This window comes from Anarhichas minor, unplaced genomic scaffold (assembly GCF_050575085.1).
Source record: "Anarhichas minor isolate MPS153535 unplaced genomic scaffold, ASM5057508v1 ptg000027l, whole genome shotgun sequence".
Taxonomy (NCBI): Eukaryota; Metazoa; Chordata; class Actinopteri; order Perciformes; family Anarhichadidae; genus Anarhichas; species Anarhichas minor.
Genome location: NW_027466473.1, coordinates 22,321,607 through 22,390,699, shown reverse-complemented (window position 1 = coordinate 22,390,699; position 69,093 = coordinate 22,321,607). Strand labels below are relative to the sequence as shown.

The 69,093-nt window shown below is 41.6% G+C and overlaps 1 protein-coding gene across 1 annotated transcript; it reads left to right on the top strand.

Moving 5' to 3' along the window:
* The first annotated feature begins 9,349 nt into the window (after positions 1 to 9,349).
* pdlim4 (PDZ and LIM domain 4) lies at positions 9,350 to 52,776 on the top strand. Its single transcript, XM_076102130.1, has 7 exons — positions 9,350 to 9,646; positions 19,531 to 19,682; positions 30,358 to 30,439; positions 42,326 to 42,894; positions 44,805 to 44,962; positions 51,106 to 51,244; positions 52,572 to 52,776. The coding sequence occupies exons 1-7, from the start codon at positions 9,554 to 9,556 to the stop codon at positions 52,774 to 52,776; spliced, it is 1,398 nt and encodes a 465-aa protein (XP_075958245.1). The 5' UTR covers positions 9,350 to 9,553.
* Positions 52,777 to 69,093: the final 16,317 nt, after the last annotated feature.

The following is a 69,093-nucleotide window of genomic DNA, read 5'->3' as shown; positions in this document are numbered from 1 at the left end:
CCTCATTAAGTATTTCACAATCTTTTCCAAAACCTAACTAAGTATTTCACAATCTTTTCCTAAAAGATTTCCAACAAAGTAGTTTTGTAGCATAAATATATACTTTTCACAGATGTTTTGTCAGTCCTGCTACCGGTAATACCCCGGGGGGGGGGGGTTACTTGTGCACACTGAGGCCTGGTTGAGTTCTGGTTTAGTTGATGGTTTTGGTGCAAAGAGAGAAAAGTAGATAAACAAGCTTTCAAGAAACGACATAAAACAAAAGCCAGACGACGGGTAATTTCCTGTGAGTGTGTGAGTGGGTGGCTGCTGAGGTTTGTGTGAGTAGGTGTGTGTGTGTAATGTTTTGTAGTTCCCCTTTTATGTGTCTTTCTCACAAGTGCTGTTTGACATTCCCGTACAGGGCTAGACCAGCGTATTTAGAAAGGATATTTATATAAACCTTTTTAGCTATAACTTTTGTCTTCCAAAACCTCACAAATGCTTTCTTTTTTTCATGGATGGATTTTAAGAGGAAGCAGAAATTTCAACACAAGGACTCCCACAGTGTTTTAATTGGTCTGCGTGTCAGTGTGTGAATGTGTGTGTGTGTGTGGTGAAGGTGGTGTTTAACAGCAGCTGCTGACCTGCAGCTGTAATTCATCCCATGTTCCAGAGGAAAACGGTGACCTTACAATGTGAACACTGCTCCTGCTAAATGTACTAGTATGTTAAAGTTGTAATTTATGAGTCTTTTGGGAAAAGAGCTCGTTCTTCAGCCTGGTTTCTACTACAGACCCCTAGAAGCTGTAAGAGACTCAGACTTATAGCTAGAGTGATGGTCCTGGTATCATATGAGACGACCTAATGAATCACGCTAGCTTGTCAGGAAGGAGCCTGAATAAAGCTCCAAAGTTTAAATGGCGAGGTAAAATGGCGATTTTTAGCCCTTTAGACCTCTTAGCTCAAGATATGTGAAAGAAAATGGTTCCATGGTACCTGCGAGTCTCCCATTTACAGACACGCCAACTTTATGACAATCAGATGTAGTTTGGGGCGTACTTTGCATGCAGTATAAATTATTATACGCCTGGTGTAAGTTATTTTCGCCTGGTGTATGGTGTATTTTCATATTTCTGCATACTGGGGTCCCTAAACAGACTTGGATTGGCATAAATTGGGTTTGACTGTAAAGCTGACAATCTTTGTGGATCCAGTGAGCTCAATGTATTCATGTGTGATGATGTTAGTCATCATAGTGGCCTTTTAATTGCAGTGAAAACATTTTGTGAAACTTGTCGTCACTGTATAAAATGCATTGTTGTGACCTCTAGGGTAATCACAGCCACATGGAATTTAAGAACCGCAAACTTCAGAGCTTTCCTCGGTATATTGACAATAAGGGTGGTTCTGAGCTGCAGCTTCCACAACATAAGTGCTCGCCATCCAATCCCTGGGAAATGTTTTCTCCAAATGCCAAACGATTTTGATACCAAATCAGAGGATTGGATTTTTCTATGGTGTTCCTCAAGGTCTTGGTGTCTTCATGTGGTATTTTGGAGGGATTTCTGATTATTATTTTATTTTTTATCAATGCTGAAGAGCTAAACATTTTTTAATTTAGAGCCAAATTTGTGAAAGGAATTACCCAAAAGTGACCCAAGTGAGCATGGGAATGGCCAGCATATACCTCCATTATAATGTTCTAAGCCCTTTAACAATTTCAGAATTTATTCTAATTAATCATTTCCTATTTCTGATTTATGTCTCGAACAACTTGACATACACTGCTGAGCTGCACCTCAAATTAATCTTCAGGTTCCCAGCTTTAAGATGACGTACACCACCTTAATATGGATGATACTGTTGACCTGCTATCAACCGCTAAAGATCCCCTGTACCCCCCTAACAAAGCACAAAAACAGGTCATATGTGGGTCACTTTCAGCGAGAGTTCAATATAAAAGTGCATGCCCAGATCTTTTGAACATACTTTTTGCCCCAGCACTCTCTTCAGCTGAGTATCCCCATTGCCTTGTATGACTGAAATGAACTCAGATGGACTTCCCCTTTGGTTTACGATGTGTGTAATCTTTTAGCTCCGCTTCACAACACCTGTTCCTCCTGGTGTGAGGCCTCGGAGTCAAAGATAGTGAAAACACTGCTGTGTTTTTTTACTAAGTCTACACGCTTTTTCACAGTAGAAACAAACCGTACACTCCTTTCCTTTATTTTCTCTATTTTGAGGTAAACAGTGCACAACACTGTGTACTTATTTAGCACTTGGCAGCTTTACAGTCCCATGAGAATCCGCAGTATACAGTTAAAAGCTACAGAGTAACATTTCCATAACCAACAAAGAAGTTTCCAATTACTAACCACAATTAACATACAGAGGGATCACAGAGCATTGAGTTTGTTAAATCCCCTAAAACCCATTTACTACCGAGGATTGCGAGCACACGGCTACTGTTAAATGCCTCACGCTATGACAGCATGCAGTCGAAGGAGGAAGTGTTCAAGTGAGGAAACAAAAATAAGTAAAAGTCCTGGATTTAAAGTCTGGTCACTGACAATGAATTAATAACATATTTTCTTACTTAACCCTGGTGGTCTCTGGCCAAGTGGTTTGGTATATCGGTCGAGGTTTCATATTTCTCCTCCATTTAATTTCAACGCAGGTGAATGGAGTTACACTACTGCCGTTTTCATTGAAGCTTTTCTTCACAATCAAAGCTATGGATTATCAAGATGACCTACTGTATTTGGGTGGAGGCAGAAAGAGATCTCAGAGACTGACATCCTGAAAACTGGACAAATGAAACCTTAACCACCTGCACGGATGGATACCACAAAAGGTAACAGAGAAAATCGTCTTTTGGTTTGTTGTTTTTTGCGGTGTGAACAATCACTAGAAGTAAAAATATGAATGTTTTAGCAGTGTATCCAGCGGACATCCGGGCCAAGACTTCCTTTTCCGTGCGCTGCTGGTTGTTAACAGTCCGATTGTCAACTTGAGATGTGAAACTGGAGTTGGAGTTGAGAGACGATGTGTTCGACCGGTTTGTTTCACAAGCCCATGGTCAGTTTACAAGCTAACGTAATGCTAATACAAAGCTAAATCATCGTTAGACTTACAAACGTGAAACCAGAATGCTTCCGATACCAAAATCTTCCCATTGCCTAGAACGCATCATGCAGAATCGGTTTATCGTAATGATACAGTCTATGATTATAATGCTTGCAACAAAACAGGGTCATTGATTTGAATTATTGTTTTTGTAGATGTTGTTTATGAAGTTATAATAGTTTCATATGTGTGTTACATTTATAGGTGTACAGTATGTTTATTTATACTGTATCAACAGTTGAAGGTTTACCAAATATGGACATAGACAGAGAGGTAATCCCAGACCGAAGCCAGCCAGCTGGCATGAATAGTGTTGGCCTTCAACTCTGTGGTATAGTACATCGACTGTAAACACAAATGAAGCAGTGAAAAATGTGCTGAACTCGGTTGTCAACAGCTGGCAAATGTACACGTGGGGAACATTTGTTTGTCTTTCCCAGGTCAGAAAAATCCAGCACGTCAGGACAAAGACTTCATTGTTACAGTGTTGATCTGGTTCCCCTTCATTTGTATTTAGGGGTTCAGTTCCTGGTATTAATGTATTGGTTTCTTATTACCTCCACCAGCGAGGTTATGTTTTCGATTTGGTTTGTTTGTTTGTCAGCAAGATTACGAAAAAAATACTGCTCCGAGTTTTTATTAAGCGGATCCGAATAACGGGACGGACGCATGTTTACGTTTTTCTTAACATTGGAGATGGGGCATTTGGCCTCGGTGGAGGTCTGCGCTCCTAGTTTTATATCTACCAAATATCCAAACTGCAGATATAGTATACAATATTTATAGGTTCATCAATTGCAAAGCACTGCATTAACTTGCTATGTGTTCGGGTACATTAAGACTGATCCAACGTCTTCCAGAGCTTCAGCCAAGAAAACTCTAGCAAAAACAACAGGCATGATAAATAAAAATAAAAATGGCATAATTCAGACAAAAATAATGTAGATAATGTGGAATTATTGATGTTTATTAATTACCATATTTTTGAATAACGTTACTCGGGCTTTCTCTGGTCTAAATCTATATCTATTCACTGTGTGAGAGCTGATGTAGCTCAGTTTGTCCGCGGCAGTGTACGTCTGTTCAGTCCATTCTTTTTGAGCGTGATATCTCAGGAACACAAAGAGGGAATGTCTTCAAATTTGCCACAAATGTCCGCCTGAACTCAACGATGAACTGATTCAATTTTGGTGGTTAAAGGTGACTGTAACCTCAAGTCCCTCCAATTCTTGTGAACGCAATTTCTTGGGAAGGCCTTGAGCGAATTTCTTTAAATTTGGTGGTCAAACGTCACAGTGACCGCAAAAAGAAAACGTCTTTGGCCATACCACAAGAAGTCATAGCTAATTGTGACAATTTCACAGAAATGATTGGGATAAAGTAGGATGAATAAATAAATATGATAAAGAACACATAAACATTTTGGACAGACATGGATGTAAACTGCAACATGACTGGTTGGCGTAGACAAACAACCGCGAGGCGGTAATTCTAGTTTGAAAAAAACCTCTTGTACAAAAAGACATTTTTCTGATTTTGAGTCCAACCAAAAAAACCACATGCTTGTGCAAACCCGCCAGCCTGAGAAGATTCTCCCTCAGAGACACAAGTCCTGCTGTTGTTCAACCAGCCCCTGGATATCTAATTACATTTAAACAGTGCCCACACGCATTCCTCATGCCTCTCCTGTTGCTGTGGGCTTGTCCAATGATTGCTCTTGTTACCTGGTTTGTTTACAAAGAGAGTACTGACTGCCTGACTACTGGTGTAAAGCTTTCGTCACAACATCAGATCGTCTCACTCTCAGTATAATGAGTGGGCTTGGTGTCAATTAGGGTTTTTGTTTGTGACTCTGGAGAGGAGTTTTCTCTGGCTCGTTTAGGGTTAAATGGATGGTTTGGTGGTAATGGTTTGATGAATCATCCTGGTGAGCTTAATTACATACTCTGTGTAAGAGAAGGAATCAGAAATAAAGAGAGAGAGAGGGTGATAGATGAAGGAGGGAGGAAAAGCGTAAGAAATAACTGAAGAAGTCACAGTGTCCCTACCTACTCACAGTAGCATGTAAACATGTCATACAGAATTGCAACCTTCCTACAAGAGTATTACTCAACGACTGCAAAGGCTGCCTGTCGTACGTAAACACACGAACACAGAATCTTCTGAACACGTAGAAACCCTCTCAAGAGTCTTGCACAGGTTGGATCCTTTCTAGCGGTTTTTGTTTGTGGTTCTAAAACACTACAAAGTCACACTACTTCCTCCTTTCACTCTCAACAGACAAGAGTCATACTTGCTTCGAGCCCTCGGGCTTTGAAACTTGATTTTAAACACATTTGGGCATTTGCTGACACGACTGATGCTGCTGTTTCTCTCGGGACCACAGTGTTGTAAAAAAGGGATACGAGTCTGGCACTGTTCACCCAATATGGATGTAAACACCCTAATGCTGAAGGTCAGCAGTTAAAGCTCAGTCACTGTTTCATTAAATGAGAACAGAAAATGTGAACGAGTTCTTGTTGAGGTCTGCCTGATGAGAAGTGACACGTAACAAAAGAAAATAGCAAGTTTAGGATGCATGCAAAGGAGCTAAGAACACATGACTACTTACAATATACTGTAAAGATTCAGGCTTCTTTATGAAAAGCATACGCCTGGAACATGTTTTACTTCAGCAGTTAAACATCTGTTATCCAAACGTATAACAGCAGATCTGGTTCCTGTTCTTCTGGCCAAACAGAGAGAGATCAGTCTGTGATTGTTTGTGATTCTGTACTGTGGTCAGTTAATAATCCATCTGCAGTTATGACAATGTTTCAGTCAGTTGTCAGATAGAGTAGGAAAACCTCTTACTCTCACAGTTAAACCGAGGGGCATTCGCCAAAAGTGCAAATTCAATCATGCAACAAATAAATCACATTCATGCGTTGAATCATAATATTTCAGTATTTTATCATTTAACTCAAGGGTGTTTTGTCTAACTACGCGCTTTGTCTCTTTTACTTTCATGTCAGTACGCTGCCTCACTGCGAGTGAACACATTATTCTTGTTAGATTGTATCTCATATTTATGGTCATGCACATCTGTTTGTTATTCCAACAACAGTAACATTTCAGCACCACATTAAATATTCATAGCCGGCATCTGGTCAGTGTTTCTCTGTGTGCGGCCAGAAAACATAGCAATTCAATCAAAAGTTCGGGGGTGGATTGACATGTAGAGGATGATTTTTTTTATGCTTGGCAAACTAACACTTATAAACTATTATGAAGCCATTATTTTGGTCTGAAAATGAATGATGTGGAACTAGTACATTTGTGGGCATTTAAAAAAATGCATCCATCCTGACATTAACTGAGCATAAAGAAACGTTAACCTGTATATTCACACACTAACGGGTTCATATTTAGAAGCTGCTCTGTGCAAAGACATTGAACTAGCTGGCATTTATTAGCCTGACTGGAACGTTTAGGGGCTAAAGTTGTGATTTAGAGAGACTTGTGAAGGAAGTGGGCACATACCCTCCAGATAAAGATAAGTATTTCCTCCGGTATCAATTGTTCTCTATCAATTATTTATAATCACATCAACTTGCAGATGGTTAGTAAGTCTTCGGCATTCTTATGAGATAGCTTTGGGCTGTTAGTGTTTTTTTGCGATATGAAATCATCTGTTTTTCATTTGTGACTCAGCAATATTGCAACCACATAAATTAAGCTTCATGATTTGCCTCCAACTGTTTGCTTCCCCACGGGGCGCTCCAGGCACAGTGCTGTAAGTGGTACCATTGTTTTCCAGCTTGTGCCATTACTAACAAACCAGCCATGTTTCAAAGCAGGGGACATGAAGATACCAAATGTCGTGTGATGTTAAAAGTAAAGAAGCTCTTTGTTAACAACGATGTTACCAACAGGGAGGAACATCTGCTGCTAGATTAGCAGGCAGCAGACTTTTAGACGTCACTCGAAATCATGGTATTGTTTTGAAACCCTTTACTGGGATTCTGAACATGACATGTGTGTTGTCGCAAAAGTTTTATTTACTTATATCTGTCAGACATGTGTAACTTATTTTGAGTTGAATTGTTTAGCGTGATTTTTTCAGCGTGAATTGTTCAGCACAACTCTCGTTCAGAGCAACTCGTTTGGCGCAACTTATGTTTAGCGTGACTCCCGTTCAGTGCAACTTCAGCGTCAATTGTTCAGCGTGATTTTTTCAGCGTAAATTGTTCAGCTTGACTCGTTCAGTGTGCCGGGTTACTATAACTTCTCATCACTATAAGAAAGAAAATCTAGTTGTCTGCCATTATTACTGGGTATTGTGTGACGACGTTGAGAATTATTAAACTCTTTTCACTACCAGTGAGAAAGCTGAGGAATCAATTGTTGCGCAACAATTCAGGTGATGTCACTCTCCCAGACGGCAGATCCAGACGGAGGCAGACAGCTCATGACTACAACACCGCTCGTCTTACCTGCTTACCCTCAGGTTCTTCTTGGCTACGTATCACAGAGGGAAAAAACCAGAGAGTAAATAGATTTGTAGGGATTTAACAGGACTTCTTAGACACTGCTCAGGGTATGTCAAATGATGACCAACTGGGGGAAAAGAACAGAGGGATGGGTGCTCTCTGTAGACTCAGATTTATTGGGAGCAGGCTTTGAAGAAGACACATATCCGAGATGTCAGCCTGTTCATCTGCTCAATAAATCTCCAGAGCAGACTACAGCCCTCTCATCCTCTCTTATTCTTTAGTTAGTCATCCTTTGATGTGCCCAGGGTAAAAAGTAAATTATCAGTCTGTAAATACTGTTAATGACACCCTCTAAAACATGATTATTGGCTTTGTTTACATGTTTACTTACTACATATTGCGTATGGACATGTTGTTGTTTTGTTTTCAAACTCTGAAATGTTCTTTCTAAAATGTTCTTGTGGAAATGGTACTTGTAAATAAAGTTCAATGCACAGAAGTGAAGCAATAAAGTTTTGTTGTGTGTGAACGTAATTATTAGGAGAGCAGTCTGTGATTATGTGTCAGTTAATATTTTCCTTTTGGTCTTTTTCTGTGCACACTGAACTGATCTGACTATGCCTCAGCGACTTTGGACGGACATCATCTCACTCATATTCTTCTGTCACACAGTTTGCATCATTAGTTCATTCCAATTACTTTCTCAACTCTCTCTGTTGCGTCACAGAGCATCGAGTTTATACAAGTAAGAAAGACTCACGATGCGCCGACGATGATACCTGATGTCGGGATCCAGCTCGTGTGACATCAGAGCCATTGTTTTTACAAAGGAACTGGAGTGGGGTTGGAAGTCTGACTCAAATTGACTCAGACCTCCAGACGGAGCTCCACATGCCTGCAGTTGTCTGAAGGGCAGATTCCCAGGAATGTCTATGAGATCATTCCCTCTGCAGTAGAAAAGTACTCAAGCTCAGTGACTCACTCCGCAAATTGGCTGGGGAAATGAAAGAATCAAGAAGTGGGGCAGAGAGGATACTGGGATATCCACTGACAAATGGGAGAGGTCTTTTCTGCCAGGGAGGCGTCCACGTTACAGCACAACATCTTCATTATTGATGTTGATACTCAGCTTTTTGCAGCTTTTTGCTTAAGAGCCCTGATCATGGAGTTTATGGACTAGCCTTAGTTTTAAGTGCATGTCCAGATTAATTTACAAGCCCCAAAGACCAGCATGTTTATGTTTTCATTCCTCTTCAGTCACGCCAGCATTAGTGTACAGATATAGTGCTGCAGGAATTGGGGTGTTTTTTGTAGGCCAAAAAGCCAATGGGATTCCTTCATTGGATTTTGGATTATTGCAGAAAAGAAGATTTATACTTTAACAGAAACTCAGCATTCAGAGGAAGGATTTCAGTCCAACAAATACAACATCTGGCAACACAAGCACACTGACATATTGTTGTAGTTTGCTAACTTGTCAATATGTTCAGGATAAAAAAGTCAAAGAAATTGGATAAAGACCTCATGCTGTGCCTGATGGTGCAACAATAGGAATTAAATGACACAAGAGAAGGAAAAGAACAAGGAAACACAGAAAAACATCCACTAGGTTCTAGCTGCCCCCCCACACACACATTTATTTATCTGCTACCTGCAGTGCTGAAGAACCATCTGATTTATTATTTTGCCACCCCAGGCCAGCCTCCGTCCCGTCCCCTCCCACTCCGTGTCGACCGGCTGGAGGCGGTGCAGGACAACCCCGTCATCCTCCACGTCAAAGCCGGCTTCGTTATTTAAACTTGAATCAAAAGGAGGAGAAGAAGGAACGCGTTTTCTCAGACGGGACAGCGTTGCCTATAGCAGCTATAGGCGGAGGATTCGCGCTACTTCACGCGTGGCTTTTTTGTTTATTCTTCCTTGTTTAGCTCGTTCGATCGAGGATCTATCTGTCCGTCTTTATCGACTAAAACATGACCCAGACCGTGACACTAAAGGGACCCTCTCCGTGGGGCTTTCGGCTGGTGGGAGGACGGGACTTCAGCACGCCGTTAACCGTCTCCAGGGTAGGTGAAACCTCCATTCATTGAGCCGGTTTAGACATCTATCATCCGGGTTATAAGTAATGTCAATGAATGGGGATGAATGCATGAAGGGGAAAGTTTAATTAATTGATCTTCAATAACAAGTCTGGTATCCCTAATAGCAGTAGTTTATAATGGGCTTTACTCTAACAGCTGACAGGCGGTGCCGTCTAATCCCTGGCAGCTAAAGTTGCCAGTACAATTTAACCATTAACAATAAGACAAAAAAAAACTGAATAAAGCGTTATTTTCATAATTTGAACAACTATGTTAGGGCTTCAACTTCCTATTTTCATTGCTGATTAATTTGTCAATTATTTTCTCCATTAACCGATTTGTTGTTTGGTCTATACAACGTCAGAAAAGTCTATAAAGTTTTTTTTTTTTTTAGTGCACAACTAAAATATATTTAGTTTACTTTAATAGAGGAGTAAATATAACATTTCATATTTACATTTAAGGAGCTGGAATAAAATATTTTTGACCTTTTTTTTAATTAAAAAAAGTTACTCAAACTGATCAAAATAGCTAACAACTAATCAATTAAACAGCTCTACACTATATTAAAATCAAATAAATGAAAAAGCCAACAACAAATAATGCCTTTTATGTTATATTCCAATCATGTGTCAGTCAGTGACCTCAGGTGTGATAATCTTTCTACAACAGATGCATGACATTATATATTATTGTGTGCGTTATTTTAGTTAGTCATTGTTAACATTGATGGTAGTCGTATAGTAGTAGTAAAAGTATACGTATAGTGTTCATGAACTTTCCTGACCCACAGAATGTGGGTCAAGAGTCAGCGTGCTGGCAGTGGGTCTGGCAGTAGCCAATAGTTCATTGCGGCCAGGATAAACACAGCCCGGTCCTGCTGCAGGGCTTGCAGAAGGAGGAAGGCGGAGGGGGTAGTGCTGACATTTGTTTTTCATCAGAGCCCATTGGTGCTGCTGAGGGATACCAGGTGTTGTGCTCAGCTGCATCACCAGCCCCAAACCGACTCTTTAACTACAGGGCCATAGCACTTCTAAACCAGAGGTGTAATTTCTAGATTTACGGCGGGCGATTAACAACTCTGAGAGGAGCAGACGAAATAGCCGAAGGTCACCTGAAGTCCTCAGTTTGTTAAACCTACCGCTGTAGTTGTGATGTAACGCTGAGGCGTACTTTGACTCAAAAGACTCGACGGTTGTGGTTTCAACATGAAAGAGTCCCCTCGCTTGCTTGGCGCCTTTTGCTTCTCCAAAGGTGACTGAATTTTGCAGCTTGAGAAATTTCTGTGGATCGGGATTTCCCTTCATGCTTGATCTTAATGTTTGTCTCTCTGTGTTGAGTCTCAAGACAGCGTCATGAAATGCAGTCTGGTGGTTTTGTTGTTCGGAACGACTTCTTTTGGTCAACAAAACCACTCGGTCAGGTTTAGGAAAACATGGTTGGTCTTAAAATAACTTTGTACAGTTAGGTTTAGGCAACAAAACTACTGGATTAGGTTTAACAAAAACATCACGCTTGGGCTTAAAATTACTACATAGTTAGGTTAAGCCAACAAAACAAACGTTAGGTTTAGGCAACAAACGAACGTTGAGTTTAGGCAACAAACGAACGTTGGATTTAAGAAAAACCTCATGTTTTGGCTTAAATTTTCTACGAACAGTTAGGTTAAGGCAACAAAATGAACGTTAGGCTATAAGGCAACAAAACTACTCGATTAGGTTTTGGAAAAACATCATGGTTGGGCTTAAAATAACACGTACAAGTCCTGTGTTTGTTGGACCCATCCACCCATCATGAATGTTTTTTGTTGTCATTAGCTCTGACCGTTGCGTAGTCGCATGGATGCGTGTAATTCATGTGTCCACCACACAAAAGGATCCTAATTAGCTTTCCATTGCCATTGTTCTCGTGCTATGTGACATAAAAAAAACAAACAGACAATTCGTGTCCTGGTACACGAAACCAATAGACCACATTTTGTGACTATTTCACTATTTACGAGAGTTTCCAAAACAGAAAATGCCCGAGACCGGAGTTAATTTGTAAAAAAGGGAAAAATCTACACGACATGCAATTGCAGCTCTCTTGTGTTGGTTTCATGTTGAATTTGAAGTCAACATGTCGCCCAGTGCAGCTTCAGCACATCTCAGGTTTTGTGATGCATACCTTCCTGACTTCTTTAATCATTAGTACAGTTGACAAGTTGCAGTTTCAATGTCAGCAATTTCTTTTTTGCCACTTCAGTCTGTGCAAACTTGCACGACTGCGAGTGCAGAAACCATGGCATCCGTGCACAGGGAAGGCTTTTGCACTGTGGACATTGCGTAACTAAGTGACGATGGCGTCAGTGAAGGTAATTGCAGGTTGCACTAAACAGACAGTTGCATAGCAAGGACGGCAATAAAAACCAACGCTTGACATGGAATAGCTGCTCGCAGGAGTGAAAAGGGAGTTTCGACTAATTCCTAAATCTTGGCTTTAAAATTAGAGAAGGAAGCAGCTGGTGAGATGCAAGCATATTTATCAAAATATGTAATGTCAGAGGCATAAATGCACACAGTGTGTTTGGCAGTAAGATCCAGCATTACACTACCTCCTGCAGCTTTCTATCATCCAATACAGAGCAGTTTAGTTCGCCTCTAATTGAAGTCACATGCTCTGAAACATCAGCTGACAACACAAAATGTTATTGGCAGTAATTGTTTTATGCTGGTATCTAGATCACAATTAAATTTAGTGAGAAGTGATAAAAAAAAAAATAGAAATGTTGGGAAAGGAATCCTCTCTCCTCACCTCATGGGAGCTGGTTGCATTCTGAGTTTATAAGCACAGCGTGATTCATTGCTGCTGATATACCGGAGTATCTCCCAAACTTGCTATTTATCACATGCTTGCAATATTCTCGCCGTTCAGTGCATGCCCGAGACGGCAATTACAATGTGTTGAATGGCGACACTGAGAGAGATAGATGGAGGGAGAGAGAGAGTGTGTTTTCAGAGAAGGATAGTTAATGTGGTACAGTATTAAAGATGTTCTCTTTGGGGGGCATTTAAGTATCATGTAGACCTCATACAAGCCAGAACTCTGTGAAGGTTTTAAAAGTGTCTGCTGGCTCTGTATAGCTAGAGAAGAGATGGTTTAAGAAGGCGGCAACCTTCGGGTCTGAAAAGTGAAGCCTGCATTCTCTCTTCTGTCCACCAGGGGGCGACTCCTCTGGTTGTATAGAAGTCTATGAGAAAATGACTCTACTTCTCTCTTGATTTATTACCTCAGTAAACATTGTAAACATGAGTTTATGGTCTCAATCTCTAGTTTCAAGTCTTCTTCAATACAGCATGATGTTCATTTAGTACATTATGGTCCATTTAGAGTCAAATAGTTCATAAATGTTAATTGTAAATTTAAAAGTATCTTATATATTGTTCGATGTGGAAAAAACTAAATGACAATGTGGAAAATCCATGATGGCAACGGCCTAAAACCAAGATGGCGATAACCAAAAAAACAAGATGTTGATGGCCAAAAAACAAGATGGGGTCCACAAACCAATGGGTGCATCACGGTGACTACGTCCACTTCTTAATATACAGTCTTTGGTTTTAAGACTGGAACTAAATGCTCAACCTCATAGATGTGTTTAAGTTTTGCTGTATTTTACGTAATGCCGCCAATCCTGCCTCTACTTTGCATGACTGACAGACAGACCTCCTCCCTTTTGTCCTCTATTTTCTTCTGCCTAAATAAAAGTGAAAGCCTGAAACACCTGCACTTGGAGACAGTGAAAGTTGTAAATACCAGGAAACCAGTTCTGATGGCAGCAGCTGTTTTTTCCCCCTTAAGGTGATAATGTCCCAGCATAAGCCCATTAGTCTCCCGCCAGCCCATTAAGACTCTCGCCAGTTCATGTCTACTCGACTCTGGAAACATTTTCCCTGATGGTGTGTGTGTGTGTGTGTGCAGTGGTAGACTAATAAATGGCATTTGTGTGCATGAGAGGGAACGAGTGGCAGAGAAGCAGAAACATAATAAAACCGCTGATGTAACTGCTGAAGCATTTAGTGAGGTTACGTTGAATATGGCAGCTGTGGTGTAATCTGTGTCAAACCGACGTGTCGGCGGAAGGTGACGCAGGACGCTTGTCAGTCGTCTTCTTGACGGGAATTCACAACTGAGTGTTGGGTAAATAATTCTGACACCTTTTTTCACTGTCTGTGCCGCTTTCAGACAAACTGCTGTTAGAGGGTAATTGTTTTGTCCAGGACACCTTCTTGAAATTCGACATTTCTGCTTGAAAAATGACTTTAACGATCACTCATCTAAATAGTTTAGGGAGCAACGATACGACTTCTTCAGCACCCATACTGACAGTGTGATACTTGTGCTTTGCGTATCGGCCGACGCCGAGTACAAAATCTAATACCCGTGTTAAATGAATAAGTCATAGTCCTCACTGTGTGGAAGAGACTGGGATCATTCTTTTATTTGTAGGGAAACATCTGGCTTGATTTAAACATTGCTTTCCTGGCTTTGTAAATCTAAATGTAACAAGTAAATACATCAATCAACCAATCAAACTTTATTTCAGACTCAGGGTCCAGATAAGAAAAATATAATAAAATTACATATAAATAAATAAATAAATGTACTGAGTTGCTATTTATGTTTAAAATAATAAACGCAGGAAATAAAGACACTGTGGTTCTTCTGTCAATGATGGATTTATTCGTCTTAAATGCAGCTCAGTCATCATTACTGCCACCAAATCCACCGTCAAACTGTTCTAAATACATGACAATATACAAAATGAGCTACATTTACATAAAGAATAAACATACCTCGCTGGCTGCACACAACCAAGAGGGAAGGAGTCCAGTTGAACACCATTAAATCTTAAAAAACGGGGAACGTAATTAGTGTTTTACAAAATAAATATGAATGAAAATAAGTCGTATAAATAATCATATGTAAACAAATCAAATAATGAGTTAAAATCAGAGTACAGTAAAATTAAATCTATCTTAAAATATGCTAATATGTACATTTAAGGTACATTAAGATGCTGTAATTGTTCCTCTTGTCCATATATTCAGAGATCCCGTCTTGGTCTCAATGTAAGTGACGGAGGACGGTCATTGTTTTAAGAAAACCACGAGGACAATGTCGAACCTGTCCTCTAAGAAGATAAAAGAGGAAGCGAGTCATGTAGAATCATCTGTCTTACTCTTTGTGGAACGTCTGGTTTCTGAGTTAAGACAAAAACCTTCATATATTTCGAGGTCGTTTCATGTTTGTTAAACTCATTTATTTTTCTTCATTGGAATCCCAGTGCATGACTCAAGAAGTCATATATCTTAGATTGCATCAGCGGTTACACACATCCAGTGAACTCGCTGTCCGTTGTGCCCTTTAATCTCTCGGCGTACGTCCGTCCAGCTCCGCCGCATACCAGAGACGGGACATGTGACCCGAAGCCACATGGGTCGTTTCTCTGCTGGTTGTAATAGTCGGCTTTAGGCCGCTCTCTTCTCCAGGCTAGAATTATAGATGCTGCGAGCTGCTCGAAAAAACTGAGCAGAAGATAACAGATGGTCCTTTCCAAGAATTTCACTGTCGTCAGCGAAGCAAGTTCCTACAAAAACGTCTGGGCCAGGAGAGCTCGTCTGGTTATCTAATGAATGAAACCGAGTCTCTGTGATTGATGTTAACATGGAAGATGAGCAGATATCTGGTCTTTATTAAGTACCTTGAATACAGTTTAACAGATAAGCTTTAATGTGAGGACTGTGTGGAAAACGTCATGCTGTTATTATGTGTTCGCTTTCGTGGCGGAAACCTCTTGCTTTTCATTTCGCCGTCAATGTTAACAGATTAAAGAGCAGTTTGATTTTTTCTTTACTTTTATATCTATGGACATACTTTTTTTTTTTTTAAACGACAAACCATTGTGACTTGATTCCCTTCAGGTTTCAAGAGTGAATTTGCGTGTTAAATAGTGCGTTCTGGACTATTTTTACTGCCATTTCCATCTCATTTTATATTATCTGGAATAGGTAAACCAGTCATACAGAAGAGATACAAGTTTGATAAACAGATTGATTTATGCATGAGTTATTGAAAACACATCTTAAATACTTTATAAATGAGACCAAATAATGAATTCAGGTGGAGTCAACAGGCTTTCTCATTTTGTATCTTTTTTCTCTCATCAGTAAAACAAGTCAGCCTTTTATAATAGATACAATGTTACAATACGATTCAGGCTTCCTCATGGTACTCAAGCTGCAGTTCTGCTACATTTATATGGTAACCCTAATAAAATTGCAAACTCTTTCTTCGTGTGGGCTTTCACTTCCTTAATAGATGTAAATCATTTGAAGTGTTATAATACCGTCAACACCGAAAAAATAAATAAATATATGATATCAATTTTAGGTATAAAGTGAGTTTTGAATGATGTGCTTTTCCTTGTTAGCTTTCACGTCGTCTTGTGTCGCCATAAACACGCGTTTCTTTTCCATGTATTTGCTGCAAGAACTGCAAATGATCTAAAACATGATTCTCGGGACGTTTTTACAATCAGACCCAACATACTGAAGCATGAGACGGTGAGAATAAAGACGTAGAGGAAACTCCTCACGTGCAAAGAGTCAGAATTATTACTAATCTGACTACACGTCAGAGTTAAAGGGATTGCTGCACCTGGTGATGAGTAATATCGACGAGTATTATTGGTTAGTATATCATGCTCTTTCCAGACGTACACAGATGCATTACAGACTGTAATTGACTGCTCTTTGTTTCATGGGGATAATCTCACACCCGAGTCTGTATCGTGACTTTGCAGAGCGTTGCTGAGGGCATGTCCATGCTTGTTGTTATCACAGGGCCAAAAAAGCAAACAAAGGCTTTTTGACACATTGCCAGGAATTATTCTCTGCAGCAGAAAAGCTTCTCTGTGGGATTCAAGCACGAGAAAAACATTAAAACTTTAATGCAAACAGCTTATGTTCAACCAACCAGTAAGTGTTGGTGGTTCGATGGTCAAAAGACGTCTACCAGAATCCTACTCATCCAGAGCAGCGTCTCTCAGTCCGTAAACTGTTCTATATTCTAAACTACTGTAAGATATTTTATCTAGTTTCTTTTTAGTCAAATGCTCTGAGTCAGTTTGAGAACAGTTAGGCAGTGTGTATGTCTAGGGCTTTTATTGTGAAAGGTAAGAATGGGATTTAATCTTTACCTATGATCTTAAATTGCTATTTTCAGCAAATTTGGATAATTTTGTTAAATTTATTGTCCTTTTGTTGTCTAGAAACCGCTTCACATTCGTTCACAACAGCTTCTAACTCGTCCCGAGATAACTCTTAATTATCTACAGTGACAGTGTTGTTTTTAAAGCGACCGTCATCGCTCATGTTTGAGCCTATATTTTAGTTTTAGCTCGACAACATGAAGCTAGTAAAAGTGGATCACTCAGATTTGGTTACTACATGTGGTTTCATGTGAGTAGGAAGACAAAAATAAAAATAAATGTTTGTAATGCCACAGAGTGAAAACATAATTAGAGAAGCTTTGTAGAGTCGAGCCATTACATCAGACTACATCCACAGTGTAAATATAGCACATTGTGATTATGTCTGAAACACGTAACTCTGTACTCTCCTTATATTACGGGAATGTTTGTCCTCTAGTGACAACCTCAGTGCTACCACAGTGTGTGTGTGTGTGTGTGTGTGTGTGTGTGTGTGTGTGTGTGTGTGTGTGTGTGTGTGTGTGTGTGATTCATACCCTGCTATTCATGGTCCAACCCTGAGGTGATATAAGTCACTCTGTGTGTTTGGGGGGTACATGGACTTTGGCCCACTATGACACAGCCCAGGCACAAACCCAAGACACACACACACACACACACACACACACATTTAAAGAGTAACTGCACACGAAAACATGTTTTTAAGCTATAAACTAAATGATAAAACTGTACTGTGATGAACCGCATCTATGCTGGGCTTGATATTGACATTTCTTACCAAATTTATGGTTAGCTCGCTAGTTAGTTGGTTTTATCTCTCAGCCCTTTGAGGACTTTTTTTTTAGCATTTTTCAAAATGATCCAGTGGGTGAACTTATTATATTTCCTCAGTTGTGTAGTTTATGTCAGATTTCCACCAATGCAGAACAAGAATAAAGTGAGTTTAGGCGAGTTTACTTTCCCTGTGATTCACATACACACACATACACACATTTCCCACAATGCCTCTGACCTCTCAGTTTACAGGAACTGAGTCAGGGACATTTGGGCGATCAGAGGCTGTAAATTATGAATTCCACGTCTGAACCACACGACTCAGCTATTAGCGCTTCATGCAGCGTGAACTTGTGTGCCTTTGCTCTTAAAAAACGCTCTTCCTGGTTAGCGAGGCTGCTTCTCTTGCACAAGCAGATCCTGTTCATTATTTCAGACAATAATATCTTAATTTATCTTGGATTAAACTACTGATATCTGGTTTCACCGTTCCAAAAACAATACGTCTTAATGTGCTTAAGAAGAGGCTTTCCGAGATGTTTGTGGGGTCATTAGTTGCAGCTCTAGTTGGTGCTTCTCTGGTCTTTGCACTCTCAGCCAGCTGCTGTTGCCAGCTGCCACCAGCTGTTGCTGCTGCTGCTAGATTTATAAACTTTACTCAAGGCACCGTGCTAATTATATTGAGTCACTATTGTTAAATCCAACTCTTATGCCGCAGATTGTGCTTCAAATTCCTCCAAAAACATTATGACAAACAGCGATTGCATCCAGCTGTTGAGAATGTCCTCACATTTAATGGTTGGGGAAAAATGCAGTCAAACTAATACTCGTGCGTGTCATAGCTTCACAGCACGTGAAAGACCGGAGACTTTATGGCAACTGTTCACATTTTATTAAATGTTTTGATTCATTGCTAGTAAAGGCAGTTTGCTGCCAGTGACTGTTTTACTGTGGATGTCTTGGTTCGATGATTTGATTGGTAGTTTATTCTCATGTATTTGAGCCAAAACCGACCAGTCATAGGCCTGCAGACAGGGACATCTGCGTGTTTAATAATGGATAATTGTTATCATGTGTTAGTTAGTGTGTCTGTGAAGGTGAAACACACCCACTGGGACACCCACCCTCCCCAAATTCCTCCTCACCCCTCCTCACCCCTCCGCCTCCCTGTGGGGCTCAGATGTCCACAGACCGGTGTGTTTCTGGAATAAAAGGATCACAGCGAGGAAACCTGCTCACTGTCCAGCGGCTCAAACATAATCTCCAAAATTAAAGCGATGTTGGACGTGTTTTACAAGATCAAAGCGATTCGAATCAGGGGAAAAAAAGCTACAAGAACATATTGAGCAGATGTTTGCAAATGAATCTAACATTACCCAGAGGCACTGTGCAAAGTAGCTTGAAAAATGATCCACTGAGAGGCTTTAGTCTGATGCAACTGCTGAGTGATCATAAAGTTAGTTAGTTTTTAACTGAGTTTTCAAAAGGCGAGGCGCGTACAAATGTTCCAGTTCCTTCAGAATATTTCACCACCTCCAAAAAAATAAAACTCTGAGTGGCCTCTCACTTCTCAGTGTCGTTGCTGGCTTTTGACAAAGTAAAGCTAGAGCGCTGCCCGAGGCAATATTACATAAATCAAACAAGAGAGCTGCTTTTGTTGAATTTGGCCTCCGTGTTGACAACTCCCACACTAATACTCTTTTTCTTTCTTTCTTTCTTTTTGTCTTTCTTCCTGACTGACAGGTTGACACCACTTATAACAGCTCTTTCTTTTCTTTGTGCTTGGATTGCTGTGTGTGTGTGTGTGTGTGTGTGTGTGTGTGTGTGTGAATGTTTCCTCCAGGTGACTCCAGGCAGCAAGGCAGCCCAAGGTGACCTGTGTCCGGGCGACACCATCCTGGCGATCAATGGCGACAACACGGAGCTCATGACGCACATGGAGGCTCAGAACCGGATCAAAACCTGCACTCAGCAGCTGACGCTCAACATCAGCAGGTACGAGAGAGAACGACCTGCAGTCGGGTTTACTTGTTGTGACGGTAACATGATATTCGGTTTGCCGTCTGCCTGATTCCATGTGAACGCGGCATTATGCCATTCACAACACCATTAGAATGTAGTTTACTGTATTTCTGCTGTAAGTGCTTGCAGACTTATTTTTTTTGCTGCTTATGCTTTTTGCTTTGAGGCTCATTAAGTGCATTTAATTGAAAAACTTGATTATTATTTTTTATGACGAAGGTCATTTACTCCCTCTTGAACAGGAACACATATTGGTCCAGTCATGCGGACGGATGACGGGTTTACGGCTGGTTTTAAACGATCGACTCTCTGGTCCTATAGCGAGCTGTCACGGTCAATGAGGCTTGACCTTTTAGAAATGGATTTCACAGCTCCATGTTGTGCATTATATCAGTTCATGGGGTGGAAAAAAATTAGCTTTCAACTGCTCTGCGTCATTTTTAGACCGAGCATGCCCGAGGACGGATAGATTCGGCCTTAATCGGAGGACAGGAGCAACATGTTTCTGTCAACATAGCCAAGTGGAAATCATCCATCTAAAGAGTTAATGACAGAGAGGCCGAGGGGGAGACGGAGAATAACCAAGGAAAAAAACTGAAATGTCAGTTGCTTCCCACATTTCTATTAGACGGTTTGCTCTGGGTTGCCAGATCCTAGAGGTAGCCAAAATCTGGCAACCTCAGATGAGGAACACTGTGTGGTTTTTAGCCTCAGTTACAAGTGACAACTGCCAACTGGGCGCTTCAGCTCTGTCCTTTTAGGGCAGCGGTCTCGCTCCTGTAATGGTTTGCAGTGTGAAGTTGGCTTGCAGATGCAGTGGAAATAAGAATCGCTCTCTGAGTAATCAGATAAGCGAAGATTCACACATGCAGGGACTCCAAAATCGGTGTTTGTGTTTTTATAGCACGTTCTTTAGGGACCAATCCCAATGTCCCCCAATAAAGCTTTATTTATACTCCGAGCATGTACAGAGGCGTTTATGCTCAGCGTGCTGTTCGTTGCATTATTCTAACTAAATATACAGTGAAGAAGCAAGAAGACATCGAGTGTTACCGGCAGAAAAACCTGATAAAGTAAAACGGAATTATTTTGGTTATTTACTTCAGTACTATTCGTGGATTAGTATTACCAGGGGGACCTCATGTGATTGAGAAATGATCCCTCACGTCTGTGTTTTATCAGATTAAAAATGTTATACTTTATATATAATGTAATGATAACATGTATATTAGCGAGATGAGCCTCCTGGTTTAGCCCTCAAACTGTCAAAACTTTCATTTCTAATTGCCATCGTAGCCTTCATAACTCTCCACCAGGAAAGAGGCAGAAAAAAAACATGCAAAAAATTAAAATAAATAATTTGCGGTGAAATTTTTACTTGACAAATTAAAGACGTGGCAGAGCGCACGGGATCAAAGACGACCTCTTTTAAGGAATTATTGACATTTTTTAGAGGTTCTTGATGCTTTAATCCCGAAAAAAAGTGACTTTAGGATGAAATCATGACCACAAATAAGCCACCAGACACACTGTGGTCCTGCTGTTCATCAACCGGCCTTAGTTCTGCCCCAGAAACCGACAGGATAGCAGGAGGCAGAACAAGGCCGGCTGCTGGTATGTGACCTTTCTGCACTGTATTGCTGAGTAATTACGGTGTGAACCGCCCTGCTGCTGGACAGGATGAGGGTCAGAGAGAGAGAGCATGCACCTCTGGCCCCAGAGCTGAAATGAATCGCTGATGAAGGGCAGGGAAGACAGAACAACAAGCAGGAGAAGAAAAAAAGAGAATTTTAAAGATGGATATGAAGGTTTAGGAAGCCAAGTAGAGGAGCGGTGAGAAATCCTCCAACGCTTTTTTAACAGCCAACAGTTTCTGCTGGGTGCATCGTTGGAAATTCAATTACACAGCGAAGCTCAGAGTTGAATTTCTCCCCCTGAGATAGAGGACATGAGTCACCACAAGTTTTTTTTAAATAATCTTTGAATATTCCTGCTCGACATTGTGGAAAACGGAGACTCTTCCAAGGCTGCTTATGAGTAAAAGTCTCATGTTTTCCAATTATTTGCAACCCATAACTCAGCGATTAAAGCGTGGCATTTGGCGTCCTGGACTAGTGTGAGGTAGATTTTGATTTATTTATTTTTTCCCAGGACAAATGCAGCACAGGAAGTGGTGTTAATAAACAGCAACGGTCACTATGACTGAGCAGACAAACAACGTGAAGCCATGTGCATGAGCTCAAACTTCCAACAGGATCAAGTAGGTCACAGTTTTGGCTGCTATACTCATTAACCACCTAAATAAAATGGGAATAGTGCATAAATAGGAAAAAGGCACAATGCAAAGAAACAGTTTATCTCAGAAATCACTATCTGTTTTCTGGTTGTTGTTAATTATCCAGGAAATGGGGACGTCAGTATGATGAGTCAAAGATGAGTACTTTTTAAGGGAACACTTCTCAGTATTGCACAAATAAATTTTAGTTGATGGTTAGTTCCTACAAATATTTGTAATTTTTAAAAAAAAAAATTATTTTACCTTTATTTAACCAGGTGAAGTCCCATTGAGATTAAAAATCTCTTTTTCAAGGGAGACCTGGCCAAGACAGGCAGCAACACAAGAAACGCATAGTTAGACAGAAAACACAGAACAAGACAAGTTAAAAGAAATTAAAAGTTAAGAGACAGTGACTTAACTTAAATAGTTACGATTAATGATTTAATTGTCTATTTCTGTTCAGTGTATGCCACACAGCGTCCATGTTGTTATTAACAATGGCTGCTCATCGAAAGTGGTGTGATCAGAAAACCAGGAAGTGAGTCAGCATTTATGCACTTCCTGTTCCCTTGTATAGAAGTCAATGTGTTTCTGAAATTTTTGGTTATATGTCCGCGATAAGGTCTGTGTTTAACACAAGCCGAAGAGATTTTAACGTTTTGTTCTACGATATAAAATACGTCAGTAAATACCCCTCTGGTGAATTTAGCTTTTACGTGTTCTGCTGATTGCATTCAAAAATCATAAAGTGGTGTTTTATTTTTGAAGATTATCATGAACAAAAAATAAACGTTTGTTTGGCACAGAGCTCAATTTCCACTGCAACTAGCCAAGCTCTCTTTTTCCATATTTTTATGCCTCGACAACAGTAACCATTACGGCCATTACATTTTTGGGTTGTCCGATACGTCCAGTCCATTCTTGTGAACGCGATATCTCAGGAACACCTGGAGGGAATTTCTGCAAATTTGGCGTAAACGTACACCTGCTCTAAAGGATGAACTGATCAGATGTTAGTGGTCAAAGGTTACTGGGATCGTATACAAGATGTCTTTGGCCACAACTTAATAATTATGACAATTTCAAACAAATGTTGGAACAGGATAAAATGACTAAATCATGACATTTTGGACAGACATGAATGTGAACAACATGACTGTTTGGTGGAGCCGTACACCAACGATTTCACTTTCAGTTTGATGCCACATTTGTTTGTAATTGGCTTTAAATTACTGTGGAATCTGACATTCATGCAAAACAAGTGCGGTCAGCTCAAAGAATCCAGATCAGGCCTAGTCCTCAATTGTGGGCTACAGCAATAACTGAGGATTATTTATTTGCAACCACGGATTCTGGAGTCGAAAAATCTAAGAAAACATTTGGAGTGACTCAAAAACTCACGCTGACTCACTAAAAAATAATATTTCAGAGGACACCAGTTTTGGCCGTCATTAAAAGACGTCGCCATAAAATACAGAGTCACAGAGTCAGGAGACCTGTAATTTAGTGTTTCTGCCGATGGACAAATATATGAGTCTACACGTCTGCTGTGAACCAAAATTACAGAACACTGGATTCATCTGAGCCCGAGGGCTTATATAAAACAAGAATGTCTCTTTGCAACTTCTCCGCATTTATTACTTTCATAACCCCCATTTTTTTACAATTCCTATTACAGAGCATTTAAGAGCGTTGGGGGGGGGGGGGGGGGGGGGGGGGGGGGGGTTGTGCCCCGGGAAGCTCGTGAAAGCTGAGTAAGAAAAAGAAATAAAGAGGCTTCTGGAAAATTTGGGCCGACAGCTGTAGTTTTTCCTCAAAGAGTCCTGTCATTAAAGGAAAATTCAACATTCAAATGCTCACATATTTCTTTAGATGTCATTAATCTTGTCTGTCCATTCTCGTGAACGTAATATCTCAGGAACGCCTCGAGGGAATTTCTTTAAATTTGGCTCAAACTTCCACTTGCACACAAGGATGATCTGATTTGAATTTGGTTGTCAAAGGCCACTGTGACCTTGCGAAACACGTTTTTGGCCATAACCAGGAGATTCTGAAAAGTGAAGCCTTAAACCTGCATTCGCTCTACTGACCAGAAGTCTGGTTGTATAGAAGTCTATGAGAAAATGACTCTACTTCTCTCTTGATTTATTACCTCAGTAAACATTGTAAACATGAGTTTATGGTCTCAATCTCTAGTTTCAAGTCTTCTTCAATACAGCATGAAGTTCATTTAGTAAATTATGGTCTTAGAGTCAAATAGTTCATGAATGCTAATTGTAACGTTTTGGTCGCCTAAAAGTGTCTTATTCAGCGTTCGGTTGTACTTAGCTCCGCACTCTTGTCTATACTTCTGGTTGCAAAGAAAGAAGGTGGCGAAGGGCAAAAACCAAGATGGAAGCCGGTAAAACCAAAATGGTTACTTGCTAAAACCAAGCTGGCGACGACCTAAAACTAAGCTGGCGACAGGCAAAATCCAAGATGGCAATGGCCAAAAATCAAAATGCCGATGGCCCAAAATTAAGATGGCGACAAGCAAAAACCAAGATGGCGACGGCCTAAAACCAAGCTTGCAAAGGGCGAAAACCAAAATCATGGACACAAATCTGGATGGAAAAAACGTCCAAAAGAAGTCGTCTGTCCGTGGCAAATACAGGAAAAATCGAAATGAGGGATTTTTTAATTCGTTTTTTTCAACCTGTACGTCAAAATGAAGCACAATAATAAAGTCTAACGCGACCTCTGGTGTCTCATGATGAAGGTGGGGAACTCCTGAGACTATGAGGGCCACAGCAAATGAAATTCACAACATTTTAAAGCTTATAAATTCGTGAGAAAAACGGAAAGAACGAAAGAGAAACTGTAAAAAAGACGGTGCTCTGAGGTCACCACTTTACCACAGCTTTCCATTTTCCATCAGGCGTCCCTGCTGATGCAGGCCTGTCAGCGCTCCACTGTGAGGTGAAACACCCGCCCGAGTTTCTGTTAGTTCCTGGCGTCGTCTCGCTGAGGAGGAAAATAATTGCTGCCACTCCCGCCACGCACACTGTCTGAGTTCACTGTAGTGTCAGAGAGCCGTTGACTGAGACACAAGGCCCATATTGGAGGGTGTCACATCCTGCTTGGCTTTTATATCCTCAGACCTAAACAGAGTCTTTGAATATGTGAACTAGCTGTGAAGGAAACCTCCACGTTCTCCTTTTTATCCATCATTCTTTTGACCTCTTCATCATCCCTGACCTCCATGTACCACCATTCTCCCTCTCCAAACCTAAATCCCACTCCACTCATTCACTGTTTCTTCTTTTTTTTAAATATCTCCTCTTCTTCCAACCTGCCTTCACCTCCCTGCAGTTTGCCTCCTTCTGCCATGTGGTCGCAGAGGCCCGATGGCGGTTTGGATGTGTTTCCACCGCCGGTCAGGCTGTTCAGAGAGAGTCGTGCTGGGGTGGCAAGTTAAATGAGTCATGATGCCTGAGCTGAGTGTGTTTCTCTGACTGCATGTCTTGTTCCTGTGAAGCCCTGCTGTTCTTGTTTCAATTTGAATTACTGTTGAAAAGAAAATGCAGGATTACGTTCAGGCTGGCAGGAAGCTTGAGCTGCAGATGGTTTAGAGTTTAATGGGTCAGTTCACCCAAAATAACCCGAAATATAGTTTTAGTTTTAGTTTTGTTTGCTCTGGGATTGTTGCTTCTAACCATAGACTGTATATAAGAAGTGGACTGACATTGTGACATCGTCGTGGTGGTCTGTGGACTGCCGTTTTGAAGCCTAGAGTTTGGCGATTTGGCCGTCGCCATCTTGGCTTTTTGCAAACCAATGAACGTGAATAGGAGCTATGGTTGAAAGATAATAGTTCCTCCATGAAACTGCTCCCAACAAGGTCTGTGGATTATCTCGAGTAACCGAGTCATGATTTCTGGAAAGAGATATAGTTTTTCAAATGTATTTTTTGTGCTGCTCTGAGCACCACAAGCAGAGTGCCTTATAGTGCCATTATATTGAAGAGGTGGCAGACATCTCTACGGCAGATATGTACAAAACTCAGCAACTCACCAGAACAATCTAGATTGGTTTTTAAGGTTAGACCTGCAGCAGTGAGGGGTTTGATAGTATGAGAGGTTTAGCTGATGTGTAATGCATAATGCAGTAGTGAGTGCATATCTGAGACCTGAAGACCTGCTCAGGATCTGGAGAGTAAAATCAAAGTAAAACACAGCTCAGAGGCTTCAGCAGGACTCATAGGACACGTAGTCCGAGCTCTGGAGGATTTGCTCTCAGCTGCATCACGTCGACTCAAGGACCTGTGACTCATGGCTGAGGAATTATACACGAGGCTGCACGGGACCAAATGAAGAAGGGACTCCAGCTGGGATAAAGATATAAAAGAACCCAACTCCCCCCTCTACGACCAGCATCGCTGCCTTCTCCTCCTTCATCCCTCCATCGCATCATTCCTCTCTCTCGCTCTCCCAAGGTCTCCTTTTTTGTGGTGGTTCTAAAGGCAACATCAATGGAGTTTGAGAGACTGCGTTGCAGAAAGGGAGGACGGGGGAGACCACAAACCTCCCTCCCCTTTTGCTCTCTTGCATTGATCCTGTCGTCAATCAGATCAGTCTGGTCTCATCCAGCGTTTGTAGCTATTCACACGAAAAAGGAATGTATAAAAGGAAGGAAGTATAAAAACATCAAAAGCACACACAGGGTGGGCGGAAGTGAAGGTGGAAGGGTCCAACAAACGGCGATCTTTGACCCAGGAGACCAATGTTCGTTCCCAATGTGAAACGAGAAGTCACGTCACTTGCTTATTTCAGCAACGCCACCTCCGTAGTTATTCTAACCCAAACGACGATATTTTCCTAAACCTAGCAAAGTAGTTTGGTTGCCTAAACCTAACTAAGTGTTTGACGATCTTTTACTAAACCTAACCAAGTACTTTTGTACCAAGTTGTTTCCTGTAAAGACAGAAGTTAATTTTGAAAAGACTGTATGCATGTAACAAGTGGAAACTGACATGTGTTGCTTGATTTCGTAGGAAATCCCACAAATAATGAGGAGTAACTTTTGGTCAGATATCATACGAACCGTTGTGTGACGGTACTTTGCTCAGATTCAGAGTTTCCCCCCTCAGATCTGCAGACGACACCCTCATGGATCTTCTTTATAATGTGATTGTCTCCCTTTACTCCCCGTAGAGACGGCATTTAAAATCTTCTCACATTACAAATAACACAGCAGCTGCTCCAGTGGTAAAAAGGGCTGAAAACTGGCCTGGTTTCTGATGGGTTTGACGGAGTGAAGCATGACTTCCCAGTGAACCCTGAAACGATCCGTGATCAGCCACATCTTAATTTGAGGGCACTTGGGTTTTTTTCAGCCGTCCGTCTCGTGCTCCTCCTCGAACACGGTGATGATGTGCAGCCAAAGTAAACTCAGCCCACCGCTCCGAAAAAACAGATTTCCACAATCAGGGAATTAAACCTGGCAGTGGGAGGTCAGGCAAGGGAAAATATGACCAGAGGAAAGACCTGAGACTTTCTTATTATTCCTCTTTTTCTTTCTTTCCATTTGTCTTTATTCATTCTTGACATTGATGCATGCAGTTAAGAGCAGAAGGGGAGCTTAAGGGGTGAAAAACCAAAGACGACACTTTAAAATAGAATGAGCCTGTAACTATTCACCCGTGTCCTATTTATCATTGTGAATCTGTATTTAGAAAGAGATCTGTTTTCTCACAGCACTCCTGGCAAAGCAGCTAGACAGAGGAGGGAGAAGAAAAGACGAGATAAAGCCACTCAGTCTGCAAATAGATGATCTGGTTCATAGATCATCACAAGGTATTTCCAGACTAGGGGAGGAGATTTACTGCTCAGGCCGGATTTTTATTGTGGATCGGGCAGAACAACTAGACTTACAATGAGAGAAAGACGAGGCTGAGAGATTGGTCACTGACTCAACACTGCAAACAGAATACAACAACACGGTTCATTGTAACTGACCGAACTGGTGTGCAGCAGATTGCTTCTGCCCGCTGTGTGTTACATTACATTTAAAGATCCTCAAAAACAGTTTCATTCCTGGAAGAAATACAAGTAATGACAATTAACTTTCACCCTTTTAAAACACTGTAACAAAGTGCTCTACAATATAACAGAACATGTTAAAAAATACACAGAGAATTAAATAAACGACGAGACAAAAGTAAACACATCAAAACAGAGATTAAAAACAAACTAAAATGACGTAAAAACCCAAATATATTCACATTCTAAAAAGTTTATGTAAGAATCTGGACCTCGACACAACAAGGAACGACGCATCCGAGGCTCTTATTGTGCGAGACGGGACATGGGGTCTCTCAGAGCTTTGTACATAATCAATAATATCAAGCAACAGGTTTCAGCTGCAGAGTTTGGGATGAGGTGCACAATGGAGAGGGATTGTTGCCAGAGAGCAAGAAGTAACAGTAATGTAATCAACGTGGATAACGGTTTCTAGATATAAACTAGATTACATCCAGTTGAGTGTATGAAGCCGTATAACCGAAATAAACAGCCGAGAGTCCCAGCAGTCTACAGTGTAATGAGTGCAACAGTGGGATGTAACTCACAGTTTCCACTCATGCCTCTGCGTTCACATCTCCATTATTATGAACGGATGCTAAATGGCTAAAATGTCATCTCAAATAGGCCTCTTCAGACTGAACTTTCCCTCGTTTCAATAGGCTGTTTGTGTCCTAACTGTCGAAAACATGAAGGCTCTCTGGTGGAGGGGGGGGGGGGGGGGGGTTATCATCCTACGCAGTCCACCAGACACTCGCCGCCTCATAAGAGCTTCCTTGATAGCAACACCTCCGCGGTTCATATCTGAAGCATTGCCTCAGCCCGGCCGAACTGCGTGCCAGCTGCAGCCGGATGACCTCACCTCTTTGGACGTCAACGCTCCCTCGCTGTGTGGTCGGACGGATCGGTGCACGCTCGCGGTTAATAGTCTTCATGCCTCCGTGGAAGGAGGTGTGAAAGAAGAGAGGACAGCACACACACACAGAGACATTGATCCTTTCGTTACTCTGCATGATGTCCTGGTGTTACCCTTTTTTGCATGTTGGATGCTTTCCCAATGAACCGCCAATGCCATGGCGACGAAAAACCTCCCAACCCGAAGGAACCCAAAGAATTCCCCTCAGACCTGTTTTTGTTGTTGTTTGATACGACAGGCAAACTGCCACTACTTCAACGCATAACTCGAAACTAAAAGAGGAATGCAAGTGAAGCGTTGAGTGATGCCATTGGAGATTAATCGCAATGTTTTTATCAGCCTGAGAAATAGGTTGCACGCCATTAACTTCACTAAAGTGTTTAATTCTCTGGAAATGCTTGTGCATGCACAGTAGGCCCCTTTCAGCAGAGCTGTAAATAATCTATTTCATCATTGCTGCCAGTCAGTAAATCATTGTCTTTTTTGTAAGGAAATGCAACTGGAGTCAATTACAGGAGGGGGGGGGGGGGGGGGGCTCAGATACCACTGATTCAGTTATCATTACTTTGATAAATCCTTGGCCCAAAATGCAATGTTTTTCTTTCCAAAACCTGGACTCGTCAAAGAGTGGAGTTATGATGTGATAATGACTTTATCTTCGTACCAGTGGGAGGAGGCCGGAACGTCGCTGTATCCCATTCCTAATGTGAATACCTGCCAAATGTACAAAACCACATCTTCACGTACACATACATGCATACGATTACGAAGCTACCAGTGCAGTGTGTGATCGGTTGACACAGTTGCTCTGTGGCACATGCAGCAAAAAAAGGTTTGACTTCTGAGTACAAAATTCAGATGAAAATAGCTTGCTAGCTTCTAGCTTCTGCAACATATGACTAAAGCTCATCTTGGTCTGTTGTCTACTGTCAATGTTTGTGTCTTTACGATGAAGTACATTCACTACATGCATGTACTGTTTATCAGACCACGAAGGAGACAGGAATTTGCGTTAGTTAGCTAGCCCACCCCGCGTCCATCCACCTCACTCCCCTACTTCTCCGGATCTGATGATAACAGCCAGAACCAGCTGTACATTGAGAAAGTATAGAAGAAGAAAAAGTGGACGTTCTTGCGCCTTACATGCCAATCAAATCTGGGGTTAGTGGCATATCATGTGATGCTAAAGTTGTCGTCTTTTTCCAGTTTACAGTCATTTTTCAGTTCTTTGCTTTCAAAACATTCTCACTCAGATATAATTACACTTTGTATACGCTGGATCTTCATTGGAAAACCTGTCAGCGAAGAAAACTCACCTCTCAGCAGAAACATTTGGGTGTTCGATGGCGCAACACTGATCTGACTCTCTTTTCTCTCATGGGTATTGTCTTTCAGGTCGGGATCAGGAGACAGAGTGTGGTCGCCAACGGTTAGTGAAGAAGGCAAGACAAGCCCTTACATGGAGCCTGACTCACAGGTAACCACTGTTTACTCTGGATTTACCGAAGCACCAGTAACAAGGGTTTTCTTTACATTTACATTCACACCCACTGGGAAGCTGTCACAACTGATCCGCTTGAATTTCTCATGCTGCCAACCCAGAGAAATACACAGTTCATACTCCAGGCACCCCAACAAAGTATGCTCTGTTGCATGCAGTTTGCATTCAGCTGCTACTTTATCATCACATTGCCCCTTGAACTGTGACCCTCTTGCTCATATATCTGCTGTGCAGGGGATTGTGGGTCAGAGTAACCAGAAAAGTATGCTGCCTTTCAAACTGCAAAATGTGACCAGATGTAGTAGAACATTCTGGTAATTTTGGCAAACTGCATTTGACATACTATGTATTGGGACAATCTAAATTGTTTTCTGGCGTACTAAATAGTATGGTAGTATGGTAGCACTGAAACGCACAGTAAGTCTAGCTAACTTGGATCTGTCTCATGAGACAATCATATATAAATATAAATAAACCCCCAGTTTAACCATCATAGTGTGAAATTAAGTTGTACTGCTAAAAATATGCAATTGGGAGATCGCCACCAATGCTTTCTAGTCACCCATGAACTCAACTGAAATTACAAAGTTGTCATGATGTGTTTAAATATTATATTGTAAATTTTAGTTTTTGGCTGAAAACTTGAATAAAACAGTTGTTTAAAGAAGTTGTTTTCACATCAATATAAAATAGATATTAAAGATTAATTATGACCTGTTTATCTTCCTAACACTAGCTTTAAGCAGCTTATAATCATCATAAAAACTACTAAAAACAAGACTTTGTTTCATCAGTAATTTACAATCTTTTATTTCCTAATCATTTTAACTGTGTGTATTATGCAAATATAACTTTAGGCTAACATTTAAAATATTTGAGAGTTAACACTGACTTCAGAGTGGTTGGTGAAAGAAAAAGGTCTGTAGTCTTGTATCCCAGCTCCTTAAACAAAACGAAACAACAACAAAATCGTCCGATATGACTCATCGACGATCAGCAAACGTATCAGCCAAAAAAAAACCTTATCAGGACATCTCTAAAAGTTATATCCGCCTCCTTTTTATTTACAGCCACCTCGATAAACAAGGTGGCTGCTGGTGCTGACCCACATTTCTCTGGTCTGATTTATGTCACATTTTGTTTGTACTTTGAACTTTACTGCTGTGGATCAACCACATCAGCCACAAGAGAGGATCATTCACATCTGGGGTCGTAACTTAAAAGTTCAGTTCTCTGGGTGTGAGACCCAAGTCTTCTCACTCTGTTTATATCATAAACAGAATCCATGGAAACAGGCACAACACTTGATCCGCAAATTGCATGTACACTATCAATCACATGGTTATAAATGAGATAATGCATCCCACTGTTCACTGGAAAAGGTTTTGAAATAGTATCTTGATTGTTCTCCGCTCGTACGAGCTGCCAAACGGACATTCAAGGCATGATGAACTTTTCCAAGTTTTCCAGAGCTGGCAAGCTGACAGGTTTCTGCTGCGATTATTGAGACTGTGTGACTAAGACAGACAATGAGCATATTGTGGCTCAGACATGTGAGTGTCCATTCGTCAAGTGTTGCATTGTGGTAGTTGTGTCTCTCGGCCCTCGCTGTGGAAGGGTCTCCTTGCCTAAAAACAAAAAAAAGAAGGGTGGAGCAGACACACAAAGAGCTGAAATCTATCTGTCCGCCTTTTGATGCCTCACAGGAAAGTATTGTTTTCCGTGTCAGAGAAGAAAGTGAAAGAGACTTCAGCGTATGTAATTCATCTGGGTAGTTTGTGGTCGTAGGATCATATGAATTATCTTCCCAGGAGACTTTTATTCTGAAATTACCAATCAGTAGTAGAGATGCCTGATACCAATACTGATATCGGTCTGATGCTGTCTCAAATAGCTGGGTGTGGTATCTTGATGACAGAAGAAAGATTTTGGTATTAGACACCAATATTTCAATTAGTATAAATCAGCACATTAGTATCTATGTATTTATGTATTACATTTTGTTTTACAAAGTTACTAAAGCAATGTTTAAGTCAAGTCACATAAAAGAATGATCCAAGTCACTTGCACACAGTGAGGCAGACAGGTAGGTAAGGTACTTCAGCATTGGCTTCACTTTTTCAGACCCGGAGGTTACCGCCCGGTATCGGATTGGTATTCGATATCGGTCGATACCCTCAGCCCATACTGGTATCGGGACTGATAAAGTCGGAAGTCAAAGTATTTTAGTGTATTTTGAATCATGGTCACAGAACTAAGTTGTTTCTGATTGTCCATACTGCCTGTAAAACAAGAATTTCATGCCTCCTAGAGCACAATACTGTACACATAAAGAAGAATCAGATAAAACAAAAAGAGTCTATATGCACTGCCGTATGTTTGATGAAACACCAAACCTGAGCGAGAGAGGAACCATCAACAACTACTGTTTATACAAACACAGTAATACGAGAGGAGCAACTCTGTCTCTCTCAGCTCTTTGCCTCTCTCCGTAACATCTTATCCAGTCCTTCCTCCCGCCCTCACTGAAGCCTTGAAAATGTTCCCTGGCGTCTCTTTTAATGAAGCGAACCTGGACGGCTCAGTCGGGGCCACTTTATCGTCACGCTCAGGTGGATTCTTCTGAGCATGAAAAGAGGAAACATCCGCTCCCTGGGGTCACATAAAAGACCAAGGCTCTCTGTTTCTTTCTCTATTCTGACAGATAACAATGCAGATTGTTCCTCAATGGAAACAGTATGCACCGGGACGTCCATCACACCATTTGAACCAAATCCAGACTGAACTGTGTGATACTTTTGGCCCACAGTTACTCCAATGACGAGACAGTTTGGACAGCATGAGCAGAAATTAAGTGAATCAAAGCGCTGGATGAGGATGACAAGACAATTTTTGATTGTGCTGGCAAAGATTTGAAGCTGTCATCCACAACCTACCTATGCTGAAGCGGTACGCTTTGGCTAGCAGGGTGCTAACTGAGACGTACCAGGACACTTGTACAAAGACAACAATTACTCTAAAAACAAATGGCCGCACATTTTTCTGGCCTACACAGGCATGCATTGGTGTTTTTACTCTGCAGATTGACTCCAAAGAAGATTGCAATATTTCTACCACTTGAGCCCAAGAAACAGCTCCTGAATAGTTATGAATTCAATGACGGCATTAATCAGGAAGTTCTTTATTTAACATTTCCCTTTAAATTCATGGACTCCTTGTTCTTGACAAACCGTCTATGTTGGAAATTCCAGTCTGGCTTGTGGGAACTCAGCAGGAAGTGACACATGGAAGCTATGGGGTGTTTCCTTTCACCTTGGGAACATGGGACATTCTCATAAAAGTCGATGAGGAAATGCTCTATTGTTGGTTATAAGTAAGTGTTTGCGCTTTTGCAATCCGGTGAAATTGCATCATGTGTTTCCAAAGACATGTGCTCATGCTACTGGCTACTGGATGTCACACAGCCTCCTGAAATAGAAATGCTTTTGATAATGAGAGGTGGCAGGGATGAGATAATGACCAGGTGTCAAACAGGAAGTAAAACAGCAAGTGCATGTGTTGGTTTTGACAACCAAATTTGAACTGATGCTCCTCTGTGTTGTTCAGGGAAGACTAATGAGTTGCAATCAGATGCTTCTCATGCAGTTTCCAAATTGTATGCAAAGGTATACGGAGCACTTGAGAGAGCGAGAGAGAGAGAGAGAGAGGCTTTTAAGGCAACATCAAGCTGAAAGTACTGAATGATCTGAGCTTTTTGCATCAAAGAACCCCTCATTGAAGACTGAAGGGCCTGACCTACTGAACAGCTTTGGTTCTCAAACTTTCTCTGTCAGGCCCACCTTTAGAAAAAGGACTGATTATGGTTCATGTGCTCACCAAACCTGTTGGAAAGAGTGTAAAACGGGCAAAAGTATTCCAGATGATCTCAACCGTGTAGTTTGTGATGCAGGCTGCTGTATTTAGCGCCAGTAGGCTAATTGTCTTGTGAGTATTGCATCAAATGTGTGTAAATCAATCCTTTGGTCAATAATTCAAATCAAAATGGTAGGAAGGTCAATATTAGTGTTGTTAAACTATGGCAGTGGTTCAACCAGACAGATGGCAGTGAATGTGATGGTGTGCCTGCGACTTTATTCGTTTTTATTTAGGGGCAATTATTTCACAAAGTTTTTCTGCTTCAGTCGACCACTTCATTGGTCTTTAACAATAGGACCTTTTCACAGCGGCCATTTTGACATGTAATTGCAGGGTACACACAGGTGTAATTGATAAAACTGATAAAGGTCCCATTCTACTGCATGCACAATACCAGGGAACCACCTAAATGAAACAGGGCCATAATTGATTTTTTTTTTTTTTAATCACACCTGTGTTTACCCTGCAATTACATGTCAAAATGGCTGCTGTGAAAAGGGCCCACACAAGCCTCGATTCACGCTTAACAGAAACCTTCCTGGATTTCTCAACACCGGTCCTGAAGACTCGTACGTAACATCGCTACCAAACACCCAGAAGATAATCATCTTAATACGTCTTCAGAATCTGGTCGTTCCAGCTCTCTTTGTTCTGAGAGGTTTGTTATCTCCTCGTTTAATAGCTCCTGACCTCATCTGATCCAGGGAGTTTGTCAGATAGCGGAGTTAAAGTGATAGCGATCAAATACGCAAATTATCACTTTAAAAGATGGAAATTACATCAGGTTTTGCGAGATGTCCTTCGATGAAATAACGTCTAGTGGCTCGAGCTGCTGAAACATAATATCACTTTTCTTTTCTCCAGAGAGAAAGAGAAACATTGTAAATGGTCATCTCATTGTACATTTGTCGCTCGTCCTCTTGGACCCGTTTTAATGCAGAAGTAAAGCGATACCAACAGTTACTGACTCAATCTTACATTTACTCAGTGGCAGCTTCAAGTAGGTGGGAATGGCCTATCGGTCAGTGTTGAAGCCAAACAGTTTTTTGGCAAGTAATGCCATTCATGGCCTGTTATTAAAGTGATATCTATTGTGGCCCAGCTCTACGGCCTTGTGGAAAGAATGAGGAAGCTGATCTGGATCACACGTCACCGGGCTTCCAGGAGACGTGGTTTCTCAAGGTTTCTCCACGCCAACATTAACGGGAGCTGACAGATGGAGTCCTCGCATGACTTGCAGACTGTAATTCCTTCACTGCTTGGAATTTAATTTGAGTTCAGTCAAAAAATATTTAAAAGAATTGCGTGCGTGATCCAAATTTTTTTTGTGAATGGACAAGACAAATTAAGAGTAATTTGCCTTTAAAAACATATGATAGTTGTTAACTTAATTCGTCAAAGATGCACGTTTTATACTTAGTGTGGCCAGTTTTCGTGCAAAGACTGGATAAACATGTACAACCATAAAGATGCTGAGTATAAAACAATAAGGGGCCATTAAAAGGGTTTAGAGTGTTCTCATTGGTTGCCAAAATATGTTTACTGGGTCCACTGCTACTTAATCCTCTGCCAGAGACCAGTTTAGCATTGCTGGGAAGTCTTTTTTAGCAGCTCCACATTCATTCACACAGCCGGCCTTTTAGATCACAGACCTCTGACCCCACTTATTTGGTTGTTTGTGTTCACTAATCAGCCAGTAATCCCCAGAAATGTCCAAAGCAGTCTTTGGGTTTTTACTAATGGAGCCCTCCCTGCTCCGCTTGGCTGTCAGCGGGCTGGGGAGTGGACAGGGTCAGTGAGAGACTGAACCCGGCCAGACTCATTAACATTCAGAAGATTTGTAATAACAGTCTGTCTCTGGGCCGTCTTCTGGACTTTTGGGGAACAAAGCGAGAGGAAGGAAAATGGAGAAAGTTATTGTTGCTTATTTGCTGTGTCGCAACATCCACTTTAAAAAAAAGTTACTGCAAGGAACTTTTAACTGGTTCTGAACCAGTCTCAGTTTGATCCTGGTCCTCTATAAGACCTCCAACAGTAAAGAGACCATCAGAGAGAAGATGGTCTATTTCTATAGAGTTATTCTTAATGCTCGTCATCGGAGCCACCGGGTCGTATTCTGGTGAAATCAGATGAAATCATGCAGGTTCACCAGAAACTCCTCCAGCTCAGACTCCAGCAGAGACCGGTCCAACGTGGACAGACCCAGATCCTCCAGCAGAGACCGGTCCACCGTGGACAGACCCAGATCCTCCAGCAGAGACCGGTCCACCGTGGACAGACCCAGATCCTCCAGCAACGTTCATTAGAGACAGTGGCCGACAGCTCTGTAACGCTTTAATGTGATTCAACTTAGCGAACTGTATTACAAGATCGCTGTCTATTCTCACAGAAGTATAACAATAGTACACATATTATAGTATTCGGTGCATGGTATGTGATTTTGGATCCAGGTTGTGTGAAATTATTGGTCTTAGCTTCCCACGCTAACTTTATGCTAACTGACGGTTAACAACCACAAAATAAAAGAGATCTATTAATATATTAAAATCCAGGCTGTGTTTTAATGCTGCAATTAGCTCCATCGTAGAGAATTTAACTCAACCCTGTAGTGACTTATAGAGGTAAAAGTTTCTTATAAGCTGTATTTTACAGAGTAAATTGATAAAATGCATCACATTTTAAGTAGATTTCCTCGCAGCATTTCTTTCCTGTCAGACGGGCTCATGGCCAGAAGCCCTGAAACTCTTACTATTTTCCGGTCTCTCTCTCTCTCTCTCTCTCTCTCTCTCTCTCTACCCCCCCCAAAACTTCAGCTCTCTGTTACTTCGTCTCTGGCCCGTCTGTCTGTCCTCCCAGAGAGGCACCCGGGGCCAGGCCTAGGGAGCCATAAAGGGCTGGTTTGTGTTTGGTTAGTGGTGCAGAGCGCCATGTGAAAAGCTTAATTTCGAAAGGTCCAGGGGGATTAAACCATGCAGGAGGCAGAAAAGGACGGAGTTGTGTGTGTGTGTGTGTGTGTGTGTGTGTGTGTGTGTGTGTGTGTGTGTGTGTGTGTGTGTGTGTGTGTGTGTGTGTGTGTGTGTGTGTGTGTGTGTGTGTGTGTGTGTGTGTGTGTGTGTGTGTGTGTGTGAATCATGAATGTGTGTGTCTGGTGAGGCAGGCAGGCCGTGGTCCTCGGTTAAAGACAGGCATATGATTTCAATTAAGGTCCTGCACTATTTTCTCCTCCCCCTCCCTGTTAACTGAGCCCTTATTAGGGCCAGACACTACAGGTGAATAGGGTAAAAAAATAATCTAATAGATATCAACATGAAACTTCCCCAGTTCATTACTTACATTAAGACAATTAGTTTTTGTATTTCAAGTTTACTGAAATGGTATGTTTAAATATGCAAATGAGGCATTATCTAATGGTAACGTTTGGTGAATTTAAGAGAAATTTACAGACACAAATAGACAAAGTAGTGAAATAAACATCTAAATGTGTATTTTGGATGTTTTCTTTCCACTAGTCTGAAAGAAGACGTGTTATTGAAGCAAAAGCGCCTAAAATTGCAAAATTGATCAGTGCATGAAAACAACGTTGTTGACTTAATCAGGGTAACTTTAAGTCAGGTTGATGAAAAGATGAACTTGGTGCCTCTTGGCTGAATGCTCCTCAGTTAAACATAATGACGTTTTTTAGTTTACACGGAGGTAAATGCACATGCGCAACAGCCGACTTTCTTCCTTTTTCCCGGCTTCCTTTGTGTCTTTCTTTGTTCTTTGGCTTCCTGTCATCCCGAACTATTAGCCACGCTTGGTCAACATTGTAAAACAGGTCAGTGAAATCAGATGGCAGCCTGTATTTATGTGCATGTATAGAAGTAGACAACGCTGCTTCTGATAAATAGTTACTGCGCTTGGATCTCCTTCTCCTTCTTTCTCCGCAGCCACGCTCAAGAGAGAGACATTAGGAAATAGTTGATCACACAGGTGGACTTTTTCAACAGCCTTGTTATGTTGAGTTTCTGTCGGAGATAAAGAAGTGAAGCTGCTCATATTAACTTTAAACTGTTTTTAACTACATTGGGAAAACAAGATAAGGTTTCCAGGGGAATTAGGGCGATAAGACATTCACCAGATCAACGTGACTTTCACTTTAAGACTAAATCTCCATTAAACCTGTATGTTGTCCAGACGTGAAAAGGTGGAATCAATCTTTTTAATGCGACGGTTGGCTTACAGCTGATTTGTGCAGTAAAAGGAAAACCAAGCCACCTTACCGACAGAGCAACGTGAAAGCATTTGCAGGTCCTGAATGTTACCAAACTGGCATTTTTATACGGCATCCACCAGATGTGCTCCCTTATAAATCTCAAAGCAAATATCTTTCTACAGCAGGCATGTGAGTAAAGACAAAAGGAATGAGGGGGGGGGGGGGGGGGGGTTTCAGATCTGCTGAGACAGAAGGAGTGTGAGGGTGATTATGGGTAAGCATGTAAACAACAGGGAAATACACCGAAACAACCTTCCAGGTGTGCACATACACACCTTCTGGCACTGGAGTTATTACAAAAACACTGTCGATATGTTCTTTGAGTATGCCGACCAGCCGGTCTCACACAGCCAGCAGCTCCTCACACCTCCTACATCATTGGTGTAAATTAGGCGTTATTTGGATTAACAGATCACATTACTTTTCCCGCCTGAAAAATGATTAAAACTTAATAAAAGCTTTTTTTTCAAAGCTTAAAAACAGTGTTTTGTAAATACGGGATGATAAAGCTGGTAACGCTGGGAAAGTAAGATCACAAAATGATGGACCGCAGAAGCGCCCTAGTTCAGGCAAAGAATAAGGTCAACAGGATGTTGTGTGCTGCTCAGATCGTTGAGCCCAGATGTGATTCATTTTGAGATTTGGGGCTACGTAAACAAAACTGACTTGATTTCTTCTTCAGGACAGTTTCCCCTCCGGTCAACAAAGGACGGGAATGTTTTTTTTATCTTGTCCGTATATCAACGTCAGCGTGCGATTACCTGTCCTCCTCTACATATTATGTTTGTACAGATTAGGAGTCATAAATGAAATGTCCTCACTGTCATGCCGCTGCAGGAGCATGAAACACAATATACTCAGGGATTTTCCTCCACTCGACTCCTTTCTTCTGTCAACACAGACATGAATAAGCTCGCCCGACAGTCCTACAGTTATTGTACTGATTGATATCTGCAGGTTTAATATATATATGAGAAATGAATAATGGATTCTCAATACTTAAAATACATGTTGGGACAGAGATTTGTTCTGAAGAACTTCCACCTCTGGGTTTGTTCTCAGGAAACGAAAGAGATGAATCGAGCTGTGAAATAAAGATTGCTCAAGTTCAAAAGGCCACTTTTTCAAATCCACCCATCTTTTCCTGTTTAAACGCATGCAGAAATGTTCTTTTAAAGGAAGGGTGGAGATGTTTGGGTAGTAAGGTGGTACAGAAAGTAGGGAGATAAGTCCAGCACCAGGGCCACATCTTCAGTTGACCTTCAGTGTGGATAGAAGGAGGGTAAAGTTATCAGCTATATATCAAGATGTATTTCCTCTGTAGGATGCATTGCTAGATCAGGACTTGCATCAGAAATATCAGTGAGACCTGGTGCAAATGTATCTGAGGGAATCAGTGATTTTATCACGTCGTTACTCCGTCTACGTCCACAAAACACAGAGGTTTCTGGAACCTTTTTTTTTAATAAGATCACATGAGGTCCACCATCTGTGCAAATAGGGCTAAAGATATCGAGAAGGATCTGGTTTCAGGCTTCAGAGTTTCTGGTTTACTCTGAGACAGAGCCACATAGAGCTGGGTGTTTCTGAGGGTTTGGCTCTGGAAGAGAAGCTACATGAACTTTAACCACGAGCGGCTATCTGCTGGTGTGTTTTTTTAGATTCATCTATCTTTTTCGGGGAAGAGTGGGAAGATGTGGTTTTAAATTCCTCCAAAGTCACCCCGTCTTAACTACAGGAGGCGGGACAATGACAGGGTCAGGTTGTGGGCTCGTTGGTGTAGAGGAGGACTGAAAAGTGCTGATTACAGAAGACCTGTGTGTTTGTGTGTGTCAGGACATGTTTGTGTGTGTGTGTGTGGTCCATGCGAGGGCCGAGGACACGATGACATGCAGCAGACCCATCTGTTGAAGTGACAGGGGTCCTGTCTGGAGAAGCTGTGAACCTCCACCTCCTGCGGTTAAGGCACTTTAAGCTAGCCCAAAACACACACAGTCACACACATGCACCTCACACTCATTCCAGTGGCTCAACAGTCCAACTGTTTCCCATCCTGCTGCATTGCTTAACTTGTAAACAAGTCACTTTGTTTCAGCTAAAAATGTTGATAGCCTTGTAGTTATGATAATGCGCAGCCCTGTTCAGTCTATCAGAACGGCCGGCTATCTGGGAAAATTCAAAACACTATGAGAGGTGGTGACATCACTGCAAGCCGTGCAATAAAACTTTATCTGTGAAGTTCAGCCTCTGAGACGGACGAGCCGGGCTGGCAGTGAGCGTTATCACTGAAGTGGGCTGATAGCTGTGGTAAACACCGAGAGGCTCAGTGATGTCACTGTGGAGCTAATGCATGAAAAGGGCGTTGACCTCGGCAGAAAGCAGGTCGAGTCTGAAGAGTGAAGCTGATGCAGAAGTGCCTTAAACCTGCATTCTCTCTACTGACCATCAGGGGGCGACTCCTCTGGTTGTATAGAAGTCTATGAGAAAATGACTCTACTTCTCTCTTGATTTATTCCCTCAGTAAACATTGTAAACATGAGTTTATGGTCTCAATCTCTAGTTTCAAGTCTTCTTCAATACAGCATGATGTTCCTTTAGTAAATTATGGTCCATTTAGAGTCAAACAGACCATAAAGCAGGGGACGCTTTAGGACGGGGCTATCTAAAAATGTCTTATTCAGCGTTCGGTTGTACTTAGCTCCACCCTCTACTGTCGCTCCTGGTTGCAAAAAACAAGATGATGAAGGCTAAAAACCATACAACCACAGCCATAAACCATGATGACGACAGCATGGGTACGGCCAAAAAACAAAAACCAAGATGGCAACGGCCAGAAACCAAGATGGATACCATGGTGATAAAAGCTACAAACCAAGATAGCGACGACCAAAAACCATGACGGTTAAGGCCAAAAACCAAGATGGTGACGGACAAAAACAGCTTCAAAACAGCCGTCCACAAACCAATGGGGGACGTCACAGTGACTACGTCCACTTCTTCTATACAGTCTATGGCATTGAGAGACACTGAGTGTCCAGTGGTGTAAGTGTCCTGTGCATCTGTCCTGCATTAATCCAGCAGATTCTTCCAAACAGCTCCAGCTGAACATCTGCGTGGCAAGAATGTAGAAAGTCTGCTCCAGCACGTCAAAAAGATAATAATTCAATCTTTCACGGTATCTCGGCTCTGTCAGCTTCTATAAACTCTTCAATCCATAAAGGAAGCAGCCAGGGAAAAAACCTTTTCTCAATATTTACACCACACAAGTTAATTTGTTTTGACAGAAACATCTGCAGGACATCTAACGCGAGCTCCTTCTTAACAAGCCTTGCCGTTAAAGAGGGAAACTTCAGAAATTATGTGGAAAAAGCTTTTTCTCTCTCAATCCTCTCAGCTGCAAAGCCTCATTTAGGAACAACCACTGTTTTCGCCTTTGAAGAATTGTGGTTTTCTACTCGGGGCTCCTCTGGGATTGTTTTCTCTTTTCACTCTCATTTCCTGAACCAAAACATAATGTCTTATTCTGTAATGGGCCCATTACCCTTTTTTCTTCCTAGCATTAGTAATTATTTATCTGATGCAACATGCTCTTCTTTTACCTTTGTGTCCATGTTTGTCTGGTTTTAAAGGCTGTCCATACTATTAACAGGTGATATCTTGTGATCATTTATTTTTTTCTTCTTTCTTTGTAGAATTTCCGTCCCATCACCAGCGGATATGGCGGTTCCAATCGCAAACCTTCGTATACCCCTGAACCCCAGTCCCCCCAGGGTCTCCAGTACCCACAGACACCCCAGTCCCCCCAGGGTATCCAGTACCCGCAAACACCCCAGTCCCCCCAGGGTATCCAGTACCTGCAAACACCCCAGTCCCCCCAGGGTCTCCAGTACCAGCAGACACCCAAGTCCCCCCAGGGTCTCCAGTACCCACAGACACCCCAGTCCCCCCAGGGTCTCCAGTACCAGCAGACACCCAAGTCCCCCCAGGGTCTCCAGTACCCACAGACACCCCAGTCCCCCCAGGGTCTCCAGTACCCACAGACACCCCAGTCGCCCCAGGGTCTCCAGTACCAGCAGACACCCCAGCCCACTCACCTGAATAACGGACACTCCAGACCCAACAACGGCCACAGCTACGGTTACGGGAACGGCAACGGGCACGCTCAGTACAACAACCCAGCAGGACTTTATCACAACGGCAGCAATGGAGACCGATCTCTGCCGAGCAAGATGGGAGGCCTCAGCCTCAGCGCCACTCATAGGTGAGGTGATCAAAGGGAGCGCAGAGAGAATGAAATGTAAACAAATGGGTCCAAAGTCACGCCTCCATTTAATGTTTTGACCAGGCGAATACCCCGGTTCTGAAGAGTGAATCCAATGCAGGAAGGGTCTTGTACTTGCGCTCTCTCTACCTGGCCAGGTCTACTTTCTGGTCGCCATCCAAATATGGTCACTTCCGTTCATCGGTTGCAAAAAAGCCAAGATGGCGGCGGCCGTAATTCAAGATGGCGGCGGCCGTAATTCAAGATGGCGGTTGCCAAATCGCCAAAACTTAGGCTTTAAAACGTCAGTCCACAAACCAATAGGTGACGTCACGATGACTATGTCCTTTTCTTATATACAGTCTATTTTTTTGACAAAATTAGTAGATTATTCTATTTGATCTGTAGGGCTCGTAATAGAAAATCTGGAAATGTACGTGTTTCTTCACCTTGTATCACACATATAATTATGCTGTCTTATTCTTTTCATACAATTATTCTAACAATACGAACATTCAGGCTCTCTCATGTGGCTCAAAGGTGTTCTGCAAATAAATAAATAAAAGCTCATGGAAGAAATACAAAATTTATCGTGACGAGCCAAATAAAATCTCCTGTGTCCTGGTCTTTGGGAATGACAGACACAGAACGAGACACTTTGGACGTCTCTTGACACGCCTGCATGTGGACTGGAGAAACAATTTGTTGTGGTGCTTCCCCTCGAGTGGGCAATAAATGTGTGTGTTAAGTCTCCTTGTGAAGATTCCCAGAGTTCCCCAGGACCGGACTGGTAATCCGGACTAGGCCCACACGCATGCAAAGACACTTTCTCCATACTCTACTGTCTCTTTCTTTATGTCTCTCACTCAGTTGTATTTTTACCAGCTCAGACTTTCTCTCTCACAAACACACACACACAATGCAGTGAAGCGCTTCCTTCAGACTCCTGGAAGGGAGTCCGGAGAAAAACGTGCAGTTTAAGCGTGTCAGTATTTGAACACATCTGTCAGCAGTCCTGCTCATCTCCCAGAGGTTTCAGTGTATCGAGTGAACAGGATCCGTCCCGTTAGCTTTGGGAAAACTTGATGGATGAGTGAGCGGGAAGATTCCACAGCGCAGAGCTGTTGTGATTTAAAACGTCATGCCTGTGGACTCGCATGTTAACGTGCGTCCGTCTCTTCCATCTCAGTTTTCCTTTCTTTCTTTGGTGGTCTGGCATCTGTCATCTGTTCTTTTTTTATCTTTTTGTTTAGGTTACTTCAGCTGCTCTAATTCCTCTCTAGTTCAAACATCACATCAGGACACCACCTGATAAAAGTCAACCAATACAGAGGCCAAATTTGATGCCAGAAATAAGACAAAACCAAACTACCCCAATTACTTGTAGTCAGAACCTTAGCTCCTTTGTTGTCTTTACTTTATGACTAAAATAAATTGTTTAGGGTTAAACTTATTGATCTAAACTTCATTCAGAAAACAAGCATTTTAAAAGTTGTTTGCTTCTCGAATTGCTAACAAAGCATGAATCCAGACTTTTCCAAATCTTCTTTATTTTGTAGTTATTTTGGCATCCTTTTTTATCTGTTTTATTTTGGGTTTATACAACTGTAGTAAACTGGTGGACATGTGACTTGCTAGATCCAGTGAATATGGCTCGGTGAGATTCACCGAGCACCGCCGGATGATGTTCTGTCATGTACCCAAAGCAGCAATAGAGGTTATTTTGGCCATGATTGATAAAACTGAAAACAAGCAGATAAACTAATAATGACCACTAAAAGATAATATTTGCAAGATAGTCTTAAAGTCCAAGGGCTCTGGACCCAGAGCCAGAATGCTAAACTGTCCAATTCTCATTAATTAGATTGCAGTACAATAATACTGTATCTTCCCTCCCTTGTCTTTCTCAGCCCAGAGTCTCCCACACAGTCCCCTGGGGGTCGTAATGGATTCGACCCACATTCAGACGTCTACAAGATGCTGCAGGACTACGAGGTGCCCGTCTCTGCACCCAAACAGTCCGGCTCCTTCAAATACCTCCAGGGAATCCTTGAGGCGGAGGATGGAGGTACGGATATCTGTGTGGAGGCTTACATGTGTGTAATGATAGAGGTTTGAGAAAGATCGATTAATCGTTTCATCTATAAAATGTCAGAAAATATCACAAGATCCTTAACACAATTTCCAAAACCCACAGCTGAAAATACAAATGACTCTATTGGCCGAACTACTGTACATAACACAAAAATATTATCTTGAAAGAAGACTTGAAAACTTAAAATACATTTTAATTGGCTCAAAAGGTGATGCATCATGTGCAAAAAACAAATCTTTTTTTTAAAAAGAGGACAAATTAAACTGGAAAAAACGATCGCTGGCACATCACCGACCAAATCATGTCTTTTGAGGATGTTGTATTTCTATTATTCTGTAATGATATAAAGCCAGCTATTGTGACTTTGGTAGACTCAGCTGACAGCGTTTTAGTACTTGAGAATTGTGAGACTCAAAGTCTTGGTCTTGACTTGGTCTCAACCCCTCAATGTCTTGTTCTCATCTTGGACACAACCCCTCAAAGACTTGGTCTTGACTTGGTCTCAACCCCTCAAAGACTTGGTCTTGACTTGGTCTCAACCTGCCTTGGTCTTGGTCTTGACTGGGTCTTAACCCCTCAAAGTCTTGTTCTTAACTAGGTTTCGACCTGCCTTGGTCTTGGTCTTGACTTGTACTCAACCCCTCAAAGTCTTGGTCTTGACTTAGTCTCAAGCCCTCAAAGTCTTGGTCTTATCTCAGTCACAACCCTTCAAAGTCTTGGTCTTATCTGTTTGGATACACGCTGGTTTGGGTCATGACTAGGTTTTGGTTTTAGGTGGTCTTGACTACAACACCGGTAGCTGCTCTACGGTCAACAGACTATAAAAGTTGAAATGACGAACACTGTTGAGCAGATTAAATTAAACTGAGTACGCCTGTGTGCGATAAAGCAATTCTCTCAAACTATTTTCTTAACTCGAGTTCTTTTTATATACACATACGGTGGAAGTTTAGTTAAGAGTAAATATTTCCTCCTATGACTCCTGCCAGAGGAGCATCTTGCTCAGGGAGCTCCTCTCTCACTGTTTTTCCTCTGCTCAGTCTTACTGGCATAGTTTTCCTTTTATAGAAAGACACAGATGGCGAGGTTAAGGGACAGAGAGAGAGGAAGAGCGAGAGGGAACAAAAGAAAAGAAGAGACGGAGAAAGATTAAGCGCTCTAAATAGCTCACACACGGATGAACATGGGGGGGAAGTTTTGGTTTGGCAATTTACTGCAAAAACAACTTCACAAAAGGACAATAAAGTAAGAAATATGGTTTTCCTGTCTGCCTTCTGACCGCTCAGCATTCCAGCTTTTGAGGGGGAGTCATGTGATGCTGACAGCAGCTAATCCTCTGAACTAAACACTCCGTCCAGGTTCCATGTTTACCACGAAGCAGAGCTAAAGTTGGGAAAGTCGTCGTTATAAGCCAAGTGTTGGTATGTGATAGCGGAAATAGCCTGGACCTCAAAGAAGTGGGTTTATAACCTGTTAGCACAGATTGTTTATTATCAATGTTTCTCTTAACCTCAGCAACACTGAGGCGTCTGAATCCTTCTTACTGTTGGTGGAGTTTTACCAGCTGTGAACTTATGAAGCTGCAGGATGCTCAGTAACCTTTTCCATAATGAATATAGTCATCCATGGAAACTCTTAATTCTCTTAAATTAGAGAATCTCCTTCCAAAAGATTTGCATTCAAGGATCATTTCGTTTCATTACAAAACATAATCAGGAGTGCATTCCTATAGTGCAGTTTTTGAACTTGCATTAGGAGGAATGTAAACAGCAGCAAAAAAACAAGAGGGCTTGGTAGTAGAGTAGCCTTAGTTCCTAGCTGGGTTAGCTTAGCTTCCATCTTGGCTCTCCTCCCTCTCCTCCTGGGGTCGGTCGACTCCACTTTCGGTGGACGGTGATTGTCTTAATGTCCGCCGCACTTTATCCAATCTCCACACTTCCTTCTCTGATGTTGATGAGTGTATCTCAGTCATAGGCAGTAGACCATCCACTATAACAAATCAAAACAACAACAAAAACGACCCCTTATTGGCGAATATCGCTTATCGACGATCGGCAGTTGGTATCGGAGGCAAAAAAACGTGATCGTAGCGACTCTAAGAGTTTAATTTGCTCCCATTTCTTGTGCTGATCCGATCTGTGACTATATGATACGAACGATACGTTTTGTGATCGATCCCTCACTTTTTCAAATGTTATTTTCAGAAGAAAAAAAAGTTTTATATTTGGGCCAATATGGTATTTTGAAAAAGCCAAACCCACTCCCAGTGAAGCCCAGAATAATAGCCCCAATAATGTATCACATCTTTGATATCAGCTTTATAACCCAGACTTAACTTTTTGTTCATCAATCAAATGTAAATAGATACTGGAATGATATATTATTATTGTTGGTCAAATTATGAATTATAGCCAAAACATATATATGTTAAAGCCATCCAGATGGAAAAGCCTCAATTTCTCATATTTCAGAATAAATCAATCACTGAGTCTCTCAGAGTAAAAACTTCCCGCTCGGCTCTCACATCTCTGGGTCTCTACCTTTTGATGTTTGAGCCGACAGGATAATCCACAAGGAACAACGGCGACTGCTCCTGCAGCGAGGCCTGGAGCCCAGCCAGAACACACTGTCTCCTTAATTTAGGTCTTACCATCACACTCAAAGCCACGAGAGCTTTAAGAAGGAGACAGACTCTAGTGACGGACAAAGAGGGCTGGAGGGAGAGAGACACTGCTGATGGATTAAAGAGATTTAAAGAGGACCCTCTTTTTCGTCTGCTGTCTGTGGTCTTTCAGCTTGAAGGTTGACTGACGGGCTAAGCCCCGGATGAAACAAGGGGACACCTCAGGTTTACATTGGGATCATTTTAAAAGAAAATCTCTCTGTTGATGTTTGGTGGTGTCATTTCATCTGTGCGAGTGTGAAATCCTCCCACAAATGTTGATAAGTCTGCCACTTGGTTATTGTGAAACAAGTCAAATTTACAATCGAGCACTCAGGTTAAAGTCAAACCATCCTGCTGTTGAATGCATACCTTGCTGTCAGGCTTTTAAATCACAGTAGTTGGTCCCCTTTTGAAGGTGAAAGCCCCTGCAGAGGCCATGTTGACTTTCAGGGGCTTTTAAAGTTAAAGCAAACAAGAGTGTCAGTTTACCCAGAATTCCTCAGACCCTGCCATGATTTGGAAAGCAGTGTGAATGAAAGAGGGGTGGAGTGAAAGTACAATAATGATGTTAAGTTTGGGTGTTTGAAGCAATATTACCTGAGGTTGATAGAAGACAGAAAGTTGTACCAATGTGAGGGAGATCTTTACCACAACATGTCACGGTATTACACTAAGCCTTTACAGACTTAACTGTCTCTGTACATTTAAAAGAAATGCACATAAATGTCAATAACTTACTGTTAAATGTGAAGATTTGGGATTGCTCTGTTGCTGAAGAGATCTTTTATCATTTCCACCTTCATGAATGAGGTGAATTTAAGGGGAGGACGGAGAGGAGCCGGCATGGCGGAGGAGTGTTTCTCCAAAAGTTGGAAAAAGAAATAAACAAAATTCCAGTGACCTTTTTTAGTGAAACCTCATCCATTCCTTGAACTCCAGGGTTATTTATTTGAAAGAAAATCCTGTGAAATGTCTTATTTTGTCCTGTTCCTTACATCATGTATTTCCAGAAAAGTGTCTCTACAGTAGATCGTGTTTTGAGCCATGAAATACAATTTAAAGTTTAGTAAGACATCATTGATGTAAAGTCATAACATTTAGTTTATAGCTTCAAACACATGTTTAATTGTGCAGTATTGTGTCCAAATTGCACAGAATTGTACAAAGCCCTCCGTGGGGTTCCCAACAAAACACCCACCAAGTGTGAGGTAGATCAGATGAGCGGTTCTCGAGATACGCCAAGAACACACAGACCACCAACTCAGATAGGTGAAGGTAAACATCTCATCAGTCATGTCCCCCCTTCAAACACACGGCACAGCAACTCAATTATGGATGTGAGGTTTCGGGGAAAAGTAGGGGGGTTGTTATTCCACAGGGTTTAAGACAAGAGCTGAGAAGATACAAGATTTAAAGCCACTGCACTTTATAGTCCAGTGGGAGTAAACATGTGACGACCGCGGTGAGGGGCTTAACCCTTCGGCTGCCTGTCGGCACAGGGGAATCGTTCTTTTGACGGCACTACCGGCTCGCAACCATTCAAGTTTTTGTTTAATATTCTTGCTCACAATACACCGGTCAATAGCTCCGGGCGCCCAAAATGAAGTCACTGTTTTGTCTGAACTACAGTGGAAAAACTTTGAAGCACTCAGTTTACAGTGGTATGGCAACAAAAGCAAAAATAAATCTTTAATTTGAGTCAATAATAAGTCTTAAATGGATTATCAGATGTCTTTCATTCGTTCACATCAGCACTTTCTGCCAACATTTCTCTTTCTCGCATTACGACATTAGTTCCTCTCAGACTGCAATGAGATTAAAAGTTTGTCTTTCCGACACATTCAAGCTTTAACATTTCTCATGATCTTTCTTGCCACATGGTCTTGATGAAACCATCTTTAAACTCCTTGGAGAAATGCAACCCTAAACTATGTGCAGCATGCATGGTCAGGGACAAATCAAGGTTGATATTGTTACAGCCGTTCATTTATCTTTAGACACTGTGATTCACTTTCGCCTTTAAATTCCCCGAGGATCCACATTCTGCTCCTGACAGGTTTGAGTTCGGATGGTGTCTGTTTTACAGTATGTCTGGCGGATGTTAGTCACGGGGAAGAACACACATCGTGCCGTGAATGTTGCGTGTGGCGAGATATGTGTCGTAATTGGCCAACTTGTCACTGTCCGTCAAATAAAAAATGGTGTCTGTCTGTGTTTGGCAGCAAAATATATGAGTCCGATGTGTTTAAAAATGTAGAAGCAAGACTAAACAAGCACTTGTTCATTCTGCTCTTTTGTATCTATTCCTGACTGCGGTCTTAAGGTTTTTTACATTAGTCAACCGTCCCCCCCGTGAGAAAGTCATCAGAGTGCTGCACATAAAAAGGTTTTCCATCCGAGTGCATCATTAGGTAATAGAGACATTAATCCCAGAAATAACATACCCGGCTAATGTCGGCTCTTAAACACACCATGGAGCAGTCAGAGGCTAACTGTTACTGAGGGATGGAAAGTGCTTTGTGCCAGATGGGAGCTAATTAGACTGTGTTAGTGGCAGATAGGAGGCCTGTTGGCCTGAACAGCCTCTGCTGGCACATCATCAGTAAAAGGAAGTCTTATAGTGCCGTTCACGGCTGTGCACCGCTGATCTACCGCGGTGCACCTGTAAACTACTGGAGGGGCTCCAGATATCCAGACATGCCCCTTTTAATGCATTCCAGTCAGGCAAAACTAAACGCTTAATGATTGGATTTGATCGCCACTAATTCAGTGGCTAAAACAAAACTTACGTGTGCTATGCACAACATTTTCACACCAATGAATCATCACCGCGTACATTTTGAGACCACCGTGAAGATTGTAGAAGGCCGACAGTATTTTGTTCTTGGATTTTACGTAGCGTGCCACTGGAATGTAAAAAGAGAAAGCATAAATCTCTTGTAGACGAACACAATGGAGAGGAAGAGGACAAGTGGCAACATCCTGTTTGTGAAAGCAAGGTGTAACAGTTTGCGACTAAAAACGTGCCTCTCAGCCGCTGCTCTGTGCCTCACTTTTATTGTTTTGGATGGTGTGTTTGTTCTTTGTACCATTACAAACAAACACAGCTGAGTACGTCGCTGCAATTCAGCTGCTGCTAAGCGGGCAGTAAGCTTTGAGAGTTTAATTTTGTTTTTGGCAAGACTGAACGACTTGTCTCATTCGAAAGCTTCCAGCTGAATGTCTGCTTACATCACTACTCGTTTTTGAGTTTGAATGAAGTGTTTTATATTACCTTATGTAATTACCTTATTACTTATAATCTAGTGGCCCGAGAGACAAAGTGCCTGGTATTCTATTGTACATTTATAGCATGTTCATTTGTAAGATATGCCGTCTGCATGGTTTATGGTGCAGTTTCCAAAGTTCCCGTATTTATTCTGTGGTTGTTGTTTTTTGGGGGTTTTTCTAGGTGTGTCCCCAACAGACAGAATGAGAAACTTAAAGTCTCCGGTCAGGTCTCCAATCCCCAAACTGGGAAGCCCCATCCCGAGCCCCATGTCTGGTCTTCAGAAGCTACCCCAGTGCACACGCTGCTGTAATGGCATTGTGTAAGTATAGTGACATCGCAAATAATAAGTATGTGATTGTGTCTTATTGGTCAGAGACCACTTCTTTTGGTCTTGAAGTGCTAAGACTCAATATATCCTAAAGGTTTATTTTATAAATGTTTCAATTAGCTTTTTCTTTCAACACCAAGGTATAGAGTAATCTCTTTAGGGTATTACATATCACAGCATAAAACGTAATGCTTTCAAATGATGGTGCCTGTGATCTACAATTACAGACTACTGAAGATGCAGTAATGAAATACGTAAAAAATATAAATGATTTATTATCAGATTTGCTGTTGAATTATCGCCAACTGGAGATTACATGCCTCTGTCTGGTTTTATCGCTCCACTTGTGGTCATAAAGTTTAAAAGTTGAACTTTGTGAGGTGAGTGAAAGTTCTCCACAGACTCTAAAAACAAAGAGGTTAACTTGTGCAGCTCTACCTGCAGCAACAAGAACTCAGGAACACCGATTCCCATTCATCACTTTAATGATTAAACCAAGCTGTCCTCCCTCCACACCCTTTTCCCACGCACATACACACCAGTGCATACATACACAAACACCTTTCTGCCAAAGTAACCACATGCACCGGTAATCCCCCCCCATCTATAAAAGCAGCTGCAGGTGAGCAGTGATGTCATGGGCTTACTCGTTAACAAGAGGGCATTGTTGGAGCGTGTGTGGCACAATCAGGCTGTTATGACCTGAGAGCATTTTACAGCTTTTTAAACAAGTGCAGGGCTCTGTGTCAAGAGTTTATCCTGCGAGGCGTGTGGTTAGATGGGGGAAGGTGGTTAAAGAAAGAAGCAGGCTTATGATGGAATGGTCGCTGGCCCGAGTCCCCAGTCCAGAGAGGAAAATCTTATTGGGAACAACGCCCTTAACAAGCGTGTGAAGCAGTAAACTTCTAAATGCACCAGTGTTGATCAGCAGCCAGCCTGCAGAATAAATACGTACTGTTCAGCGATGATCTATGATTAAATATATTCAAATACTTGCAGGGTTATATACTCGCCATAAAGTGTGATAATTCCTGATGAGCAAAGATTATGGAAAGTTAAAGGAACAACAGTCACAAGCAATTCATCATCACTTACTTCCTTTTAAAGTTATGTTTTTGTCCTGAAGGCACCGCCCTAAAAACTGCTTCCTTATAAGGTAGAGTGTGAAATACCCGGTGGTAATTGTGAGGTCCTCCCTTCCTGGTGCTCCTGTGTTCACACTGAAGTCTTAAGCACACTCAGTACTTACCAAACCAGTCAGATTCATGCATCTCTCTTTGTCTTCACAAGTCTAATGCTCTTCCATCTCCCCCTCCAGCGGCACCATCGTGAAGGCCAGGGACAAGCTCTACCACCCCGAGTGCTTCACGTGCGACGACTGTGGCGTCAACCTTAAGCAGAGAGGCTACTTCTTCATCGAGGAAAATCTGTACTGTGAGACCCACGCCATGGCCCGCGTCCAGCCCCCAGAGGGCTACGACGTCGTGGCCGTTTACCCAAACTCCAAGGTGGAGCTGGTCTGAGTCGGAGCTGATTATACTGTAACACAACTATACAAATATGGGAGAACATAGCGAACATTCATCAGGCTCTTGTCGGGCAGGAATGCCGATCTTGGATCAGCCTTTGAGAGAATCCTATGAAATGTGTGTGTCGATGATCCGAGATCAGCATTGCTGCACTGACAGTCTTGATAAATGCTACGTGTATTGATGCATATTGTAATATATTGACAGAATCTGGATCTGATGAGTTTCCCACAAGCGCATTATTACCAGAATATTCATTATTCAAAACAGGAAATGCAGGGATGGCAAACGTCTGCAGATAATATAATGAGATGTTTATGTAGTTACTCCAGCTATCTGCTTTTATAACAACCAGCACGAGTTCTCTACCAGCATAATACTCCATAAAACTCCAGACAAAGTGCCACAAAAGTATCTTAGATTGACAAACATCACGTGTGTGATTCACGGCACAATTCAAACGGGATAAAAAAATAATCGCCATTGACTACCGCCAATTCTTTCTATAATAAGGTCCGTTGGTGGTCCATCGCCTCTCTGTGTCCCATATGAACCCTCACTCAAGCCTTAAAATAACTACACTACAGTGTGTGTGTGTGTGTGTGTGTGTGTGATATGGATTATCACCAGAGAATTTTAAGTTGATTGGTGTTTTTTCTGCCTTTCAGAATCATTTTGCATTATTTCACATTGCATTTGCAGTTTCCCAGACGTACCATGTCGGTATGTGTTTTGCAAAGCGGTTTAAGGTATAATGATATTTCGTTTTAGCATCGGTTAAGGGGTGTAAAGGTTCCTCCTGTTATTAAAATATATTACAGTTACACATCATAATCATGTTGCCGATGGACATTTTTTGCATTTTGTAACTCTATGCAGTTTATTTTTCAGACTTTCAGAGAGAACATCTCTGTTTTGATGCTTATCTTTCAGCAATAATTCCTTATAAGCAGATCTCTAACGAGCATAATCCTGAGTGTCTGGAATGTGCTCCGGTTCTCTTTAGATAACTGGGTTTTATCGAGCTATAACCGGTAGTAAATGACTCCGTATGCAGCTATCCAAAGCACCACCCACTGAAATGTAAATAAAACCCTGCAGGAGACGTCCTTAAAAGTTCTTCCACAATCTTGAATTATAAACAACCTTTTTGCAAGAAAAATACTTTAATGATGAATTAACTTTGATACACGTTCTCTCTCTCGAGCACCTGACCGAGAGAGGAACTTCAACTCTCGCTCGTGTTCACGCTGAAGAATTCCAGCATAAAACAACATGAGTGAGAAGTTCACTGCGTCTGTTTATCAGAAACACTCCATTTGTTGACACCTTCTTTAGTTTTTTTTCGACCCACTTTATATATACGTTACAGTTCCTCTTTGGAAAATGGAAAAAGTCAGAAGTTGGATTCTTGTATTCCCGTCCTATTATGAACTCAAATTCCTGCTCACGGCCAAGTCCATGAAGCAAATGAAATATAGATTTCCTCTGAGAGAGGGGAAACAGAAAGGGAGCGCCATGAGAAAGAGAAAGGAGGAGGACAACGTGGATTTTCTTTCCGTCGAGGAGAAAGAAGTCATTATGACTCCAATATGTGGCCATTCAGTCTCTGGCTTATTGTGAATAGTGAAGTAAACTGGGTGGAGAAGAGTGATGTTATTCTTGATTTTAGAAATGTTTCTAACAAAACTAAAAATGAATTATGTAGTGCTGATGTCCACCATTTGTTTTAGATATCAACAGTGATGTGTAGCTGCTGGTATGCCATCTATACTAGTTATCTTGTAAATTATGTGAAAATTATATTGCTACCACGTTTCTTTGGTATTGTACATATTTGTTTCATCCCGATCTCTTCAGCATACGGTGTGTAACAGTTCACTTACGAGGCTTTTCATACTCGGTTACTCTAAAGGGTTTCTTTGACACTTCTTTTGTTTAACTTATTGTTCTACCAACATGTGTTTTCTTTTGTTCTGGAGCTTCTTATTTGCTTGTTGTATTTTCTAAAATCCAAATAAAATGAGAAGTGCATTGCCATGACATGATCGTGCTTCACTGGTCTTAACTGCAGGATTTCCCACCAAAACAATCAAGAGCTGCACTGTGAACAACACAAGAGATCCAGTTATTCTTTCCCCCTTAATGTTGCATTGTAAGACCACCAGGCTGCAATATGTTTGTCTTGCAACCTAAATCCTCAGACATCCACTTCACAGTTGCCCTAAAATTGGGCATTAAAATGATCGGGGCACAAAACCTGGTCTCATGTTTCTGCACTTTTGCGTCTCACACAACTTTATAGCCCACGAGAAGAAGCGTGTTTCTCAGATCAGAGTGTGAGGTAATACACACAAACTCTGTCTCTGATCATTAAACTACAACTAATGGGGCCTGTTTCTGGACAGAGGAGGAATTAAACCAGGAACAAGCCTTAATTTAGAATAATCCTTGTTTTAAAAGTGGCTTTTCTGTAACACATCTGCAACACATTGCTTAAGAGTCGTAACTTCTTGATTGCAGAGTCCTGGAGTTAAATTAGATTGATCTCAACTGTCTATTTTAGTCCTCATTTGTGGGAGTATTTGCAGATGGCACATAGAAATAAAATCGGAGTTTAACGGACATTTAACTGTTTCCTGTGGTTGTTATTAGTCGTTATGGGGACGACACACGTCAGTGGGATCATAAAGTGGAGAGCGGTTGCAGATCTTGAGACGGATGGATGGCTAGTTAGCTAGTTAGCTAGTTAGCTAGTTAGCTTGTCCTCGTCTGGAGCGGCGAGGACTGAGGCACAGGAACCATTAGACCGCTGCTCATCAGCCCGCGGTTCAACTCCTTTTCTGTAACCAGTGTAGCATTAATCATGGTGGAATTAGCATGCTAGCTAACTGCCCAGCTGTCCACTAATTAGCTAGCTTTTCTAATCCCGCCATGCTTTAAATCTACAGTGGTTCCAGAAAAATGTGTCGAACAAAGTTAGCAATGTGCTTTCCTACGCTGTGTGGATGAAGCATTACGTTTTTTACTCACATTACTAAAACGTTACGACTGGACGTAAGACGGTTTCGTTCATATGGAAAATAGCCCGCTACAACGGTCATAATGGCGAGGGTGCACATAAAACTGGCCGCCGCTCTGACCGTCCTGCTATGGTAATTTGAATGGGAAAGTCCGTTCTACTCCTATTCTATTACTGTGGTACTGGCCTAATGAAGATCATAAAATCTGGATGCCATTGTAAAAAGCCAAGGACATGATTGAAGTCAAAACTAACAAGACTACAAAGGTTTAATAAAGAGAATGTTTACAAACTGAAAACCTAAATCCAAAGAGTTTACTGCATTTTCTTTGTAAATGCAAACATGGTTTAAATCTGAATCTTTAAGTGAATTGCTCTGATCAATAAGTACTTTTGAAAGTATATCCTGCATTATTGGTTTATTTAAGCCCTCATTTAGTCCTGTGGTAATTAGTCTTTCTTCAACATGAATTCATTTATATAAGACTCGATTTAATGTGATACTATTACAAGCCATATCAGAAAAAGCCAATTTACGTTTATTATGGGCACTTTAACCAAAAAGCAGGCCCAATGCCTGTCTGGGAAACGGGCCAGCGGTGCCTAAGTATTCTCATACTTTGTAGTGATGCTTTATGGCGCTGTAAATGTGTTTAACTTCATCACGTTTGTGGCTTCTCATGTTGCTATACATGAGCAGAATGTCAAATCTGCGACACGTGCAGTCTCAGGGAATGTCCCAGATTCGAGGGAATTCTCGTAATCAAAACCAGGCAGCGAGAGGCCACCTCATGCCCCATTAAATGACTTTGCACCTTCAGTAATAACTCATTCAGCAGCCGAGGTGCCTGCAGATTTTTAGTGTGAATAAAGCGCTGGTGTTTGATGTAATCGGCATTTCTCATAATTCACTAATGTGCTATTGTTTCATGTCAAACATAACCTAATTGTTCAGTGGTTGGACCATCCATGTGGTGATTTTGAAACTTTAAACCTTACATGATGACATGTGTGTGCAGTCTTTATTATTGTGCTGCAGGGAAGAAAACAAATCCAGAAAGTATTCATGTTGGTCAACACTAAAATGTGAATTTGTATGTGTCAGTGCTGGGTTTGGGTTAGTTTACTGTGAAGAGGTTTTCTTTATATTCCCCTCATGAGAGATAGTCTGCATTCCTGCTTTACAGTCTGTAAAGGGAATCTGGTGAGAAAAAACTTAAAAACGTATTCACACAGTGAAATAAAAGCAAATCAGAGCCGTTGAGGGATATATGCAGAGAGAAACCGATACTTTGCCGCATGGAAAGAATTCTGCTGCGTCTATAAACATTTAGTCCACTTTAAAAATAAATGCTTCAAATTGCTCAGAAAGCAACGTTTGCTTTACGCGGGAGGCTGCAGCAACTACCAGAGGTGTGGACTCCAGTTTCATGACTAGAGACTCGAGTCAACTTTGATGACTTGAGACTCGACTTGACGAAATCAAAAAAGACTTGTAACTCGACTTGGACTTCAACACCAATGACTCGCGACTTCTTTTCGACTTGGAAATAGTTGATAGCTTCCCCCAAGTCCAAAAATAAAAAAAATGTATAATGTTATCTGAAGAGTTTGCTACGAATCCACTGAATCAACTCATGTTAATACCATTCGTTCTCAGCGAGTCCACACTCAATCCACCCGAAACTATTTGTGTGAACCAATCCGTCAGCATCCAATCAAGTTGCAGGAGAGAGCCATGAAGAACAAACGTGATGTTGCCGAGCCTTGTATCAATAATTTCATTCAAAAACTATGCGGTGGTCAACAACAAATGAATTGCAGTGTGCTAAATGTGCTGGTATGAAAAACTACAGATGGAGACGCAAATGGCATTACATTTGGTTAAGAGTGCGTAAAGACTTGTTTAGGAATCAAAACTCAAAGTTTAGGACTTGAGTGCTGAGTTTAAACTTGAAAAATATTGACTTGGGCGAACCTCTGACGACCCCGGCACCAGTGTCCATCACATTTATGGGCACTTACTCAGCAGTTTGCCCTCAACTTGCTTAGTTAAGTTAAACAGGGTCAAATTCTTGTCATCGGCCTGTATGAGGAAAACAACAACAGCTACTCGCGAGAACATTTGACTTTTTTCAATGGTGTTTGGCCTGCAGACGTTTCCTCAGAGGAAAATCTGCTGCTTCAAATAGATTTTTGTAATGAAAAGGCATTTAAAGCATCGTATACTCGTCTTTAATGATTGATCACATTTAACAACCTTGTAATGTTGATGGAATGTAGCTGCTTTTACTGCTTCCACCATGAACCATGTAGAAAACGTTACTGGGTCCTACGTGGGCAGATTGCAAGAATGGAAAAAGGACTCCAGTTTCTTTCAAACAACAATTGGCAGAGCTTTCATGGACTAAAGTCTGAAGGAAGTTGTGTTTGTCTTCATTTATGGATGCACATGTGTGTTTATTCTCGTATTTCCTCAATGAGGATAAAATCTACACACAAGGATGAAAAGGTGCACCGTTTGTGTATAAACAGTACCCTCCCAGTTTGTTTGCAAGCACTTATGTCTCTTGATCTTCCTGAAGTTTTGTTTGGCCTTGTGGGAGGATGAAGCTTTCATCCGAGCTTTGCTTTGATTCTCATTAAACGGGGATTTAAAAAAGAGACAGTCGCTGATCTCGAGACACCCACAGGATGACCTGAGAGCCGCTCAGCTGTCAACGGAGCGATACATTCGTGATGGTGGTCCTAAAGTGGTTGGTGGAAAGAAACGGAAGTCTATGAGAAAGTGCCTCTCCTTCTCTCTTGATTTATTACCTCAGTAAACATTGTAAACATGAGTTTATGGTCTCAATCTCTAGTTTCAAGTCTTCTTCAATACAGCATGATGTTCATTTAGTACATTATGGTCCATTTAGAGTCAAACAGACCATAAAGCAGGGGATGCTTTAGGGCGGGGCTACCTTTTGATTGACAAGTCGCTAATACGGCGTTGTCCGGTCTGGGAGTTGTCCATGTTTTCATCTTTTACCCTTTTACAGTTTGTTTTCAGTTCATGTAAGTTAATTGTTACATTAAGGGTCGCCTAAAAATGTCTTATTCAGTGTTTGGTTGTACTTAGCTCTTAAGATGGCGACGGCCAAATCGACGAACTCGAGGCTTCAAAGCATCATTCCACCAACCAATGGGTGCCTCACGGTGACTCCGTCCACTTCTTATATACAGTCTCTGGGTCTGACTGGCAGAACTTCATCTTCACCCTGAATTGATTTCTCGCCCAGTGCCACAGAATTTTCAGCCGTGCAATTCAGCTGTTTTCAGTCCCAATTGTTCGTCTGAGCAGCATATCTTGAAATCGTGTCGACAGACAGATTTCAATAAAACGTGGTGGAATGCAATTCACTCGTTATTTTCTCATAAACTGACTTGAATGGAAAACAATCTGGAACATATGGGTGTCTATCACTACTTTGATGCTTAGATTAAACATAACGTGATAAAGTATTGTATTATTCGATACAGCAATGACACATGTATGTGGTATGTGACAGAGGTCATTTCTAGTTTAGGTTATCTGCCTCACTCTGAGCACATTGAACTGAGAGCTCCCATGAAAACAGCACAAAATGGCAAAAGGCCATAATGCTATGAAGAAATATAGCTTGGAAATTGTGTCGACAACATGCCGCTTGAGTTTCAAAGTTTGTGCCAATTCGATCAGACAGGAACGAAAACCACATGTCTGAAGATGCACAAACAAGAACCGACGTGATGGAAAAGAGTTACGATGCCAGTCTGTCAGAAAAGACAGACATTTTATTTTAATAATCAATATTTATTTATTTTGACATTGTTAAATATGTATATATGCAGAGAAGGAATCTCCCCTGGTGGTCTTTTGTTTACTCTAAAGAGTAGAAATGGCCAAAGTGGCGATCATCCAGCCCCCAGAGAGAGTTTTCAGACATATGCAACACATTTCTGCCCTCTCAAGTCTGTTAAATATAAGTGGATGTAAAAAGAAAACAGATGGTTCAAGTTGTAGAGGCATGCCTTCTGGCTCTGGATGAGGTGACTTGAACTAAAAGTGATGAGAGATCAAAACAATGGATGGATTTTCATACAAACGGCATTTCTTCCTTGAAATTTTCACTTTGCTCGTTAAGCCAATTTTACTTCAATCATCAGAATAACCGAAGTTATAAATGGTTTTCTGATCTTTGCTTCTATAATTTGATAGCATCCTTTCTGAAACTGAAATTGCAGATATGAACGAATACAATTCAATACAGGATTAGAAATAAAATACACACATTAAGAAGGAAAAAATACAATAAGAAAGGGAATGTCTCTATACTCTGAGGGGAGTTAATACTCCTAATCATGAAGGTGATGGACAACAACGTTCACATGAACTGGTTCCATAAAAGGTTCTCTATTCAAACAACTATTATCTATGTAAATATATAAAGGATTAATGTCTATCTGACCAAAATATCCTCATACAACAGTTTGTATGCGTAGTTTTCTGCTTGTTGCATACGGCCTTTTCAAAATAAACTTCCATCATCTTTGTTTGCACTGTTAGCACCGTTAGCTGCTAGCAGCCTGCTCAGCTCTGGTTAGAGCCATGTGGGGAGATAAATATGCTCTGAATTTCATATCGAGTGCCTTTAACAATATGGTTTGCCAGCTGCTGCTCTTTCTCAGCAACTATTTTCAATCTAGCAACAAATATTGAAGGTTGTCAACTGCTGGACTGCGGGTATACTGGGGATTTGAACCTTCAACTGTAACTCAAATTAAATTATGGACTGGATTGACCCCCCTCCAGTGAGTCAGAGACACTTATTAGAAACCAAGTCCTGGTTAGGGCTCTTATTTTGGGACATAAAGGCAAAGTTAGAGGGATAGTTACAGGAAACTGGAGAGCCCAATTGAGCTGAACCAATCACAACAAGCCAAACTAAACAGGAGAATGTAAAGAGTCTGTCTGTCTGTCTGTCTCTCTGTCTGTCTCTCTGTCTGTCTGTCTCTCTGTCTCTCTGTCTGTCTCTCTGTCTGTCTGTCTCTCTGTCTGTCTGTCTCTCTGTCTGTCTGTCTGTCTGTCTGTCTGTCTCTCTGTCTGTCTGTCTGTCTGTCTCTCTCTCTCTGTCTGCCCTTTTAACACTCTTTAAAGACACAACTGAAGCACACACATTCACACACTTTTCTTTACACCCCCCCCCCCTATTCTACCTCGACAATACCCTTAAGAAGTAGCGACGTGTTTCAGCGGATACCATAGTGACTGCATGAAAAGGTCCACAGCGGTTGGCACTATAGGACAAACGCTGCAATATACAAGTGCCAGCCCTTCTTTCTGTGTCTTTACTTCGCTTTCTCTCTCTCCCTTTTGTGTCTTTCATCCTCCCCCGGACATCTTTAACTGAGTGAAAAAAGGCCTTTATTTATCCAAACAGCTCAGCCTGGACCTCATGAAGCAAGCCGGACTGGAGATACAATCGCCTGAGAGTCTAAGTATAGAGCAAAGAGAGTCATAATTCAGCCAGAGAGGCAGTGAGAGGTGGGTCCAGTCTCCTGGATTTATTTGTATTGCTGGCTTTGGCAAAACAGTTTCAATCTCTTAACTTGATCAAAAACAACGGATTATAAAAACTCTGCTTAGTCGAGGAAAGGAAACTTTTTTTAAATGTTTTGACAAATTTCACTCCCATTTCCCAGTTTTACTGCAATGTTTTTTTTCTCTCTTCACATCACTTTGCGGTCCACAGACATAAACAGTTTTCATTAATAGGTCAGAACACGAGGGCAGCCAGAAGCCTGAGACCACGGAGTTATGGGTCGGTGTCTCCAACTAACAGCCGCCAAAATCAAAACAGGTTTTTCACCAAATAAAACATAAATACTTAATAAATATAACTGAAACGTATCATACTTGCACATTTATCTTAAGGTTTCTGCAGGACATGCTTCAGAGAAAGTTAAACTTTTGGTTCCACCTTAAAATTCCAAATCTTTTGTAGCAATGTAACCATGTAACTCAACATAGTCATGCACTTGTGTTGCCCAAACCTAACCGCACAGTAGGTTTGTTGCCTGAACATAACCAAAGAAACGCAACTTCAAATTCTTGGCGGATAAAGCGTCATATGTTTCTCTCGGGTTTAATTCACTTTATTTCTACAGGATGGATTTACAGAGGACGGAGAATGTGCAAAATAAGTTCCAGAAACCTGATGAAAAGCGTGGTTTTCAAGTTCATGAAAATAAGTATTCTGAGAACACTGAAACCATGCGCTCACACACACACACACACACACACACACACACACACGCTGAGGTAACAGTGATCCAACCCTGTGTAAATGATAGGGATTGTGTAATTATAGTTGTGTTAATATGACATAATGTTCGATCCACCCACAGATGTGCGGGGGTTTTCTGCAGACCGCCCAGATGAAACCATGCTGCTGCAGCTTGTGACTAGCAAACATGATCTCATCTCCACATTCAGACTTATGACTCAAACTTGGAGCTAAAAAGTTGATTAATGTGCATTCAAGTGCGAAGATGTCATCTTCTTCTTCCTCCAATTCACCGCATTAAGTTGAGATTCACAGCTGGAAAACTCCATTAACCTACTTTTTAAATAGTAGTAAAAATGAAGGCCTCGATTGTGTCACATCAAACATGAAGAAGTGTATCAACAATCTTTTCATAAACTTAACTGTATTTCACCATCTTTTTCATAATCTAACTATAGTTTTGTTGCCTAAACATAACGGAGTTTCCTGTGAAGACAGAAGTCTATTTTGAAGAGAGATGTAATGAGCAGAATCTGTTGTTGCTTTCGGAGGAAATAAACGAGGAGTAAGAACTCATACGAATCATTGTGTGTGGGTACGTTGGTACTTAGGTCCCGACAGCAGGCACATTTGTGTTTTCAGTTATTCATTTTAATTTGAGTAAGCAAGCCTTTCCATATTGATTAAACTCTATTTAATTTTGGTCTAAACTTGGATTTACTTAGTAGAGATTAATTTTGAACTGTGCAACAGAGCTCTAAAATATAGATTCATCCATTTTTAGCCTAGTTTTGCTCAACTCTGATTGGATAGTTAGATAAGAAAATCAAGCCTTGTTGGTGCAACCCAGCCTTGAAGTGATTTCTCATCATGTATTAATCTGTGGGAAACGAAAACGCCCACTATTTATTATCCCACTATCGCCGTGAGGAGCTGGCAGCCACCCAGCCAGCAGAGTTTCATTAATATTGATCACTATCAGGGCAGAGGTTCAATGTTTCCTTATCTTTATGTTATTTCAGAGGCTATCCTACCAAGAATAATATCTTAGAGGAGGAACAACCCGTCAGATTCAATGTTGTCTCTCTGCTGAACATGCTGAACGGTACCGATGGGTTCAAGTTGAAATCAGAACAAAAGGGAGTTCATGATGACGAGAGATGACTTCAAATGTCAAACTGTGGGTTTTGTCAAAATTTGGCTAAGTACAGAAAGGATCAGATAAAGACAAGCATAACAGGTTAGGAATGAAATACAGTACATGTTTTATACTATACCAATAAACATGATCATATCTACACAACGCAGTGTGCACATTACGCTGGTGTGAACTTTTTGATTTCACCCGTCTAGTCAGATCCTAAACGTAGATGATCTGTGGTCCAGATGCTCGACTCTTTCTGCAGCTGATCGATGCCTAGAAGAAGAAGAACAGAGTGTCAGTGTGTTCCTGTCTTTCTCCCCTCGAGTCTTATTCACTTCAAACGTAGCACTTTATAATACAGAGGGGAAGAGGGATATGCATGACATTTCTTGGATTCATTTAATCAACTGTATGCTGCGTTATCCATCAAAGCAAGATGAGAACAAATCTGAGAAGTGGGGGACATCCCGGAGGTCTGGAACCAGACTAGACGAGCAGTGTTGTAACTCCAACTTTTTGATCATCTGCATGGACTTCTATGTGCAGAACTTACAGGACTTATGTTTTGACTTGGGAAATGAACTACAAGTGTTTCTTGTGTTTCTTTAAATCTTACTTAATCCGGTTTACCACCTAGAACAGGCCCTTCAATATACCCTGCTTGGGGTATTGACAATAGTGTTATGATATGTATTTTATAATAAATGTAACTGGTTTTTTGAAAGAAGGAATACAAACTTGTGGACTTCTCTTGGTTGCTTGAGGTTCACATCGAGCCACTTAGGTTTCTCAGAGGGTCGTTAAATAGAAAGAAAAAGCTGAGACCTTCTGAGAGATCATGCAGTTTACTAAAAGCCGCGGACATTGGTCCAGTTACTGATACGTAGAGTGTAATTGTTATATCTTCTCATTTTTATACTCAATCATCAAGTCAAGCTGCCTGAACTATGAGAAAATAAGTGAAACAGGAAGACAAAAACATTCCTCTGTGTTGGTTTGGCTATCGTAACAGCAAAGCATTTTCCACAACTGAAACCAGACAATCAGAACAACAACTTGAGGTCCATAATGGAGCAGAAAAATGCTTCAAATAGCCCCAAAATGGATGCTACTATCCGTTAGCACAGGCCAAGTATCTTGGTCTGGGCTATTATCTGATAAGTGAGCAGTCTGTTGGATAAAATTAGACAACACAGCAAGAAAATAGGTCTATTAGAGGCTGTGGCTGTTGGAAGCAACGCAGCGGTGTGTAGATTTAAGCGATAAAAATCACTTAACATGTTGCCAGCCTCTAATGCTATAAGCCCAACACATTCCCATGTAATATCACTGGTTAGCATTTATTATTGTTTTTAGGAAGATTTACCAAATAGAGCCCAAACAGCATTACATTTTCAAGATTTCTTTGGAGGTATTTTTATCTTCGTTTTTTTACAGTGCAGCTGAAGAATGGAAAGGGGGAGAGGGAGAGAATCAATGACATTCAGCAAAGAGCAACAGGTCGGACTCATGCTACCAGTTAAGCTACCAGTTAAGCTCCAGGCGAGCTACAGGTGAGCTACCAGGTGAGCCACCAGGTGAACCAACAGGCGAACTACAATCGAGTTACAAGGTTAGCTACCAGGCGAGCTACCAAGGTGAGCTATGAGGTTAGCTATCAAGTGAGCTACAGGTGAGCTACAGAGGAGCTACCAGGTGAGCAATCAGGTGGTGAGTGACGGTGAACTACAGGTGAGCTACCAAGGTGAACTACAGGTGAGCTACCAGGGTGAGCTACAGGTGAGCCACAGGTGTGCCACAGGTGAGCTACAGGTGAGCTACCAGGGTGAGCTACAGGTGAGCTACAGGTGAGCCACAGGTGAGCTACCAGGGTGAACTACCAGGTGAACTACCAAGGTGAGCTACAGGTGAGCTACCAAGGTGAGCCACAGGTGAGCTACCAGGGTGAGCTACAGGTGAGCTACCAGGGTGAGCTACAGGTGAGCCACAGGTGAGCTACAGGTGTGCCACAGGTGAGCTACAGGTGAGCCACAGGTGAGCTACCAGGGTGAGCTACAGGTGAGCTACCAGGTGAGCTACAGGTGAGCTATCAAGGTGAGCCACAGGTGAGCTACCAGGGTGAGCTACAGGTGAGCCACAGGTGAGCTACCAGGGTGAGCTACAGGTGAGCTACCAGGTGAGCTACAGGTGAGCTACCAGATGGTGAGTGACCAGACGCCTATTTTGTTGGAAATTCTTAGAACATCTAAAACATTCAAAACCAGCGGTTTATTTCTCCAAGCAGAGCATGAAAATGGATCCTAAAGTGATAAAGTTATAAAACATAATTATAATATCATGCACACTTGACTTTATTTATAGGATTGTCATGACCCACATAGCTCACCAGCACAGCTCACACAGGCGTACACATCTCTATGAATCAGAACTCGAGTGGGCTTCTGTTGGTAATGTGTTTAATTTATGCTTTAATCTGTGCAGCATTCATCTTCAACTTTTCAAATAAGCACATGTAAAGTAAATATCAGGCAACTATATCCGTGTGAGTTACCTCACCGCCCTCACGGTAGTTTAATGGTGGAGTCGGGCCTTTACGATGTCCTCATCATGCATCTCACACAGCCGCCTGGTACAGTAGTTCCCGTACACGGAGGCCAAGCGGGCTGCCTGCCAAAATGAGAGCACTTGTTTGCTCGGCGTTTCTATGGTGTCCACGGGCAGAGGCTTAAAAAGAGGCTTGTGTGCGGTTGTGTGTATGTGTGCGTGTGTGTGTGTGTGCGTGTGTGTGGGTGGGTGTGTGTGTGGGTGAGAATGTGATGGCATGAAAGCGTTTTTCTTAAGAACTCTGAGCCATTCACCTGCTTCTATTTACTTCCATGAACATGCATGTATTTTGAGTGTATGTGTGTTTATGTGTATGCATGCGTGTGTTTATGTTTGTGCGTGTGTGCATGTGTGCATGTGTGTGTGTGTGTGTGTGTTTATGTGTGTGGGCTCGTCTGAAATCCCATTTTGCCCCACTAAGCTGCGTAATGTGTGATTCCTGCAGTGAATTCAATCCACTGGCTGGTTTACTCTGAATTCACAATGACACAATACTTCCAGGCAGGTTCTGTTTGTGCATCAGAAGTGTCTCCCTTTGTTTCTCTCTTTTGGGGGATAGAGACTACACACTGGACCTTTTTGTATTCTGCACTGACACGAATGCTTACTTGACCATTTTATTCATTTGCAAATTCAGGAAGGGTAATGACCGTAAAAGAGTTAGAATGGCCGGTTGGAAAGCTTTGTGGCTGGTTGTGGAAACATTTTAAAAAAGGAAAACCTTATTATCAATCAGTGTTTTTGGACAAACTGAATAAATCATTTCTGTTAAATTAATAAAAGGGTGGCGGTGCCTCCGAGGCTGTTTTATTTATGTTGTTTCTATTGAATTATGTACTTACATTTCCCCCCTCTAAGTGCCTTGTAGTTGGCCCGTGACATGTGTTCTCCTACTTCACTGACTTCGCTGCCTCTGTTTAGAGATAAGAGCCTCATTGTCTCAGTGACCCTGAGAATTCGACCGATACTACTTGCTGCTCGGCTCCAAAAAGCGAATAGCGCCACATTAATAACAACTTTCAGACCTTGACCCCCGCTTTATCTCATTTTCCAGCTGACAAAAAGAGAAACTAACAGTGTGTTCCAAGTGGAAAGCGGGTGGGAGAGGACGGTTCGCTTTAGTTTTGATTGGTGGAGAAGTTCTTCCGATAAGGAAAAGACGGACTGCGTGAGGAAGCCGTTCGTCACACAAACCTTGGCCCCGATCAACCCGCACATTGTTGGACGAGGCTTGTGCGGAAAGAATCCGACGGTATCTGCTGACCAATTGCCGCACCTTGACCTGTGATGTCACTCACGCGGGACGGGCCAATCAGGCGGCAGGGATCGTTGGAGGGGTTGCCATGAAAACAAAACAACAAGGATGACCCATGAGAGGTCACATCTTTGGCTTTAAGGTTAACCGGTGCGCCCACTATTGTTTCAACAGCAGCCTGAAAACAGGTGAATGTTTCATCCCTCTGTTTTCATACTCATAATATATCATATATTATTATTACTTTATAAGCAATTATGACACTTCCATTCACCATCTCATTCTAATTGAGTGTTTTGCCTTTTATTCTTTGCCTTTTCCTTTTCCATAATGATTATAATTATTATCATCATTACTGTGCTGTCTCTCTCGTTCAGCACATTTAACGGAGACAACACCAGAACCCTGAGTCTCAACTGGGCTTTGCTTTTGTAAAGAAATAAACCCAATATCAATCATCCCAATGGTCTCTTTGTTTGTGAAAAACTGATGACCTGTTTGTTGTTTGCTGTTGTAATCATTTTACGTTTTGGCCTGTAACCTTCCTCCGGTCCAGTTGAATCTATCCACATAAGCCACACCCATTTGCTTCTAGATTGATTTCTTACCATTTAGAATTGTATCCAAATCTCTTACAAATGTTGGGCAATCGTCACCACGTTGAGATTTTTGATTTTTTTTATACAGTTTTGCTGTGCTTTAGTCCGAACATCGTTAAACAAATCTACAAACATACACAATAGGACGTTTGAACATTCGACATGGGAGAAAATGTGATATTTGAACTATGACGACATGTAGAAATTCAAAATGCACAGTATGTAAACGCAACAGACGATTTGAAGTAGTCTGCCTCGTGCAGCTTAGCTTATACTCGCCATAGTGAAGCCGAAGAATTACGTAATCACGGCCGGCGCGTGGTCGTGCACCTCTGAATTTCTGGCGCGAGCGATCACGTGACATCACAAATAGTTGACTGATTAAGACACTATTTACATTTCTATAGATCATACAAAGAAGGTCAATTCACTTTTAAATGCTTTAGAAACAGGAAGTCTTAAACATAAACATTTGAGTAAATATTTTGCAGTTTACAGATTATTTACAGGATATTCAACCTTTGTTTCTTTATAAAGCTTTTAATACTTCACTTGTTTATTTACAGATCTTCTACAAAGGTGATAACGGCCCATGAATATGAGATATGACTTTTCAGATAATTAAAATCCCTCCTTATCACTGTGGAGGTTAGTTTATGGCGTTTTGCTGGTTACACCTTCAGTCTTTGTTCATATCTATGAGTTACACTCGTTGTCCCCCTGGTGGTTTAATCCAGCCCTGATTTTGTCTAAAAACCCTTCCGACCACTGCAGTCCTTTGCTGACGCGTATAGCACCTCCCACTTCCTTATTCCCAATTCATTAGTCACAATATAAAATAGCAATACGAACATTGAGACCCAATGATGCGGGATGAAGAGGAACAACAACACACACACACACACACACACACACACACACACACACACACACACACATCCCGGCCCCCGTGATGCTGCTCCACCAGTCCCTCGGCTGGTCTCCATACTGGTTCATAGTGTTCAGGTTCTACTGGTTTCTGTGTTTTAGTGTTGGACCTGTTTGATGCGCGGCTTCAGGTAACGCTGCGTGTGTGTGAGCGCGCGCCGCACGGGCACGTGTGAGGTGAGTACAGAGTTCTAGTTTCCTCCACCAACGGTGGTTTCATTTTAAAATAGTATTTTATGAGCTGATGTATATAAACTATTACTCGTTTAATAGCCTAATTCTTGCATATTTTAAATAATTTGCTTGTTTAATTTACTTTTTAATGAGTAAATATTGCACTCTTGGCAGATTATTCTGCCAATAGGCCTTTTTCACAGCAGCCATGTTGAGATGTAATTGCAGGGTAAACACAGGTGTGATTGGTTAAAGGTCCCATTCTATTTAGTGTCACA

What these genes read in the sequence shown, in the direction of transcription:
- pdlim4 (XM_076102130.1), top strand. Translation starts at nt 9,554, where the DNA reads ATGACCCAGACCGTGACACTAAAGGGACCCTCTCCGTGGGGCTTTCGG. An exon ending in CTGACGCTCAACATCAGCAG is followed by an intron (nt 19,683 to 30,357) that starts GTACGAGAGAGA and finishes ATTGTCTTTCAG; the next exon opens with GTCGGGATCAGGAGACAGAG. An exon ending in CGCTGCTGTAATGGCATTGT is followed by an intron (nt 51,245 to 52,571) that starts GTAAGTATAGTG and finishes CTCCCCCTCCAG; the next exon opens with CGGCACCATCGTGAAGGCCA.